Source organism: Lolium perenne, chromosome 2 (genome assembly GCF_019359855.2).
Source record: "Lolium perenne isolate Kyuss_39 chromosome 2, Kyuss_2.0, whole genome shotgun sequence".
Lineage (NCBI taxonomy): Eukaryota > Viridiplantae > Streptophyta > Magnoliopsida > Poales > Poaceae > Lolium > Lolium perenne.
The window spans coordinates 68478566-68537187 of NC_067245.2; the positions used below are offsets into that span (position 1 = coordinate 68478566).

General features: G+C 45.3%; 5 protein-coding genes and 1 long non-coding RNA gene across 6 annotated transcripts; 5 read left to right on the plus strand and 1 right to left on the minus strand.

The window, feature by feature from the left end:
* The first annotated feature begins 12449 nt into the window (after positions 1-12449).
* Positions 12450-17830, plus strand: LOC127332873 (uncharacterized). Its single transcript, XM_051359207.2, has 9 exons — positions 12450-13019; positions 14295-15188; positions 15335-15496; positions 15590-15772; positions 16486-16595; positions 16692-16778; positions 16878-16919; positions 17018-17066; positions 17295-17830. The coding sequence occupies exons 2-9, from the start codon at positions 14305-14307 to the stop codon at positions 17359-17361; spliced, it is 1584 nt and encodes a 527-aa protein (XP_051215167.1). The 5' UTR covers positions 12450-13019; positions 14295-14304; the 3' UTR covers positions 17362-17830.
* Positions 17831-18644: 814 nt separating this feature from the next.
* Positions 18645-30853, minus strand: LOC127332874 (transcription termination factor MTERF9, chloroplastic). Its single transcript, XM_051359208.2, has 6 exons — positions 30537-30853; positions 20948-21020; positions 20719-20873; positions 19937-20626; positions 19254-19851; positions 18645-19156 (listed from the first exon to the last, which is right to left on the minus strand). The coding sequence occupies exons 1-5, from the start codon at positions 30771-30773 to the stop codon at positions 19519-19521; spliced, it is 1488 nt and encodes a 495-aa protein (XP_051215168.1). The 5' UTR covers positions 30774-30853; the 3' UTR covers positions 18645-19156; positions 19254-19518.
* Positions 30854-34216: 3363 nt separating this feature from the next.
* On the plus strand, positions 34217-37100 carry LOC127332876 (uncharacterized). The gene is made up of 3 exons (XM_051359209.2): positions 34217-34373; positions 35945-36098; positions 36826-37100. The coding sequence occupies exons 1-3, from the start codon at positions 34371-34373 to the stop codon at positions 36870-36872; spliced, it is 204 nt and encodes a 67-aa protein (XP_051215169.1). The 5' UTR covers positions 34217-34370; the 3' UTR covers positions 36873-37100.
* A 1017-nt stretch (positions 37101-38117) lies between these two features.
* Positions 38118-39934, plus strand: LOC127332877 (polyol transporter 5). The gene is made up of 2 exons (XM_051359210.2): positions 38118-38392; positions 38485-39934. Exons 1-2 carry the CDS (start codon positions 38239-38241, stop codon positions 39804-39806), a joined length of 1476 nt encoding a protein of 491 aa, XP_051215170.2. The 5' UTR covers positions 38118-38238; the 3' UTR covers positions 39807-39934.
* A 3800-nt stretch (positions 39935-43734) lies between these two features.
* LOC127332878 (uncharacterized) lies at positions 43735-46621 on the plus strand. Its single transcript, XR_007870739.1, has 2 exons — positions 43735-44417; positions 46210-46621. It is a non-coding gene; the product is annotated as an uncharacterized lncRNA (long non-coding RNA).
* Positions 46622-50571: 3950 nt separating this feature from the next.
* LOC127332879 (elongation factor 2) lies at positions 50572-54546 on the plus strand. The gene is made up of 3 exons (XM_051359212.2): positions 50572-50889; positions 51367-51496; positions 51815-54546. Exons 1-3 carry the CDS (start codon positions 50587-50589, stop codon positions 54256-54258), a joined length of 2877 nt encoding a protein of 958 aa, XP_051215172.1. The 5' UTR covers positions 50572-50586; the 3' UTR covers positions 54259-54546.
* Positions 54547-58622: the final 4076 nt, after the last annotated feature.

Here is a 58622-nt window from a genome sequence, read left to right on the forward strand (position 1 = left end):
ACCATACATTTAATCCTTTGTTTACAGCAAGCCGGTGAGATTGACAACCTCACTGTTAAGTTGGGGCAAAGTATTTGGATTGTGTTGTTCAGGTTCCACATTGGCGCCGGAATCCCTGGTGTTGCGCCGCACTACACTCCGCCACCAACAACCTTCACGTGGTCCTTGACTCCTACTGGTTCGATAACCTTGGTTTCTTACTGAGGGAAAACTTGCTGTTGTACGCATCACACCTTCCTCTTGGGGTTCCCAACGGGCGTGTGCTTTACGCGTCATCAAGCTCTTTTTCTGGCGCCGTTGCCGGGGAGATCAAGACACGCTGCAAGGGGAGTCTCCCACTCCCAATCTCTTTACTTTGTTTTTGTCTTGCTTTACTTTACTTTATTTACTGCTTTGTTTGCTTTCTCTATATCAAAAATACAAAAAAATTAGTTACTTGCTTTACTTTATTTACTGTCTTGTTTGCTTTCTTCATATTAAAAACACAAAAAAATTAGTTACTTGCATTTACTTTATTTAGTTTGCTTTATTTACTACTGCTAAAATGGGTACACCTAAGAATACTAAGTTGTGTGACTTCACTAGCACAAATAATAACGATTTCCTATGCACACCTAATGCTCCACCTGCTGCTACAGCAGAATTTTATGAAATTAAACCTGCTTTACTAAATCTTGTTATGAGAGAGCAATTTTCTGGTGTTAGTTCTGATGATGCTGCTGCCCATCTTAATAATTTTGTTGAACTTTGTGAAATGCAAAAGTATAAGGATGTAGATGGTGACATTATAAAACTGAAATTGTTTCCTTTCTCCTTAAGAGGAAGAGCTAAAGATTGGTTGCTATCTTTGCCTAAGAATAGTATTGATTCATGGACTAAATGTAAGGATGCTTTCATTGGTAGATATTATCCTCCCACTAAAATTATATCTTTGAGAAGTAGCATAATGAATTTTAAACAATTGGATAATGAACATGTTGCCCAAGCATGGGAAAGAATGAAATCTTTAGTAAAGAATTGCCCTACCCATGGACTGACTACTTGGATGATCATCCAAACCTTTTATGCAGGATTGAATTTTTCTTTGCGGAACCTATTGGATTCAGCTGCTGGAGCTACTTTTATGTCCATCACCTTAGGCGCCGCAACAAAGCTTCTTGATGATATGATGATTAATTACTCTGAATGGCACACTGAAAGGGCTCCACAAGGTAAGAAGGTAAATTCTGTTGAAGAAACCTCCTCCTTGAGTGATAAGTTTGATGCTATTATGTCTATGCTTGTGAATGGTAGATCTAATGTTGATCCTAATAATGTTCCTTTAGCTTCATTGGTTGCTCAAGAAGAGCATGTTGATGTGAACTTCATTAAAAATAATAATTTCAACAACAATGCTTATAGGAATAATTTTGGTAACAACAACTATATGCCATATCCTGCTAGTGGTAACCCTTATGGTAATTCTTATGGTAGATTTGTTTTGCCTGATGAGGAAAAGATGCTAGAAATTGAAAGAGCTACTAAAAGCTTTATGCAATCACAATATGAGAAAAATCAATTGTTTACTAAAACTATGAACGAACAATCTGCCTTGTTGAAAAATATAGGGAATCAACTTGAAAATTTGAATATGGAGATTTCTGGTTTGCAAACTAAGCTTTCAAATGCTGAAAACCGAATCTCATACATGTCTGAGTCAAAATCTTCTTTAATTAATAAAATGGCTGCTAAACCTGAGGATAATGATAACAAAATTGTTACTACAGCAAACGCCATCCAAGTTCGAATTAATGAAAATATTAGATTGATGGTTGAATTGCATGCTAGGTGGGAAACAGAAGAAAAATTTGCTAAAGAGAATAATGTAGCTAAAGTTTGGACTATTACCACCACTAGTAATGTTGATGCTTCACATGTTGCTACGCCTCCTACTATCAATGGTAAAATAATTGGTGTTAGCAATGTTTCTACTCCTAATGCAAAGCGTGCAAAACTACCTGAAACTGCTAAAACTGCTGAAACTGCTTGTGATAAAACTGCTGAAATTTTTCAGAACATTGGGGACTATGATCCCATTGCTTTAGATCATAATGGTTTAGATTTTTATGATTGTCACATCTCTGAAGTTATTAAGTTCTTACAAAAACTTGCTAGAAATCCTAATGCTAGTGCTATAAATTTGGCCTTTACAAAACATATTACAAATGCTCTCATTAAAGCTAGAGAAGATAAATTAAAACTTGAAACTTCTATTCCTAGGAAGTTGGAAGATGGTTGGGAACCCATCATTAAGATGAAGGTCAATGATTTTGATTGTAATGCTTTATGTGATCTTGGTGCAAGTATTTATGTTATGCCTAAGAAAATCTATAATATGCTTGACTTGCCACCATTGAAAAATTGTTATTTGGATGTTAATCTTGCTGATAATTCTATAAAGAAACCTTTGGGGAGGATTGATAATGTTCGCATTACGGTTAGCAATAACCTTGTCCCTGTTGATTTTGTTGTCTTGGATATTGAATGCAATGCATCTTGTCCCATTATTTTGGGAAGACCTTTTCTTCGAACTGTTGGTGCTATTATTGATATGATGGAAGGTAATATTAAGTATCAATTTCCTCTTAAGAAAGGTATGGAACACTTCCCTAGAAAGAGAATGAAATTACCTTTTGATTCTATTATTAGAACAAATTATGATGTTAATGCTTCATCTCTCGATAATACTTGATTCACACTTTCTGCGCCTAGCTGAAAGGCGTTAAAGAAAAGCGCTTATGGGAGACAACCCATTATTTTACTTATGCACTTTTGTTTTATATTTGAGTCTTGGAAGTTGTTACTACTGTAGCAACCTCTCCTTATCTTTATTTTATTGCATTGTTGTGCCAAGTAAAGTCATTGATAGTAATGTTGATACTAGATTTGGATTACTGCGCAGAAACAGAATTCTTACTGTCATGAATTTGAGCAGCCCCCTCTGTAGGTAACTCATAAAAATCTGCCAATTTACATGCGTGATCCTCAGACATGTACGCAACTTTCATTCAATTTGAGCGTTTTCATCTGAGCAAGTCCAGTGCCTCTAAAAAATTCGTCTTTACGTACTGTTCTGTTTTGACAGATTCTGCCTTTTATTTCGCATTGCCTGTTTTGCTATGTTTGATGGATTTCTTTGTTCCATTAACTTTCAGTAGCTTTGTGCAATGTCCAGAAGTGTTAAGAATGATTATGTCACCTCTGAATATGTGAATTTTTGATTATGCACTAACCCTCTAATGAGTTTGTTTTGAGTTTGGTGTGGAGGAAGTTTTCAAGGATCAAGAGAGGAGGATGATATAATATGATCAAGAAGAGTGAAAACTCTAAGCTTGGGGATGCCCCCGTGGTTCATCCCTGCATATTTCAAGAAGACTCAATCATCTAAGCTTGGGGATGCCCAAGGCATCCCCTTCTTCATCGACCACTTATCAGGTCACCTCTAGTGAAACTATATTTTTATTCTGTCACATCTTATGTGCTTTACTTGGAGCGTCTGTATGTTTTTATTTTTTGTTTTTGTTTGAATAAAATCGGATCCTAGCATTCTTTGTGTGGGAGAGAGACACGCTCTGCTGTTTCATAATGAACACTGGTATTCTTAGCTTTACTTTTAATGTTCATGGCGAAGGTTGAAACTACTTCGTTCATTGTTATATGGTTGGAAACAAAAAAATGCTTCATGTGGTAATTGGTATAATGTCTTGAATAATTTGATACTTGGCAATTGTTGCGCTCAAATAGATCATGTTTAAGCTCTTGCATCATGTACTTTGCACCCATTAATGAAGAACTACCATAGAGCTTGTTGAAATTTGGTTTGCATGATTGGTCTCTCTAAAGTCTAGATATTTTCTGGTGAGGTGTTTGAACAACAAGGAAGACAGTGTAGAGTCTTATAATGCTTGCAATATGTTTTTATGTAAGTTTTGCTGTACCGGTTCATACTTGTGTTTGCTTCAAACAACCTTGCTAGCCTAAGCCTTGTATTGAGAGGGAATACTTCTCGTGCATCCAAATCCTTGAGCCAAAAACTATGCCACTTGTGTCCACCATACCTACCTACTACATGGTATTTCTCTGCCATTCCAAAGTAAATTGCTTGAGTGCTACCTTTAAAATTTCATTCCTTGTCTTTGCAATATATAGCTCATGGGAAAATAGCTTAAAAACTATTGTGGTATTGAATATGTCGCTTATGTATCTTATTTCTTATAAGTTGCTTGTTGAGCGGTAACCATGTTTCTGGGGACGCCATTGATACGTCTCCGACGTATCGATAATTTCTTATGTTCCATGCCACATTATTGATGATATCTACATGTTATATGCACATTTTATGTCATATTCGTGCATTTTCTGGAACTAACCTATTAACAAGATGCCGAAGTGCCAGTTCCTGTTTTCTGCTGTTTTTGGTTTCAGAAATCCTAGTAACGAAATATTCTTGGAATCGGACGAAATCAACGCCCAGGTTCCTATTTTGCCCGGAAGCATCCAGAACACACGAGAACCACCAGAGAGGGGGCACTGGGCCCCCAGACCATAGGCCGGCGCGGCCCAGGCCCTGGCCGCGCCGCCCTATAGTGTCGTCGCCCCTTCGACCTTCTGACGCCGCCTCTTCGCCTATATAAAGCCCCTGGACCTAAAACCTCGATACGGAAAAGCCACGGTACGAGAAACCTTCCAGAGCCGCCGCCATCGCGAAGCCAAGATCTGGGGGACAGGAGTCTCTGTTCCGGCACGCCGCCGGGACGGGGAAGTGCCCCCGGAAGGCTCCTCCATCGACACCACCGCCATCTCCATCAACGCTGTTGTCTCCCATGAGGAGGGAGTAGTTCTCCATCGAGGCTCGGGGCTGTACCGGTAGCTATGTGGTTCATCTCTCTCCCATGTACCTCAATACAATAATCTCATGAGCTGCCTTACATGATTGAGATTCATATGATGATGCTTGTAATCTAGATGTCGTTATGCTAGTCAAGTGAATTTTACTTATGTGATCTCCGGAGACTCCTTGTCCCACGTGTGTAAAGGTGACAGTGTGTGCACCGTGTGGGTCTCTTAGGCTATATTTCACAGAATACTTATTCACTGTTATGAATGGCATAGTGAAGTGCTTATTTATATCTCTTTATGATTGCAATGTGTTTTGTATCACAATTTATCTATGTGCTACTCTAGTGATGTTATTAAAGTAGTTTTATTCCTCCTGCACGGTGTAATGGTGACAGTGTGTGCATCCGTGTTAGTACTTGGCGTAGGCTATGATTATGATCTCTTCTAGATTATGAAGTTAACTATTGCTATGATAGTATTGATGTGATCTATGCCTCCTTTCTTAGCATGAAGGTGACAGTGTGCATGCTATGTTAGTACTTGGTTTAGTCGTATTGATCTTTCATGCACTCTAAGGTTATTTAAATATGAACATTGAATTGTGGAGCTTGTTAACTCCGGCATTGAGGGTTCGTGTAATCCTACGCAATGGTGTTCATCATCCAACAAGAGTGTAGAGTATGCATTTATCTATTCTGTTATGTGATCAATGTTGAGAGTATCCACTAGTGAAAGTGTAATCCCTAGGCCTTGTTCCTAAATACTGCTATCGCTGCTTGTTTACTGTTTTATTGTGTTACTACTGCTGCGTTACTACTGCTTGTTTACTGTCCTGGGCAAAGCACTTTTCTGGTGCCGTTGCTACTACTTATTTATACCACCTGTATTTCACTATCTCTTCGCTGAACTAGTGCACCTATTTGGTGTGTTGGGGACACAAGAGACTTCTTGCTTTGTGGTTGCAGGGTTGCATGAGAGGGATATCTTTGACCTCTTCCTCCCTGAGTTCGATAAACCTTGGGTGATCCACTTAAGGGAAAACTTGCTGCTGTTCTACAAACCTCTGCTCTTGGAGGCCCAACACTGTCTACAGGAAAAGGAGGCGGGCGTAGACATCAGCCATCAACTATTACACCTTTGTTGAATATCATGTGAGTTGCTATGCATGTTCGTATTGTCTGAAGTAAGGGTGATTTATCATGATCAAATGATTTGAGTATGCATATTGTTAGAGAAGAACATTGGGCCGCTAACTAAAGCCATGAACCATGGTGGAAGTTTCAGTTTGGACATCAATCCTCAATCTCTTATGAGAATATTATCTGTTGTTGAATGCTTATCCATTAAAGAGGAGTCCATTATCTGTTTTCTATGTTGTCCCGGTATGGATGTCTAAGTTGAGAATAATCAAAAGCGATAAATCCAATGCGAACTTTCTCCTTAGACCTTTGTGCAGGCGGCATAGAGGTACCCATTTGTGACACTTGGTTGAAACATATGTTATGCAATGATAATCCATGTAAATCCAAGCTAATTAGGACAAGGTGCGAGCACTATTGGTAATCTATGCATGAGGCTTGCAACTTATAAGACGTCTTATGCATAACACATATGAATTATTACTACCATTGACAAAATTGTTTCTATGTTTTCAAAATAAAAGCTCTAGCACAAATATAGCAATCCATGCTTCCCTCTGCGAAGGGCCTTTCTTTTACTTTATGTTGAGTCAGTTTACCTACTTCTTTCTATCTTAGAAGCAAACACTTGTGTCAACTGTGTGCATTGATTCCTACATACTTGCTTATTTGCATTCATCATATTTTTTTTTTGAGGAAATATTTGCATTCATCATATTACTTTGTGTTGACAATTATCCATGAGATAAACATGTTGAAGTTGAAAGCAACCGCTGAAACTTATATCTTCCTTTGTGTTGCTTCAAAACTTTCTACTAAGAATTTATTGCTTTATGAGTTAACTCCTATGCAAGTCTTATTGATGCTTGTCTTGAAAGTACTATTCATGAAAAGTCTTTGCTACATGATTCAGTTGTTTAATCATTGTCTTTACCATTGCTTCGAATCACTTCATTCATCTCATATGCTTTACAATAGTATTGATCAAGATTATGATAGCATGTCACTTCAGAAATTATCCTTGTTATCGTTTACCTACTCGAGGGCGAGTAGGAACTAAGCTTGGGGATGCTTGATACGTCTCAAACGTATCTATAATTTCTTATGTTCCATGCTACTTTTATGATGATACTCACATGTTTTATACATACTTTACATCATTATTACGCATTTTCCGGCACTAACCTATTGACAAGATGCCGAAGAGCCAGTTGCTGTTTTCTGCTGTTTTTGGTTTCAGAAATCCTACAAAGGAAATATTCTCGGAATTGGACGAAATCAACGCCCAGAGTCTTATTTTTCCACGGAGCTTCCAGAAGACCGAAGAGGATACGAAGTGGGGCGATGAGGCGCCCAGACCACAAGGTCGCGCGGCCAAGGGTGGGCTCGCGCCGCCCTATGGTGTGGGGCCCTCGTGCCTCCACCGACCATGCCCTTCCGCCTACTTATAGCCTCCGTCGCGAAAACCCTTTTACCGAGAGCCACGATACGAAAAACCTTCCAGAGACGCCGCCGCCACCAATCCCATCTCGGGGGATTCAGGAGATCGCCTCCGGCACCCTGTTGGAGAGGGGAATCATCTCCCGGGGGACTCTACATCACCATCATCGCCTCCGGACTGATGTGTGAGTAGTTCACCCTTGGACTATGGGTCCATAGCAGTAGCTAGATGGTTGTCTTCTCCTCATTGTGCTATCATGTTTAGATCTTGTGAGCTGCCTATCATGATCAAGATCATCTATTTATAATGCTACATGTTGTGTTTGTTGGGATCCGATGAATATGGAATACTATGTCTAGTTGATTATCAATCTATCATATATGTTGTGTTTATGATCTTGCATGCTCTCCGTTGCTAGTAGAGGCTCTGGCCAAGTTGATACTTGTAACTCCAAGAGGGAGTATTTATGCTCGATAGTGGGTTCATGCTTCCATTGAATCTGGGACAGTGACAGAAAGTTCTAAGGTTGTGGATGTGCTGTTGCCACTAGGGATAAAACATCGATGCTTTGTCTAAGGATATTTGTGTTGATTACATTACGCACCATACTTAATGCAATTGTCTGTTGTTTGCAACTTAATACTGGAAGGGGTGCGGATGCTAACCCGAAGGTGAACTTTTTAGGCATAGATGCATGCTGGATAGCGGTCTATGTACTTTGTCGTAATGCCCAATTAAATCTCATAGTAGTCATCATGATATGTATGTGCATTGTTATGCCCTCTTTATTTGTCAATTGCCCAACTGTAATTTGTTCACCCAACATGCTATTTCTTATTGGAGAGACACCACTAGTGAACTGTGGACCCCGGTCCATTCTTTTACATCTGAATACAATCATCGCAATCATTGTTCTTTACTTGTTCTTTGCAAACAAACATCATTTTCCACACCATACATTTAATCCTTTGTTTCTGACAAGCCGGTGAGATTGACAACCTCACTGTTAAGTTGGGGCAAAGTATTTGGATTGTGTTGTGCAGGTTCCACGTTGGCGCCGGAATCCCTGGTGTTGCGCCGCACTACACTCCGCCACCAACAACCTTCACGTGGTCCTTGACTCCTACTGGTTCGATAACCTTGGTTTCTTACTGGGGGAAAACTTGCTGATGTACGCATCACACCTTCCTCTTGGGTTTCCCAACGGGCGTGTGCTTTACGCGTCATCAATGCCGTTTTCTCAAAAGATAATTTGGCCCTCTTTGCGAGAGGAACATTATCATCATCAGAGCTGTTTAAGAAAAATAAATGATTAGCATACAGAACAATGAAGGACAAGTCACAAAGGGATAAAGATGCTCACAGGTCCAGGTCATCTTCGGCAGCAAAGAAGCCTGACGGCCCTTTTTTGGCAGGGGAAGGTGGAGAAGTTCCAACGGCATCATTATCTTGTCCGCTAGGACTTGATTCATCTGTTGTAATAAAATCTTCGTCTATCTGCTTACGACGCCTGCTCCTGATGAAGGCATCATCCTCGGCAGCGTCGTCCTCTTGGACATCGCTGTCCTCAAGGGCCTGCTGGACGTCCTCGATCTCCTCGGAATCATCATCGTCATCCTCTGGTTCCACACCGCTTTCCGGCGTAGGAGGATAGCATTGAGCAACGGTGGAGGCCTATCAAGAGAAGAAAGTTTGTAAAGCACAACGAAGAAAGAAGCAATAACAGCAAGCAAGAAGCAACAAAAATTACCTCAGTCGGGAGATGGTTTAGATCATAAGGGGGACGAGCCGATGTCAAGACAATATTGTCCTTCATACTGAGGCACGTCAAGCGACGAACTTCATCTTGGAGTTCATCAGCCGACAGGTCGGCAGAGCTGACCCTCGACTTGTCATCCTTGCCAGTATAAAGCCATAATTGGTGGGGTCGAGACATTAGCGGCTGCACTCGACATTGTAAGAACACTGAGAGTACCTCAGTGCCGCACATCGTCAAGCCTCCCGTATTCTTCAGGACGACGACCTGGTCGAACAGTCTGTCGGCTATCACCCTCTCTTCGGGAGAAAGGGCGTTTCGCCAGGACTTCTTCGGATGAGCTACCAGGACATCTTCAAAAGGAGGGAGATTCGAGCGCCGCCCAGGCACCGAGGGGTCTCGCATACAAAACCATTTGTTGCGCCAGCCCTGGATGGATTCCTTCATCGGGTAGTCGAAGTAGTCGACCTCCTTCCTGACAACAAAGCCAACGCCACCGACGATGGGGGGGGGGCATTGCTGTCGTTATGACGCTTCACATAGAAGATCTTCCTCCAAAGACCCCAGTGGGGGTCAATGCCGAGGAAGGCCTCACAGACAGTAATGAAGATGGAAAGGTGGAGAATGGAGTTTGGGGTCAGCTGCCAGAGCTGAATCCCGTAGAAGAAAAGAAGGGAGCGAAGAAATTCGTGGGCAGGAAGAGAGAGACCACGGAGCAAGAAAGCAGCGAACATAATAGTGAAGCCCTTCGGAGGCCTTGGGCGAGAAACGGCACCTGGAAGACGAATGTCATCGTCAGATGAGGAGATGAGGCCGAGGGCTCGCAACCTGTTCACGTCGCGATTGGAAATGGCGGAGGCGCTCCAGTCGCGGCTGACTTTGGCCGCGTCCGAGGCGCTAGTGCTCTTCTTCTTGCCCATGGCGCGTGGAGCTCTTGAAGGAAGAACAGAGGAGACATGAAAGGCTGGGCGAGAAGATGAGCAGTGAGAGGCGTGAAAAGTAAAAGCAAGGAGGCCCTCTATTTATGCCGTAAAAATTTATGCAAGATCGTGGCCATAACTCCACAGGCATCGTGGGAGGTGGATCAGATCTGGCTGTACACGTGGCGTCTAAGAGAAGAACGGAACCGGCGGCCCATTATTCCCACGATGTGCGAAAATCGAGGAGACGCCTCGGTCGGTGCGCGTGCACTGGTCACTTCCTAAAAACTGCCCACGCGGAATTAGGGTGGGCCCGTCAGGTCAAGTCTTGTCAGTCAAACCACAGCAGCAATACGTCAACAGTGACGTCGTAAAGACTGTCGTGAGCATTCGAAGAAAAATGAAGAAACATCGGATGGTCATGTGTTCGGACTCGGGGGCTACTGGAAGACATCGGGAGCGCTGGAAGCGCACCCGATAAAATGAGGACTCGAAGATATTCCTGTGAAGAAACGACTGAAGAAAAAGATGATTGCTCAGCTCGAGTATGCACCCGGTTGCAAGCGCCCGTGCCCAGACTCGGGGGGCTACTCCCATTGGGAGCGCTGGACGCGCACCCGACAGAACTTTTTTGCACTCCAGGATCATGCCCGGGGACTTGATTCTGTGTAGGGAAACGTTGTTTTACCATCGGCAGTTAACCAGCAAAAGTTGGGCACGTTACTCATTATCCCTTACGCGTGGAAAATATATCGGATGACCTATGAAGACTTGCAGAAAAACTTCGGCAGAGCAAAACGTTCGAGTGGTACAACTTGAGTCTACGCACGGATTGCAAGCATCCGTACCTAGACTCGGGGGCTACTCCCATTGGGAGCGCTGACGCGCACCCGACAGAAGAAGATGATGCTGATTCAAGATGAACAAGAACAATCAAGGAGAAGAACATTGAGAGGAGGCATGATTTAGTCTCTCCCGAACTATTTTCGGCTAGACACTCGGGGGCTACTGACGTGGGCATTACCCTTCGGATAACCGACATTGCCCTATCCTGTACAATCTAGTTGGAGGCCCATGAAGGCACTTGAAGGCAAGGCGGGCCACTTGGATGGCGCACCAGAAGGTTCCTTGGCGGGAAAGACAAGGAAGGAGCCGAACAAGGAAAGTTTAGATTTAGAACTACTGTAAATCTAGTCGTACTCGGTTAGACCTCTTGAGACCTGGCCTCCTATATAAAGGCCAGGAGAGGGGCTGCCGAGGGACACGATCAACCATAGCAATCTTAGCCACCAAAAGTCTAGAGCTAGGTCGCCGCAGCACTTAGCCTCTCGACGAGATCTCAGCCGAACCCTTCGGCACCCCATTGTAACCCAATATCTTCATAATCAAGATCAGACAGGCGGGACGTAAAGGTTTTACCTCATCGAGGGCCCCGAACCTGGGTAAATCGCTCTCCCCGCTTGTCTGTGAACCGATGTCTCGTGTCAGCCTACAGGATTCCATCAACCCTAAGCCCCAATCGAAGGGCATTGCCGAGGAGTACCCTCGACACTAGGAGGCGGAAGCGGCGGCGGCGGCGAAAGCGGAGGATGAGGACGGCGAGGACCTCGAGTGGTCCGACGACAGGTCAGACCCGGAGGAGAAGGCGTCACAACAGCGGCGTGATCATCGAGTTCTTCGAGTCGCATAAGAAGTTGCAGGACGACGCCCGTGCCTGCTAGGAGGACAACGCTGAGCGGTGGCGCCACGCCGTCGACCTCTCCATCCGGCAGGCACCGGTTCAGGAGGCGGGTCGCATCTTCTTCGCGGACGAGCGGTGGCAGCTCCTCGAGAACGCGGCGGAACGGTGTGTTCTCGTCACACTGCGGAGGGAGAGGCGGCACGGCGAACGAGCAGCGACGGAGGGGAGGCGACGACGGGGCGGGACCGTCGAACGCACCGCCGAGCAGCCAATAGGCTAGGGTTTAGATGATCCTAGATGTTTTAATTCAAACTTGTAAAATATAATTAAATTTAAATGAGATCGGTTTTATATCATGTTTCTGAGTTTTTATTCATAAAAATCTATGGGGCAACTGGTTTGGGAGGCGCTGGTGTGGTAGGCCGTTCCCCAAAGAGAGGATGATGTGTCGGACTGTAGGCGCTTCCGATAGGGCTATGTCGGCGCACCTGCCGGCGCATGTTTGGGAGACTCTAGTGGAGATGCTCTAAAAGTACTTTAAAATATCGTAATTTTATGTTATGTTAAATATAAAATATACCACTCCGTTCCAGTCTATATTATTATTTTTTCTGAAAAGTGAAACCAAATTAAAGTTGAACCACCGAGGAGAGTGACTCAGGTCTACCAGTGTCAATCCCGGCCGCCACACCATTCTTCCCCTTGCTCACACGACGGGACTGCCGCCACCATCGCCCTTCTCTTTTCTTCACCAAGCTCCATCGCCCCGAGCATCTCCAATGCCGTTTCTCTCTCCTCCACCAAGTCCGCTCCAGACTGGGCATCCCCACCGCCTCACGGCGCCCACTCCACGCTGCCATCTCCGCGCCGAGATTGGACGCCGCCTCCCGGAAAATCAAGTCCGGCGGCGTCCATGTCGACACCACGACGGCGAATGCCGGGGTGGCCTCCCATCCTCTCTTTCTCCGCCTCTCACTGCAGCGGAGGAAGCCATGGGCCCAGATCCAGGCCCAACACGATATTGGTCCAGGCCAAACCCGATATGGCCCAGGCCCAAGTCAGATTACCGGCCTGCCCACTTCAACCCCACCATCCTTTCGAAGAGGCAAGGTTGCGCGGGCGCTATATAGCACCGCCTCTTCTTCTCCGTATCCGTCGTCTTCTCCGGTGTGCTGAAAGAAACCTTCCGGCGTCCTAAAACCAGGTTTGTACAACGAGCTCTTCAATCTTTGGTTGGTTTGGCGCATGAGTTCTTGCGGGGTTGATTTGCATTAGCGTAGCTTGTGCAACAGCAGCGAATTTGGTTAAGTACTAGACGCTCTTCTTGGCTGGGAATAGAAATGGTTCTTGATCCTCCACCTCTTTTTCCTCCCTGTGCTGCTCTGCGTCCCGAATTAACAAGAGTTCTTGCGGGATTGATTTGTGGAGTAGAAAAGAGCTCTTCCCATCTTTTCTTGGTTTGATGCGTGAGGTCCTGCTGGGTTAATTCGTGGCGTATCTTGTACAACAGTACCGAATTTGGTTGAATACTAGCTAGACGCTGATTTGGCTAGAGTAGTTCTTGATCCTCATCTTCCTCCCTGTGCTGCTCTGCGTCCCGAATCAACAAGAGTTCTTGCGGGATTGATTTGTGGAGTAGAAAAGAGCTCTTCCCATCTTTTCTTGGTTTGATGCATGAGGTCCTGCTGGGTTAATTCGTGGCGTATCTTGTACAACAGTACCGAATTTGGTTGAATACTAGCTAGACGCTGTTTTGGCTAGAGTAGTTCTTGGTCCTTCTCTTCCTCCCTGTGCTGCTCGATCTGCTCCCCGAAGTTGATTTGTGGAATAGAAACGAGCTCTTTCAATCTTTTCTTGGTTTGATGCATGAGTTCTTGCGGGGTTAATTCGTGGAGTATCTTGTAGGACATTTGCGAATTCGGTTGATTGCTAGTCGCTGTTTTTGGCTAGAATAATGGTTCTTGATCCTCCTCTTCCTTCCTGTGCTTCTCTGCTTCCCCAGGTAGAAGACTTCTTGCGGGGTTGATTTTTGGAGTACCTAATACAACTATGCCAAGAATTGTGGAACTAGTTTCGAATCTAGAATGGTTCTTTGTCACGGATTGTTACTTTCGTCTTTCTCTTCCTGCCTGCCTGTGCTTGTTTGCTTTCCAGAGGAAGATTTGTTCTGTACATTACGATTTAGGGGCACTAAAGCATGATTCCTAGTTTCTTGGCTTGATGAGTTCCTGTTGATTAGCTGCTATATCGATTCTGATTTTGGTGAAATCATGGAGGTTGTTGGCTAAAACGGTTCTTGATCGTGGATATGCTATACAATAGGAGTAGTAGGTTCTAGTGGGTTTTGGTTGGATTTTCGGTGTTCAATTTTTGTAAGTGCAAACTGGGAAATGTATACCATTGTTTCTTACTGGGCTACTCTTGTGCATATTATCAGTTTCTTGTTTTTGAACTTTCCACGATGTTCTCTGTGGTACAGGAAACAGGAAATGGATCGTGAAGAATGTCGGCAGGCGCTACTGACTCGAGTTCTGGGACTTCAGATGCTTAACCGATGGGGTGCAGAAGAAATTGTTCACCGCATCTTCAACGTACTTACACTTGAAAATATCAGGCTGTATGTGAATGCACCGGCTGCAGACATACGCACCCTGATTGTCAGGATGGAGTCTGAGTTGCTGCCCAGGGCTCCATCACCAGGGTCTGAGTTCCCGCCCCCCTCTTGGGCCCCTCAGGGTCAGGCTCTTCCTGCTGATCAAATCGGAACTTCGCAGCTCCCTGGTTCATCAAGCGTCTCAGATGATGGAATGCGTGATTTCCTGGACCCCTCTTGGAACTCCCAGGGTCAGTCAAGCAGCACTTCTGTGGCGGTCCAGTCTGCCCACACTGGTCAAACTGAAACTTCACAGCTCCCTGGCTTCTCAAGTGTCCCAGACGATGGAGTGCGTGATTCTCTGCACCCCTCTTGTTACTCTCAGGCTCAGTCAAGCGGCACTTCTGTGGGGACCCAGTCTGCCCAGGCTGGTCAGCATTCACAATTGTCAAGTGTCCCAGGGTGCTCAAATGTCACTGGATGTCCTCCCAGTAGCTCAAGGCAGTGGCCTGACACCTGCCGCGTCTACATCTCTACACGTGGACTTTGCCCGATGGGTTTAAGTTGTGGTTTCTCTCATGGATTTGGGTCATCAGGAAAATTTGAGATGGAAATCAGGGGAATTCTGCTGCAGATGGGAAGACCAGTTTTCATAGGGGAGGTGCCAAGGTTGTACTTCCTTCTGTACCAAAAGGATCTGCCAGTGGGATCTGTTTTGGATCCTTGGGCCCTACCAATGTTGCTTCGGGCTCTGCATACAGTTTGTTGGATTCCTGACAGGTCTTTTTTATGATCTCATCTCTAATCTGTTTACTTTAGATATATGCTTTTCACTTTGAATTATATTTCTATCATAAATTAGCAATGGCACATCTCTTTTCTTTTTTCTAAACGTTCTGATTATGACAATTCATGCTTCAACGCAGGCCTCGAAATTTTCTAGTCCTGGTGGAACATTCGCAGGCATACCTGAATTACCCTAATCATCTACGTAACTCGGGAGTGTTGGGCCCTAACTTGATTTATATCAGATTCTCTGCTGAAAGCAGATCCATTTGCACAGGATTAAATGTTTCTGAATATTTCAGGTATCGTCTTGTAACTTCAGTGTTGGAAGGCCTTTAAAAGAAGCTCCCAAGTGCTATACCATTATGTTAATATTGTCATGATATTTCTTCCAGCAATTACGGGCCTGTCATGTCTGTGAGCATTCCTCGTGAACGCTCATTTGGTTTTGTGAGATTCCAGTATCCCGAGACAGTAACGCTACTATTATCAGACTGGAACCCTCAGATCCCTCACTTCATCTTGGGAGAACCAGTTCGTGTCTACCGTTATATCCCCAAGCCAGAAGCCAAACTAAAGTAAGGATTGTGTCCTGGTTGTTTTCTTTTGCTTGCTTCAGTGTTGTCCTACTGTATAGTGTGAACTTACATCTGTAATTTCTGTTCGAACAATATCTCATGTATTGTTTCTCATATCCATGTTCAGAATTTTTAGCTATGGTGGAAATGCTGCATGACATGTTTCTAAGTGCTTATGGCTTTCTTTTTAAAACATTTTGAGACTAGTTATTGGATGATTGTTCTTTTGGTGCTTAATTTGGGAGTTGTGAGTAGTTGGAACTATGGTGAAGACCAAGGCTCCCTTTTGTATCATTAGGTGGAGTTGTGAGCTAATCTCCTTTCCAATATCATTATCCATTTAGGGTGCCAGTCCCAGAGCTTGATTTGCACGCTTTGTACTTTTTATATGCTACTTATTTGAATCATATTTGAATAATTTTTGATAGCGCTACACATTAGGCTACTTATTTGAATCTTTATTTGCGCATCTAGGTGCCAACCATATCATCTTTATGTAAACGCCATTGGCGCCTTTTTTCTATCCATGGTTTCTTTTGCAATTTTGGGTGCTAATCCATTCCCTGACTTTTAACTAATTCTATCCATGGCATTAGTTTGTTTTGTTACACTGATTATGCAAGGTTGTACGTTACTCAATATATATTTTTTAACATCACTAGTTTAGGAATAAAGGACATCAATGCTCAAGTCTGGAAGTGTTGCAAATGCAGGAACTCTGCAGGGAACCATGGGCTAGAAAATGGGCGTGCACCAGAAATGGCTCTACCACTAGCTCATAACCAACCTTCTCACTCTCAGATGGAAATCGGTCCTCTAGAAGGTATCCATATGAAATTCCCTATTCTATGGTTGTCCTTGTATTATGTTGCGCATTCGCAGTCCCTTTATTACTAAGCTTGTTTTGTAATTCTTCTAGGTGGAGATGCGACAGGATCATCTTACGGAGATTCAGCAGATCACAGCCAACCTTCTCACTCTCAAGTGGAAATAAATCCTCCAGAAGGTATATATGAAATTTCCCTGGTCTATGGTTGTCCTTGTAGTATGTTGCTTGCACCTTTGCAGTCCTTTTATTGCTAAACATGTTTTGCAATTCTTATAGCTGGACAAGTGCCGAATGGCTTGGAGATAAATCCTGTAGAAGGTATCCATACGAAATTTCCCTAGACTATGGCTGTCCTTGTATTATGTTGCCACCTTCACAGTCCTTTTAGTACTAAGATTGTTTTGTAATTCTTCTAGGTGGACAAGTGGCAGGTGGCTTGGGCGAAGAGGCAGCAGATGAACAGATGTGAGTTTCCCTATTTATGTCAGCATATTCAGCTACCATCTATCAACTTTTAGGATGCTTTATCAAGCTGTTGTTATGCAACCTAAAATGATTGAAGTCAATGCAGCAAGACTGATCTTATAATTGTTGCGACAAAACAAATTATACTGAAACCAAAGCACTTCACATGTCTATCTCCTGTTAGTTAATCTGGTGGCAAAGTTCTGAACCATGTGAGCTTTTTTGCAGTGCTGATGAGATCGTCCCAGCTCTTCCAGGTTTTCCAGATGTCGGTTGTTTCTACAAGCAGACCTGACCAGCCAGCAGAGCAAGTGCAGTCATTAGAAATGCATTCTCCTTCAGATGCTGTTGATTAGATAGATATACTCTACACGACATATTGTAGATTAGACGTGGTATACTTCAGGCGCAGGAAAGCTTCAGTACGTTACGCTGAAGCCATATTATAGTGGATCGCAAGCACTTTTGTGGTTTCCTGTAGATCATATAAACCAACTCCAGATACAGTAACGTCAACATTGGCAATTTTGTACATCCGAAGGAAGCATTTTCCTTGACTGTCTGATTTTGGGGCCATTCCCCTGCTGATACATCTAAGCATCCTTGTAATTCTACTCTACAGAAGAGTATTTTTGGTAGTTAACAGCAAAGCAGAAAAGATTTGGTGCATGCATATGACACCGAGAGTATAGTCGTATAGGCATACAGATCATACATGCATGTTTCATTTGGGGAATATAAGGAAGTATCCGAGCTTTGGTTAACTTGAGTACATAATTGGTGTTCTCTTTTTCTTTGAGAGAGAGGGAGTACATTATTATTCTGGTAATGGGAAGAAGTGTGGTAGAACATGGCTGGAGGCATATATGCCTGGAGAAATGCCGAATTTTTTTTACAGTGTGGAGTCGGGCGGTGCTAGTCTGCTAGGGGGTAGAGTGCCAAGGCCCTTCCAGCGGCAGCACGTGACCAAGCGGCCTTTTCCGCTCCCAATCTGTGCCTGTCAACTGCAATGGATGGCTGGAGAAAAGAGCGCACTCAGGTTTGTTCACCTTGATTTTAGATAGACGAAACGCACTTATATTTTTAATAATCTTCTTTTAAAAGGGTTGTGGTGACATTGACAGACTGCACAAAATTTAGCCAAATATTTATTTGTTTAAGACACTGTCAACATACTCAATTTTTTTTTTTCATTCAACACACGAATTGATACATGGTTGGAACAAAATCTGCAGATTTAAAGATCTTCATATAGTCACACCCAGACCTTTTCAGAAAATTTTGGAATATATGAACTCACACAGAAGCACATCAAGTACTGCATTTGACGCTGAACAAATGGTTCCTTCCTCAAGTACTGCAACCGTTGATTCCTTAGACGCATGTAAACTCTTGTTCCAATTATAACAGATAACAGACACGGCAGCTTTGGTTCTGCTTTGACAATGATGAACGGCCAGTGCCCTTTGTTCATATGCATTTTATCGCGGTCAAGTGGTACTCCAGCATCCTAGTCTGAGTTTAAGAGCCGATTTCCAGAGTTACATCACAAGTTTCACTATAGTACTCCGGATAAGCTGGTAAAGAAGACGAATACGCACATATATACTTACAGTAATTAAGATAATTTGTAGCGCTTCCCATCAATAACAGTGAAATAGAGGGCGTAGAAACAGTACCAGACTACCAGTACCATAATTTCTATCATTACAACCCTGATGAAGAAAACGTCACTACAGTCTACAGCCATATGTCCGACACAGAAAGCTGCCCACTATAGCACTGGGATGGTCAAGCTGCAGTTTTGCTAGACATGATATGTTGCTCAAAACTTGCGGTTAAAATTAGGTAGAATCAAGGTACCAACTCCTTTAAGCACTAAGCAAAATGTTCGATCCGCCATTGCAGATGGTTGCTGTTCTGTCAGAAGGACCATCCATTTGTAGTTCATCAGGAGCTATCAGAAAGGCTTTCCACCGTGTTTAACATAAGAGTCGGCAAAGAGATACGTCTATCCTGTCATTGTTGATGTATCTGTATTGTGAACCCGCTGATCATTGGGTAACCAGGCCAGCAACCTAGGCCATTTCCTGGAAACAAGTAAATCAATCATCAGAACTATGAAAAAATAACAGCCGAAAGAAATAAAATGTAAAAAAGAAGTGATGTGTAAGATGATCGTCTTACAGCGGGGAGCATGTGATCATAGTCAACAAAAGTAACCCATCCACTGAAGATTATTATCTACAGTCTTGATGTTAATAATTTCCTTCATACTTAGCAAAAACCTGTCAACAGACGCTCTGTCTAGATGCATAACTTCTCTAAGTTAGTCAAGGTTCGTTGCTGGCAAAAATGCTTATCCACAGGCGCGAAGGAGCTTAAGAAGCTTTGTTATAGCTAACAGATTTCAGAAGCAACCCAGATGCTGAAGGTCAAGTTCCTCAGCTATCTACCGCCGTGATGCTAATGGTTTCCTTTCAGTCTTCTCTGCAAAATCTGTCAACAGCAAGCTCTTTCTAAATGTATGGTACTTCTCTAAGCTAGTCCCAGCCCACCGCTGGCAAAAACGCTCATCCGTAAGCACAAAGGAGCTGAGCGGAAATGGACCCTTTGGAGCTTTCTTCAACGAAACAAGGAAACGGTGACGGGGACGAATTCTTTGCTCAAGAGACAAGCTCAAGTACATGGGGTACTTGGTTAAGGACTGAGCCTCATTCTTAAGGTCATTGACCAAATAAAGATACTTCGGTTTGAGATTTTTCTCCAACGACAAAGATAACACCTGAAAAACATGGCAGGATGAGAGACTCTGAAGCGCAACAACAAAAATATAAGGATGGGGAATGATTACATGGATATGGTAATACCTGAGTAAGGCTTGTCAATATTTTGAGAATATCAGAGTTTTTCATGCCAATGCTTCTAAGGAATTTGATTCGAGGCAAGATGCCATCCTCAATGCTGTAGTGAAGCAGTTGTGGGTGCTTTGTGACCATTTTGACAATGCTATCTTTGGGTGCCCCTAGTTCATTTGTGAAAAAGAGAAATCGAGATTTCCATGCATTATCAATTCGCTGCACCAATATCTGGGGGCTTAGCTGCACGACTTTCCCCACGTCGCTCTCCTCAATACCCACTTCCTCAATCAAATACCTTACAGTTGGCTTCAAGGACTGTTCAATACTGTAGGATAGAAACGAAGGGGCTGAAGAAATAATTTGCCCCATCCGTGCATCTGGAACACCAATGCCAGCCAGAAAAGCAACATGAGATTTCAGATTGCTGAGAGTGTATTCCAAAATTTGCGGCTGTCTGACCAGCATCCTCTTGAGATCCTTGCTTTTAACACCAGCACTTAGAAGGAACTCCAGTCTTTCTTCTGCAGAAGCCCGGTTGATTTGAAAGCAAGCCATGTGTCTCTCATAGATGTAAGTAAAATGGGATTCCCTCAGTCCAAATGAGCACAAGTAATCAATAAGTGGCAACCATTTGTCATCAAAGTCATATTCTTCTTGCAGTTTCTGAAACAGACTCCGGGAGATACTTTCATTTTTCAACTGCAACAACAAATCTTTGTTAGCCAGCACACCTTACATACTGAAATATGGACCAGTAGCATGGACATATTGAATCAAATTTAGTAAGTTACCTCTACTTCATTGTTCATGCTTGCAAGATCTAGTAATGTTCTGCCTAATTTTCTCCTTGGCTGGAGGGAATTATAACTTTCTGGACTACCATGTTTGTCACGAGTTTTGGGCCGCCTTCCTTCCCAATTCTCTTTTACCAGTGGTGTTTGTCGTCCTGAAGCATGGACATATAGAGTTTGAATACACGGTACCACTGTTTTTCAGAAATTTCGCATAACTTAAAGATACCTGCTCTCTTGCTGGGAGCGCGAGGGTTGTTTGTATAAAGGACACCAGGATACTCCAAACCTGATAAATCATCCTGAAAAGAATAATAATGCAATATAACGTAAGATATGCTGCAATAGTGAATTTTTAATATTTGTCCTATGAGTAGAGACAAACAAAAGCGAGTGTATTTTTTTGAGCTCAAAATTCTGTATAATAGATAATTCTAGCGCAACATCTAAAGATATAATAATATTAGCTGTATGTCAACACCGCATACAGTGTAAAACATCTTAAAAAATCCTATATATTATGGACTTTGATGAATAATTGTTAATTATAACGTCCCTTTAAAATAGTAAAACATGTGAGCATTAATTGTTGTTAGTACAGGAAGGGGGAATCAAACACTTTATATTAGAATATCCTTTTGAAGTGTTTATTGTTTGCAATGTGAGCACGGGAGTGCCCTCTTCAAAGGGAAAAAAAAGAGAGTACAAAAGCACCTGATGTAACTGAAACCACGAATAGCTAGATGATTTTGGTCAATATGCTATGGCTCTCCTAGCAAATCTCGGACCATTTTTCAGGAGGGTTCAACGGTAACAAGAAATGCATGATTTCTCATGCTTTGTCGGCAATAGTCTTTACGAAGGACCAACCAAGTTCTTGCACTAAAAATAAAAATGTCAACTGTGCCACATTATGCAGTGCTTATGATGTATCAGCTTGCTAGGACCCTTGCTTCCACGCACCTCATTGGGCCGGGTTCCATGGGCTCGCAACAACAGGATCGGCCCAACTCATAGCCAGTATCGGGTCGTCACCTACAAGTATCCAAGGAGAGGCAACGAAAGGGGTATCCAAGTTGGATCAGGAACTGGCGACGGCGGCTCCCTTCTCTTCCACCTCGGCTCTGTTTCCGTCCTCTTTCTTGCTTGTTCTTGTACCTAGCTACTGAATCCTCAAACTATCCGGCATAATTGTGCCTTTGAGTGAATCTGCACATTTGGCTGCTGTCATCTCGTATCAGAGCCGGTCACCACCCTTCCCAATTTCTCTCAAAATCTCCCAGATTTTTTCCCCACCCACCACAAGATCGACCAAATGTCTAGCCACCAGAATCTGTCAAACCAAGCCCTAAGCATGATCATCGATCGTGCAATTTACCCAGTCACAAAGGAGTTGCTGCATAAACTCTTTGATCCCTACGGTGTGGAGCAATTAGTGGTGTATCCTCCCATAATCTCAGAAGATGGAGATCCATGTGTGGCAGCTGATGTGTTGTTTAGTTCGGAGCGTGGGGCGGCACAAGCATATACAAACTGGGATGGCCGCTGCATCTACTACAGGTGCTGCCGCCTGCAGATGTGGATAGCCTTGGCTGAGGGGTTGCTGGCCCAATCTCCGGCAGCAGCACCTCCCGCGACCCCCGCGGTGTTGCATGAAGGCGGCAACGACCTCGCTGCCACGACACCCTCTGTCTCCTTCGACCACCCCATGGAGACTACATCCATCCAGACAGAGTTCCAGGACTCCACAGACACCACCCCAGCCAGGTCAGCGGACCCGTGACTGGGAGCTCTGACCCCATCGAGCTCGCCCTTGACAACAACACCGTCGACATCATACCGGTGCTCGCTGCAGCTGAAGCAGGGGATGGAACCGTCAACACAACCACGGTGGTGCACCCAGCGATCTCCACTGAACTCGCCCCTGACAGCGATGACGACGACGAGCATGGTGCTTCGCTGATAGTGGTACCGGCACACAGTTCTGAGTTTGGGGTGCCCATTATGCTCTCAACAACAAGTATCGCTGGAGTTGGCGTCGTCCTGCCATCTGCCACGATATGCATTCCTTGGACAGTCACCAGACCATGGCTGGAGTCCGTACCCCTGCATCCTCCGGATCAGAGGATTTTGTTCCCAGGTGCATGGTTCTATCTTCGACCAGAGGCTGTCATTACAACGCATTCAGAAGTAAACATAGTTCTGTTGTGCAACACGGCCATGGAGGTTCCCACATATGTGGCGTCGCAGCATGACGCAGTCCACCAGCAACCATGGTCACCACCTTCTGAGTTTTGCGACATGGCCAAATATCAAGCACTAAATATGGCAGGGTATAAACCAAATATGCTAGGTATATGCTGGGCATATTCGGTTTGCCTAACAAATTCAATCCATCATGAGCTAAAGGAAATCTTTGGTAATGCTGCCACCTTTGGTGTGCAACATAGTAACTCCATTGGTTCCACGGGAACAACTCTAGCCACCCTAGAGTCACAAATGCTACAACCGCTCAATAATCTCCCATCATGTTGTTCTGTGGCCAATGTTCAGCACCGTGCTAGGGCACAGTTGTGTTTCAATGCTCTGCTCTTGAGAGTTCAGGAATGTTCATGTTCTTGCCCAGAGGCTAGCATGAAAATACAGTCGACAGTCAAGACAGTTCAGGCGTGCAATGGCGCCGAGGAGGTCCGCGCTTATGTGTTGTTTGACGAGGTGCTGCACAATGACGAAATTCAGTGGCCACCATGGCCTCCACCTTGGTGCATGGGGAGAATCCGTAAAGGGCACATTTTCATTTCAAGGCTATTGTCATCGTTTGAGTGCAATCAAGAAGAAATACCATCTACTACATGTCTGTTTAAGTCTTGTCTTGGTCCTTCTGCAAGACCAAAACTATGTTCACATTTCCCTAGCAGCAATCACGTGTCAGACGGAGCTGAGATATATCAGCTACTTACACAACCTGAGGAGTATCTGAACTTGTGCCAACAGCCAAAACCACCCTGGTTATCTATTCTGACAAAAATTGACACAAAAGTTGCGGAAGGAGTGTATCCACAAGGGGAAGAGATAAAAAACGCACAACTGATCATGAAGCTACAATTACGAAGACCATATTCAGAGTTGACAATTGAGATATGTATGCATATGTTACACTTGACTACAAGAGGAAGAGAAGCTGGACTTCACTCATTCTACAGGAGCACTAGGAGACCGTTTCTCCAAGCTCCAGGGATACCACACAACAATAAGAAAGATGAGTTATCTGGGGCTGTCAGGGAATTGGTGATCCTTCAGAGTCAAGGTTATGGCTTGATATATCATGGGTTTGTTCTGATATGTTGTTTCCATGCAACTCTATTGCCAGCTTGTGGTCGAGAAATGGAGCTCCAATCGCCATGGGACCCCGGAGGTGCAACTACAACAAGCAAACAAGGAACATTTGATGTCATGGCTGCAACAACTGTCTTCTTGCAAGTTTTTGCCGGCCACAAGTATTACCTTGCTTTCAACGAAGTCCCATATTGTTTGGCATTGTTCCAGTGGGAAATTGCTTGGCAACCTGAGGCTGGGGAGCAGGTGTCTATGAGAGTTCGACTAGCTGTTACTACTTATCTAAGGGCCAAACCTAGGGAACTTCCGGATGTGTCTGCACCAGTAGTCACGAAGTTTCAGCAGCTGAACCTACTGTATTACTACCGGGCATCCAAATTACGTTCTGTACGAGTGCTTGAGCTGCAGGGGTCAACATGCAACTTATTTCCACCTGGAACATGCCAAGCTCACAAGGTTCAGAGCTACATGAAGTTCTCTTTTTCTGATCGTAATGGAGAAGGAATATATTTCAAAGTGGGGCACCTATTTTACCATGTTGCCCATCATACTACCCAGGGTGCCTATCGCTGCAGTGGTGTTACTGTCTATTCTCACTTCCACATGTGCATTGGTATGAGTAATGGTGAACGGCTAGCAAACAACCTCTGTGGTTCAGATGTATCAATCATTCAAAGCCTTCAAGATGTAGATCAATTCTGGGTGGTAGTGAACTTGGATGGTGAAGCTAATCAACACAGAAAGAGTCAATGGGATTGTGGAAGCTGTATGATTGCACTATGCAGTTCCGGAAAAAGGCGGACTACTATGCATTATCATGCACACCTCCAGTGGTCACCACTACATCTTGCGGATACATTTCTGATCTGGTGGGTGGCATGGACTGTGGATGGTTTGGAATTCTCTATGGGTCACGGACAAGCTCCTTTTCAAGTAGGGAGGAATGTCATCCGAGCTGCCTTCTCCGACCATGTCCAAGTCAGCCCGAACTACTGCATCGACATTATCTACTACCGCGGAGATTATCGCCATGATCCTAGCAGGACCAAGAAAATTCACGTGCCATGGGATCTTGGCAAGTCAGGCCTTCAATATCCTTGGAAGCTTCGGCTTGGGGACAAGCCGAGTTTCAAGAAGGGAGGGATGCTAGGACCCTTGCTTCCACGCACCTCATTGGGCCGGGTGCCATGGGCTCGGATCGGCCAACTCATAGCCAGTATCGGGTCGTCACCTACAAGTATCCAAGGAGAGGCAACGAAAGGGGTATTCAAGTTGGATCAGGAACTGGCGACAGCGGCTCCCGTCTGTTCCACCTCGACTCTGTTTCCGTCCTCTTTCTTGCTTGTTCTTGTATCTTTTTCGATAAAGGGGATATATTAATATCAAAAGATACCAATTACACCCAGCCTCTGCAACACCGCAATGTCCTAATAACATTACAAATGCACACAGCCAAAAAAGAGAAAAAGAAAACTAAGAAATAAAAGTCCCGCTACAGTATCCCAGCCCTAGCAACAGTAATACATCCACCACCAAGACAACACCTGAAATTCAGACACTTCAAAAGCAACGCGGCTTCCAAGAAGGGAATAGTGCACCGGCGCCGTCGTCGCCCGATCAAAGATCTTAGGTTTTCACCCTGAAGATAGTCTCCGTTCTCAAAACAATGCCTTCAACAAGAACATTGCCAGACACAACCAGTTAAGGCCAGACCTTAGGTTTTCACCCTGAGGGCTTGTTTGGTTGCAGCCCATCCTGGAGGGTTCCCCTCGTTTTCCCCGGGCTTCCATTCCCAGGTCCCAATTTCCCTGGTTTAGCCTACGTAGCCGTTTGGATACCGCGAGCTGGCCTTTCCGCGTTGATTCCGCTTCCATCCCCGGGAGACGGTTCCACTAGTCGATAGGTGGGGAAGAGATTCCGCGTCTCGCTCTTGCGACTCGGAGGCGGCGACGCTGGGAGCGACGGCTCTGTCCCCGACGCCTCCCCATCTCCGGCGACCGGAGCGAATCCTGAGCGCATCTTCCGAGCACCTCCCCGACCGCATCATCCCTCTCCTCTGCCGCCTATCCCCTCTCCGGCGGTCGTCTTTCTCCTCCCAAGATCTGCTCAGCCGTAAATCTATCGTTCCCCCCGGCGACGACGATGACCGGCGGTCGTGGTTCTCTTTCTCGTCCATCAACCAAGGTTTGTCCCCTACTCCTCCCCTCGTTTTGATTTTTCTAATTCATATCTTGCACTGATGAGTAACTGCTCCAGATCTAGGAACGTGAGCTCCTTGTTAGGTTTCTTTGTGTTTTTTTTAGCTTAGTTTTGTATTTTTTTTTTGTGCTTCTCCAGATCTAGAGATCTTTGTGCTGCTCCACATCATAACATTACCTGGATTGTATTCGTGGCTAGTATGCATACTGTCATGTCAATGAGCCATGATCCGTTCATGTCTGCTTGATGGATTATATATTCTGGAGTTTCAATCAATTACCACAATAGAATACTGCTAGTTTATTACCAATCTTGGGAGTGAATCTCCAGAGAATTTAGCATCATGTGCAGTAGGAAATAATATGCAAATTTACTCTGAAAATATGCTGCAGCAGAACAGTTGTATTAGAATATATGCTCTGCATCATGAGGTGGGGGTGGCTGCACCTATAACTATACCACTGTATAACCACAGAGAATGGTTTCATTTTATAAAGCAATAACAGTTCCTCATGTGTCTCAATTTCTGGATGTGTGTGAGTCTAGATTTTTTTGAGTAAATCATTTTTTAAAACTGAGTACACTACATCTATTTCCCTGTGCATGCAGATTTTGGCAATGCAACATCATGACCATCACCATTGCCATGTCTGTAGTCTGGAGATGCATACTATTCTTTGAGATATGCCTTAAAATGGTTTGAGATAATACAGTGTGTTGTGTTCTAGTAGGGTAATTTCTTTTTCGAACTTCTTGTGTGCGTGCTATACTTCATGTCATATAGGGTAACATCAGTGTTGTTGCCAAGATTATATGGCATTTCCTTTCTCTTGCTTTAGTATTTTAACTAGAATAATATTTTCCTACGTTCAGTTGTATGTTGGATGTGACACAACTGATGACAATGCATCTTCAGTTGGATCCATGAATCAGCAAATTTTGTCTATGCGTGGTGTAGGAGGCTGGGCGGAGGGTGCACATCGTGGTTGATCGGCGGCCTCAGAGAGGGCAGAGGCGAGCCAGAGCAGGAAGAAGATGACATCCTTCCTCGCGGAGCGGCGACGGAGAGGGAGATGCGGAGGAAGCGGAGGATGACGGCGGACATGGAGCTCCTGCGTTGTGGACTCCGTCGAGTGCGTCGCCTGCATCGAGCTTCTGCGTGTGGTTGTGGACCATGAAAATTGCAGCTACGTGCAACTTGCAAGGTCAAGAAAGTTGCAGGTATGTCTTTCTCATGTGGATGGTTTTGTTGCTTCAAATATGTTAATTGCTCTCTATGTTCTCATTAACAACATAGGTACAAGACCAAGTAGACCAAGTACTGCATACTGTGTGTTTAGATTATGTTGCTTCACAGATAGTAGTTTTACTTGGCTGACACCTTGCTCTGTGTTCAGACTAATTCAATGTAAACACCTTGACACAATATTGATATAGTAGTTCAATTGTCACATTAGTTAATTTTCGAATTCAGTGGATGTTATTTTCAAGATACTTCACACAATGATACATATGCATTTAGCTAGTTAAGTGTATGGTAATTTTGATCTTGTAGTGGATGATTAATTTGCTACATGTACCTTCTTATTCTTCACAAAAAGGAAGCAGAACGCCCGAGCATGGTCGATACTTTGGTGGCGTGGCTGCTGGTTTTCGGTTCGCGGAAGAGCTACGGTGACGAGTTGGAGCTGTCGGACAACTAGAAGGCCATGGGAGCTCATGAAGATTTTCACAACAAGACGATGCTAGAAGTTCTAGCAGTGGCAAGGGAACAGGCGCGGATCATGACACTGATGCAAAGTTTTCTTGGATTTCATGCTCTTAAGCTATTTATGTTTTTGAAATGTTACTCCCTCCGATCCGAAAAAATTGTCTGACAGGAAGTTTTTCAAGACAACCCTTACGATTTCTTTTCTCTTAACCCGCACTCCACGTGGTTTCCTCTCGTCCGTAGTCTGGTCGACGCGACTTCCAGTGGATTTGGGATCGTCTGCGCCGGATACGATGCGGTTTGGTGGATGGTTTGTTTGATTTCAAGTGTTGGCTTACACGGTGAGCATGTGTGGACGTGTGGTGGTGGAGCACGGGATGGGACTGCCTCGTGCAGATCACATGAGTTAATTAGCGCTTTGGATTTTGCCTAACGCCACAGAGTGGACCAAGATGAGCATGTGACGCGGGGCTACAGGTTGTAAAACGTTGTGCTTCTTTTCCTGAATCTAGACGGACTTAAATGTAAAATGTACTTGTATTAGGCTCCGGACACTTTTTTAGGATCGGAGGGAGTAGTAATGAACCAAGATGTGAATGTTGGCATTCGTCCATAATATAATATTGTAATAGTGTGCCTTATTAGACTTTCTAGTTTTTCGGTTGTTGCTGATTTTGTAGAATTGATATTTTATTCTGATTTCATGCAGAAGAGGCTCCACGGTTATAGGATAGTGTCGGAAGAAAACCAACTGAGAAATAGCTTTTCTGAACTAGCTAACGTAGTACGGACCGGCAACAACTGAGAAATTCCCCCGCATCCCTCTCCCCCGTTGCTACCAAACGAACACAGGAGAATGGGCCCATTTTCCCCGTGCGGGAGGGGATCCCATGTGCCCCCCAAATTTCCCGTTGGGGCTCTGATTCCCTGGTTTTCTTAGGCCCAACAACCAAACAAGCCCTGAAAGGGAAGACTTCGAACTTCACATGTGCTGCCGCCCCCACTTTCATACCACTGTTGCTAAGTCCGGAACACCAAGCAAGCCCCTCAACAGCGCAAAGACTTGAACCTCCATTAGCTAGTCCTCCAATCTGGCCTTCATGATATTCTCTTCTTCTGACTTCACCATGGATCAGCTGTCACTTGGTGTCAACACAGAAAAGAGTTTCGCGCAGCACCCTCCAAAACCAAGCGGTCGGAATAAAAGCATGGACGCGCACGACCGAATACCACCGATCCAGCAAACTCCAGGCAATAGAAGCACTGTTACATTCACCAGCGGCGCCTTCCGGAACTCAACACTCCGGCCAGATCATGAAGGGCAGGCCTCCGGCAGGTCTTCATCTTCGCCCAAGAGAGACCCTAGGACCGCCGCCTTTATTCAGGCCGGGCCCCCACGCCAGCGACCATCCCAGGCTAGCATGGTTGCCGCTGGAGACACCAAGCAGATCACGTAGTCGGAAGACACCGCACACTCCTGGGCAACGCCGCCGCCGAAAGCCAGCCCTCCACCGCCGGCCGCCGAGAGGCGAGGAGAAGGGGACCTAGGGTTTCCCTTGCAGCCCGCCCCCAACCCTCCCTCCGCCGCCAGCAGGGCACTCCACCACCTCGTCGTCCGTCATGCCATCACCGAGCCAAGGCCAGGCACCGCCATCGAGGTCCCCGACAAAAGGGCCGCGCTCCGGCCCGAGGAAGACGACCCACGAACGACCTCCTCGGCGCGAGATGACGAAGAATCCCTGCCGCCGCCGGCCGGCCTTTGCCAGACCGCGCCCCCTGGCGGCGGCGAGGGGGGAGGCGGCGACGGCAGGGTAGAGTTCTCCCCGGCCACCACATGGGGGCGGCTCGGGAGGAGGACGAGAGGGTTAGGTCAATCTTTAATGTAAAATTCAACGTAATCCTAATAGTCTCGCTTGTTCTTGTACCTAGCTACTGAATCCTCAAACTACCCCGTATAATTGTGCCTTTGAGTGAATCTGCACATTTGGCTGCTGTCACAGCTGTGCCCACATTATGCGGTACTTATGATGTGATGAAGTGCGGTATACAGAGCCGAAATGGAACACGCAGGAAGACAAACATCCAAATTGTCCATCAAAATTGCGTACTATAAGTATAAATCCTACAGGAGGCACAAAGGCTATATGTATCCCCTTTATTAGTGTATGTCAAATCTTGAAGAGGCACAAAACCAGCTATTAATACAGCACACTATATGCTAGGCAATTTTTCGGTTAAGGTCTCCTGCGACGAGCACATTTGAAATCATAATCAGCTAATGAATAGTAGCGCAATTTATTTTGAACCGTTGGTCGACTTATTGTATTTCTCCCGTGACGAATATACCAAACGAGAGCAGAGTTTGCATTTCTCCCATGACTTAACTATACCAAGCGCTGATGAATAGTAGTACAACAGGTTGTGTAGCTTAATACGATCTGAGGAACGCATAGCAACGAATACACCAAGTGAGAGCACAGTTCGCATTTCTCCCATGACAGAGCCAAGCAGTGAAGCTGCAAAAGCCTACTCTGACAAATACTAACAAGTTAGCGGCACTGGGGGAGCTCACCTCGCTCTCTTGGTCGTCCTCGTCCTCCTCCTCCTCCTCTTCGTCGTCGTCGAGGTCGTAGTAGGGGTAGCGGGAGCGCCTGGAGCGGCGGTTGGGCTTGAGGAGGCGCACGTTGGTCTGGAGCGAGAAGGCGGCGGTGAAGCGGGCGCGCTGGGCCGTCGCGGAGGGGAATAGGCGGCAGGGGAGGCCGAGCGCCGCGAACGGCGGCGGCGGCGGCGGCAGCAGCTGCAGCGCCATGTACGGAGGGCTTCGATTGTTTGGATTTTTATCTGCGGCGGTGGGGGATGTCGGATTGATTGATTCGGTTGGGGTTTGGATGAGGACGAGGGGAGAATCTTACGTGGAGCGGCGGAATCGGGTAGGGGTTTAAGCCTTAAGCCCACTGGGCCGGGCTCGACCATTCTTTACAGTTCGTGTGAGATGCAATGGGCCTGTTCGCCTGCACACCTGCACGATGAGATATGATTCTCAAAAAAAAAAATATGTATGAGAGATTTTCATTTCTTGCATTTGGTTGCCCACATGAGATCCGATATGATCATATCTATTGAATAGGTGCTCACCATGTATGCCACACGGTCGATATGATCATATCTATTGAATAGGTGCTCACCATGTATGCCACACGGTCGATATGATCATATCTACCACCAAACCAACTTACAACAATCAACATACGTGTGAATGCTATCTACTTTCTTTTTGCGGGTAAGTGTGCATGCTATCTACAATGTGAAGCATGCATCATTTGGACAAACTGGTAATCACCATTGCACGCTGCTAACATGACTATAAGCATATCACGTTGCTATGCATGAGGGAACAGTTTGTGAAAGGATGATAACTAGCATCTGTAAAACTAACCATCTTATCGATAGTCATCATGTACATGTACCACGCATCATAATGGTTTCACCCCTCTTCGAGACAATTCAATCCTTGTTACTCCAGTTGTACAACATGGTTGGAATAAAACGTATAGATCCAACATGTAATGGATGAACTAGCATACAATCCTCGATCACATTTCTGGACAGATCAAACTACCACACATGCATACAAGAATTATCAGCATACACATCTAGTAGAACACAACCTTCTAGATCCAAGCCAATAAAATCTAGGGTTTGAGCTTGCTTGCACCAACCATGGAGAAAATGGTGAGGAGAATGTAGACCACAACTCGAAAAAGGGAAAGAACACCGCTTCCACCGACTACCACCACTCATCAGAGAGGATGTCGTCGCTTACATGCTCATTAGGGAGCTTCAAGCCGGGTAGATGAGGGCTCAACTGAACGGAATGCAACCTTATTTCTCCTACCTACCCTGACGAGTATGGCTGTTTTGGACGTTCCCAACAAACCTTGTTTAGGGATCCAATGTTCTTGACATGTATAGTGTGTACCGGGCCTGGTTAATGCCACAAATTTTAACAAATGAGTTTACATTGGATGTTGTAAACCCTCTCTTGCCACCTTACATAAACATATTTCCATTTGTAAAAAATGGACAGAATTTACGTCCCCTCCAAGTTATCATTAACCCAAAGGGTTAATTATGTGCAATCCTGGTCTTTTCTGGTCTTCTCTTCTAGACGTGGTAGCCGATATGCTCCACCACTCATTTCGTAAATCAATTAAAAACAACCCATATTAATTATGACAATGAAAAAAACCTAGCGCAACAAATGGAACCGGAAATTACCGTTTCCTAACATCCTTCTTCCCAACAAGCAAGAAAGCATCCACACATTTGAAATCAACACATTTCGGAAAGACCATCGTAATTCACTTGTGCGAAAGGTCCTATAGAGTGCATAACCTAATGGGAACATATTGCCCTCCCCTTCCCTCATTGATACTCAATAACCTTCTCATAAATTTTCAAATTCCGTCCTAATATCGTAAGGGTTAGCTATCATTTGAAATAGAACATTGTCCTCCACAAGCCAAACGGCCGCCATTATTACTAAGTACCTCAATGGGACAGATCTGGCCAGGCAAAAAAAAAAAAATCATAGCCATTCGCATATCAATCAGCATGCTTGTTCTGTGGCCGCGGAGGTATCCATGGACATTTTTTTGCCCATATCTCCGGATATCCAAGTACCCATGGAGCTACTTTGAAAATGAACATTACATAAATATATACATCAATTGAGGGCAGCGGAGCCGGACCGGTAGAGGGTTGAGGTTGCTAAGAAGGTAGAGGGTTGGGGGAGGGCCGCATACCGTGTTCGCGTTGCCTTCTAGTCAAGGAGGAGGTGGGGTGTGAGAGAGCACCTCTAGCGGCATCGTTGGGTAGCCGTCTCACCGACACCGTTGTGTGCATGCATGCATGCGAGGATGGGATAGGCCGAGGGTCAAGGGAAGATGCGTCTAGCGAGAAACAAAGAGGCCAGGTTTAGTAAGATTGCAAGTGTTGCCTCTTTTGAGAAAGTTAGGATGTGGACTGAGGAGGGAGTAGGCAACATGTCGTGGTACCCGCCCCATCAAATCCATGTACACAACCACCAACCCATACCCACGTCCAACGAGCCGGGCATCAGTAGACACTAGGATTTGTGAATAAAATTGGCATCCTCCCTCTACGCGCGAAGAGAGATGGGCATGGAATGTCAAAATTACCGCCGTACGACGGCACCATCGAGCTGCCATTGCTTATCGATGTCGATGATATATGCCTCTCGCCGCCGTGCGGAAATGGACATGTTGGTGGTGTGTGTGGGGGCAGGGGGAGGGGGGTTGGGGGTGTTTGGGTGGTGATGTATCTGTGCCATCTTGCAAACAACCAAATCAGGGCAGGCCCGGCCTTGAGGGGGGGCGAGCGGGGCGGCCGCCCCGGGCCCCCGAGTTAGAGGGGCCCCAAATCACAGCTTTCTCTAAGGTTTATGTATGCAGCAAAGAGATGCAGCTGATGTGCGGCGACGCCATCAGAGCGAACGGGAGTTTCTTTCGTACGATTTGAGGAAGAAGACAACCAAACGTTACTGTTTCCTAGTGGGCTGCAAGATGGGCCATTTTTCCCTCAGGTTCCCTTGGGCTTTTCTCTCTTTCAGTTAGCTTGGGCTTTCTATACTTAGTTAACTATAAATGGATTAACTGAGTGGCACCAGTGCGATGATTTGTTTGATCATTTGCTAGTATACTTGTTATGTCTATGTTTTCTCCGTGCGGTGTGCGTCGTTCTGACACTTTTTGGACAAGAATGGAGGATGATTCGTCGTTCACATTGCGTGGCTATGCAGAGAAGCGAGAGGAGAGCGTACCGCGTCCACGGCTATTCCTTGTACAATATAAGCTTTAGGTCATAAAGGATGGCAAAAATTTACGTGACTCAATAAAAAGTTGTGAGGTACTGGCAGGAATTCGGAAATCACGTCTTCTTATTCCAAAGTTCGACGATCTGGATTATATCGCGCCTTTGTACGGAGTGCCCCCAATAAAAATTCCTGAAGTTTTATTGGCCATAGGGCCTTAAATTCTAATTTCGCCCCGGGCCCCAAAAATCTCAGGACCGGCCCTGAATCAGGGACAACCGCCACCGCCCACCGGGCTGTGGCCTCTGGACGAAGTTCTAGCAGCAAGGATATGTGAGCATTGATTTCGACCCTAGCTGTTGATCGCTGACAGCCCCACACCGCGCGCGTCACGGCTGACACGCAGCCCACGCAAATAAAGGCCGACCCGTGTCTCGGACCACCTTTCAGCCTCGCTCTCGCACACCCGTCGCCATCTCCCAAATTCCTCAGCACCAGGGCCCTCCACTCCTCTGATCCACACCGCCGCGTCCCGGTTGTCGGCCACCCGCCGACGATCCCACCGCCGTCGCCATGGTTAGTTACCACGCCTCCTCCTCCCCCTCCCCGTTCCGCTGCTAGAGGAATCTCCGCTTCTCGACGTTACTCGTCGGAGCGGCAGCGTTGCAGATCCGGCGTGCCGCTCGATCGTGGCCCCTTTCAGGAGGCCGGCTCCGTATGTTTCCATGCCCGATCGGTGGAATCCAGGGTTTAGCTCTGGCTTTCCCTTGAGAGCACCTGGCTGATATGGATATATACTAGTATTGTATTATGTCGGTAGATTCTCTTGTGTGTTTTTTTACGGAAGAACATTCGGTCCAGAAGGATCTAGCTTTTTAAAAGGTTGTGCGCTTTTGCAGGATACACTTTCTGGCGAGCTCTGTGTATATCTATTTTTTATGCTTGCAGTCCTGGCATAGGATTCGTCAATACTATCAGAAAACGAAACCTTGGCGCTGTCTTTGCGAAAATGTTGAATAAAGTGAAAATACGACTTCTCCTTTTAGATCTATGCTATATGTAGTTTATGTTGATGGCATCTTGTAGTTCTATACATTCACTGCAACGCTTGATGCGTTCTCATGAGTGTTAGCATCATCTTTATTGCCGCCGTGCAAAGTTTCAAGCTTAGACTTTATAATACCAGAAAACCAGGGAGGGGTCAAATTGTCTGTATTATAATGAATGATCTATGCCTATTCTGGATGAGTTTACGCATTATCATTACCTGTGTAAAAGATGTCAAGCGGTGGCGACTGTCGGTTCACCTCCTTGCCACCGCCTGATATGAACCGTTAGATCTGCCGCAGACTGCCGAGAGGATCATCTTGTTTGCTGCCAAAGTTGGAATATAATTACTCGTAAGTGCCACTAATAATATATACTAGATGAGGGTGTCACGTAGGCTACGGCGGCTCTATATTGGGAAGTCCAATCGGTATTATCTGTAAGTGTCCGAAACGTGACGTTTGTGCATTTAGGAATCTCAAAAAAGAAAAAAAAACAAGAACCAGAAATTTTGACAGCCTTTTTTGTCGGATAACCATCTTATTTGGTCAATGACATCGAGCAATTCTATTATGGATTCCTTTTCTCACTTGATGCTTACCACTACAGAATATTTTGCCACGTCTACGGAGTATTAATTGGCATGTTATTAGCTCGCATATGGCATACTATGTCGGCTTCTAATAAATATTATACTTCAATTTTAGTTGGTTTATTATTTAGGACTCTTGTATTTTGAGTTAATTGTTGCATATAAAATCTAACAATTAGGAACTGGTGTTAATTAGGGTTTACCAAACTTGCCGAAATAGGTTCCGAGTCGGTATCAGTTAGCTCGTCATGGCATGGTAGGGGCTTTACCTTGATTACTCTTCCTGAACAGCTAAAAGTTCAGTTGTTTTAAATTACTGGCATTGAGTTTGGAATTAGATAATGTTTTACATAGTGTTATATATAGTTTAACATACCATTGTTAATCTTATTGCCTTCTGTGTCTTGAAACTATTTTACATCATTATGGATGCTATTTCATTGATACATTATACAAATTCAGTTCTTATAGTTTAACTTTATATTGATGTTCTGTTGCATTTCTGCAGACTACCTCGAGACGTGTGGCTGATCGGAAGATTGCACGGTTTGAGAAGAATATCACCAAGAGGGGCTCTGTTCCTGAGACGGTCAAGAAAGGAAATGATTATCCTGTTGCACCTATTGTGCTCGGATTTTTTGTCTTCGTTGTTGTTGGGTCATGTAAGTTTCTGCGTTTGTGATGTTTCAGTACCACCCATAACAGCTCTGAACTTTTTTTTTCTTCTAAATATCTTAACAAATTAAAATGCAATTCCTGCAAGTTCTTATTCATAGCAAACTATCATGCTTATTCTTTTATTTTCACAGAGCTTGTATGTTTTATTTCCAAAATCGGATTGCTATAAACTGCTATCTTTGTCGAGAACAGAACTTGTAATAGTGTGCTAAACTGTTATCTTTGCACAGAACCGAACTGGTAATATTAAAGCAGTATGATAGTAGTGAGGTATTGGTAGTTACAATACTGCTTATATCTTCATTTATTAGTGTATCCTTTAAAAAAAGGTTAGAAGCTGTAATCTGCTTGATTGGTTGCAATATGGTTTGATTATTTACTCAGATGGGTTGTTGACAACTAATACTACCACACATATTGCATTCACTACTCTAATCTGATGCCAGGCAATAATTTTTCAATAAATATGTAACCTGGGATTCACATTTATGAATTATGGAAATGATGGCTTCTGTCACCCAAGTTTACCCTATATATGTTCCAAATGGATAGAAGCGATCTCTTAGTAAAAATTTCGCCCTGCGAATGAAAAACCTTGCAGCTATATATGGGTCTTCATCATAGTATTGGCACTTGGCAGCAATTTCAATTTTGTTTACTATATTTGTTTTTCATGGACTGATTGTCCTCTCGACTCTTCTCTGCATGCAGCTCTCTTCCAGATCATCAGGACAGCATCAAGCGGTGGCATCTTCTGAGGAGAATGGTCGTCCGCTTATAGTTATCATGAACAGGGTTGTCATATGCAGTCGTTTACCAGTTCAAAATCGGAACTGAACGAGATAGCTGGTACTCTTATGATGTTGGTATCTTATACCATTGTACTGGGTGGAGTTTAAGCTACATGGAGGCCATACCATTGTACTGTTAATCTGTGTTGCTCGGTTGGAAACATTCCATTTTATACCCGGTTATAATTTACTTCAGATTCCTGCGCGTCCATTTAGTTTTAGTTGATTCCTGGCTTTCTTCTGCATTCTATTTTTCCAAAATTACTATGGGCCATACGGCGCTGTCCTTTGTCGTGCATTCCTATTTCCCCAAAATCATCCAAGTAGAGGATATCTTGGGCACTTTCTTCACATATGCTGGAAGCGTAGGACTCTGCCAAAGTATGCAGATCAAGCACGGTGCATACATGTCATGCGGGGGGACTCCGGTGAACATGAGAAGGTCAATACCCAGCGCAGCGGCAAAGTTGTTTATGGCAAATCGCAATGGTATCCTTTTTAAGTCTTCCTTTTGAAGTAGTGCGTATAGGGTAGTACTCCGTGTATGATATTATCTCTGACCTGGTCTAATTGCAACGGACGTTCTCAGGTCATAGTAATACTTGCTCTAGGTTGTTCCCTGGTAATTCGGCTAGCCGTTACAGTCAACCACTTGGGAGAGAGTCTCTTGGGCGTGTGATGCTTGCTTTCAGGAGGAGTTCGTTGGATGGTTACTGCAACCGCGTCACTCACTCAGACGGAGAACTACCCATGGAGATGACAAGGCGGACATGAGACAGGTTGGAACTCTGCCTTCCTAAATCCTTGCCGTGTAGTTGATGACCTTCTCAAGAAGGCGCCACGAAAGGGATCTGCCATATGTGATGTCCAAAGGTGAATTCGCGTGGAGAGATTTGCCCTGCAGAAATGAAGCGGATTGTAGTTGAGAGATAAATTTTTGTGTGCTTCAGCCAGGTACATATCTCCCTTCTGCAATGATGTCTGAACAATCTTCTTCAGAATTAAGATTGTTCATGCGCTTCTCCCCCAAATTCGTGTCTCTCCTTTTTTTTTTTTTTTTTTTTTTTTTTTTTTTTTTTTGCATCCATCTTATTCCGGTTTGTATTGAAAATGGCAGCCAGCATTCACATGTCTTTCTTTGGATCCAGTTCGTTGTGAAAATTGACTTTTTTCTGAAGCGGCAGTAGATATAGTACTCTGATACCCCTATTGTGTTCAGAACTTGAGATGGCATCCACGCAGCGCGCTAAAACGAGCTGTTCGATTAACAATTCCCACGCCGATCACACCTCTCATGTCCTTGACCTGACGTTCTTACGTGATCTCACGACCGATGTGGATGTGCAGAGTACCAGTCAAAAGGATCGCCGGAGCCGGCCTGATTCTCCCGGACATGGCGAAGGCCACGAGGCGCCCTGTGTCTGTGAACAAGAATGCGGTTGCCACGGCCGTGCTCTCGGCTGCCACGCCCCTCTTCTTGGGCTACGGTGAGGACCAACTCCCACGAATGCAAGTGTATACGGCTCCGTGTTTTCCATTGCCACTGTGTTCAGTTTGCAAGTTCGTGTCAATGATGCAGACCTGGCAATGGTGAGCAGCACGGCCGTGCTCGCGGAGGCCGACCTGAAGCTCCTGGCGTGCACCGTCGTGCTCTCCTCCCTCATGGGTGCACTGGCCGCCGTGGAGGCGCAGTGCCTCATCGGCGACCGCCGGACCGTGCTCCTCTCCGCCGCGCTGCTCTGCGCGGGCGCGCTCGCCAGGGGCCTCGCCGCCGACCTCGCAGCGTTCACGTGCGGCATCTTCGTCAACGGCGTGGGCATGGGCCTGGCGCTCATGATCGTGCCAGCCTACGCCGTGGAGCTCAGCCCGTCCTCGCTGCGCGGCGCCCTCTCCTCCCACCCGGACGGCCTCGTGTACCTCGGCTGCATCCTCGGCTCCATCTACTACTCCACGGGCCTGCTGAGACTCCCGGCGCGCATCGCCTGGCGAGTGACCGTGGCCTCCGGCACGGCCATTCCGGCCTTGCTTGGCTGCGCCGTGCTTCTCATGCCGGAGTCGCCTCGCTGGCTCGTGGCCAACGACCAGGTGGCCGAGGCCCGGCGCGTGCTCTCCAGGACGTCCGCCACGCTGGAGGAGGCCGAGCTCCGTCTGCTCGAGATCAAAGCCGAGCTCGGCACGCTGCACGACGTCTGCGAAGAGACGGGGAAGACGTCGGGGACACGCAGCCGGTGGAAGGAGGAGCGCGCGATATGGCGGGAGCTGGCGGCGAGGCCGACGGAGCCGCTCCGCCGCGCCGTCGTCAGCGCGCTGGTCGCCAAGGTCTTCCAGCAGGCGTCCGGCATCGGGTCCATGTCCCAGTACGTGCAGCGCGCGTTCCGCGACGTCGGGGTCGCGTCGGGGCGGCAGATGCCCAGAGCGCTCGTGGCGTTCGGGCTCGTCGTCGTGGGGTCTTTCTCCCTGTCGCTCGTTCTCGTGGAGCTCGGCTTGCTGCTGGTCACCGCGCTCGCGGGCGGCTGCACCAGGCGCGCGTCGTTGCACTCTCCGCTCCACCGCAGCGGCATGATGATGACCCGGCGGCAGGAGCAGGTGAAGCGGTCGAGGAGCATGTCCGCGACCATGCTGTTCTCGCTGATGGCGCTGGTGTGGATCGCGCTCGGGCCGGCGCAGTGGGCGGACGCGTCGTCGTTGTCCAGCGGTGGCGGCTGCTGCCCGCGGTGGCTGAGGGCGGCGGCGGCCGCGGTGAACAGGACGGTCAGCGCCGCGATCTTGTCGAGCTTCGCGTGGGTGTACGGTGCCACCTCCGTCACCGTGCAGGGGAGCTTGCTCGTTTGCTCCGCCGTCGGCGTGCTCGTGTGGTTGTCCTTCTGTGCGTGCCTACTCGGCGCGAAGAGGAGAAGGTGATCGTGATCGTGTCAGGTTCATCCTCGGTCATTCTCAATAACACGTCGTCTCCGCTTGTGCCCTCCGGTATTATTTAATTAATTTAAATTTAGTATAAAGTTGTATTAAATCCGAGTCAACTAAAAGAGAGCGAAGTACTAGGCTCGGCGCCGGGCCGGGGCGACCAAGGGGCGATTATAAAATGTTGTCAGCTGTACAAATCAGAAAGTCAACTTATACGTGCACGCCGACCTCAAGGCATCAACGGGATCTTTGAAATATACTAGGGGTTCTTTGCAATGGATTACCTATGTTTCAATGAATAAGGCGTACACGTAAAATTGATATTGTACATAATTGATACTGTTGGATTCACATTGAAAAACATTATATAATGATGTTAATTTTAAACCAAAAATCTGTGTATATTTAGAGTAATTTTTAGTTAAAGAAAAAACACATAAAACGAGAACCCATTATTCTCTGAAACGGAGGGAGTACATTTACAAATGGCGGTCACATAAGTTCGAGGACACCCACATATGTAGAGTTGGATTTTTGCGCTTTTTTTACACAAATACAGTAGGGAAGGCCCCTACTATGTCATTTTTCATTTATATAGAAATTAAAATATGTACATACAAACATTTCATCCTCTCACAGTTCATAGAGTATCAATCCATGCCTGCATACCCTCCTTTAAACTAGGTCTGGCTGATGTTATGGTGAATCATGCATGTAGTCAAAAAAAGGTCTGGCTCTATACATAGTAAGAGACAAAAATTCTTTTATCTTTGTATACATGGCTCATTATTATTGAAAATGTAGTCATTCCTCTGATTCCATAGACTCCAGCATCCGTGATCATAATCTCTATAAAAAAGGGAATCGGATATCTCTCTTTGGCATCCAGGATGATCTTATATAGTTATATATCATAGTCAAGGTTCCATTCAATTCCAAGTGCCCACCAAAAGCTTTGGCTAAAGGCCTAAAGTAGCAATCAAAGAAAAGATGAATCAAAGTTTCTTCAGAGCAGGTATCACATAGGATGCAATCCTTGTATTCCACATAAAAAAAAATCTTTTTCATCATCTCCTTGGTGTTTTTATGATTTCACTGAGGAATAGAGGAGAGTATATTTCAAAAACCTTGGTTATACGATACTTCACTTGGCCAGGAAGATTTTGTCCCTAATCATCTTAGGGAAGAGGAGTGGATTTGCAATTTAGACGATCTTTGTAGGATGAGGAAACTATGTAGTGTAATGCTTTGTTAGATAAACTTTACTGCTTTCTTTTATTGATCATTTTTTCTTGAAAACAAAATAGCTTTACGCCTCAATGTATTAATAGAATGAAAACTTATATAAAACCCCAAAGACGGACTAAACAAATACAATACCACGGAACGCCCTCGTAGCTAGGACCGAATCGGAGTAGCGACCCAAGGCTTGCTGCCCATGCCTTGACCCAAAGCCTAGCCTTAGCCTTGATTGTGGCCGGTGGGTTTTGGATGTCCTTTCACGGTGTCGAAGATGGCTAAGTTGCACTACTACCACTCCACGAAGTCGTCCTCAACAACAATCAATCTAGGGGATTGATCAGATCCATGAGAGAACCTCGTGCTAGACAATGCGTGAGAATGAGCAACCGGTGAGAATGTGCCATATATTGAAGATGGAATTTGCTGGAGTTGTTTGTAGGAAAAAATATTAAAACATATCCATATATAAAGATTGGAAGCGGACTTTTGGCTCTCGGGTGCAACACACTCCGATAGACAAAAAAAAATATAGTAATTTAAATTTTTTTTTTGAATCTTCCAGGAACCAAGGATGATCAAGTTTGTACTCGTAAAAAAATGTTTGGACACGAAATGATTTCCATGGTTTCTAGGACAAAAAAGACAAAATTATGATGAATATAAAGTGAATAGTACCTGGTCATGGGTCGTTTCGAGTTTGTCTTTTTTACCCAGGATACATTAAAAGTAATTTCCTAGGGAAATATTTTGTTTCAAGCACAACACCTGATCATCTTTGATTCCCAAAAAAGTATGATTTTTAACCTTTTTTTTTTTTTAATTTTTCCAAGTATAGGGGTGTGTGGCACCCGAGAGCCAATCTGTATTTCCCATGTGATATACAGATATAGGTAGCATATAAAGAAGATGCAACAGTGACTTCTCCACACCTTATCTCCTCATGCACTGCTTTGTTCACAATTTTCAAGTTTCAACATTGGATAACTCGTCACCTGAATGAGGATAAAGACACTACATGCATGTGAAACATATCCACTGACCTTCTGATGAAGTGACATATACGGGTCCTAAAAGACACAACAGGTGCATCTATGCTACTGAATTATTCAATAATGTAATCTACAAAAATCTAACTCAGCGAGGACTAAACATGGGTTATATTCTATCAAACTAATCTGCGCAAAATGTGAACCAAAGAACAAAAGGTGGAGGGTTGATCCGTATACGCAGAGAACACATACTGAAACCCGAGAATACCCAATATTAGAAAATGGAAGTTCTGCATCCGTAAGACCTTAACAAGAGTCAGCCAGGTCTGAGTACTATTTGACATCCTCAAATTGCCCGTGTAGTAGTTCTGAATTGTACTCAATGGTCACTTTGCAGATTAAGTTGTACTTAAATTCTTAGTCACTACATGGACCTGGGGTATTTCTAGCCATTTCCAATTATTGTATTACATCTCCATACATCTCAAAAAGTAGTTTCTGCTAGAAGGTGATGACAGGCTAATTGCCAAGCTCTAACTGAATTACTCACTGAATTATTCAAGTGAAAAACAGGATGCTAACCCAATCTCCACACCAGCCTAAGGTCATTCATCGCATTCAGGCTAAGGTGTAAGATGCGTGTTTAATCTGTGCAACATGTTCCTCCAACTACAAATCAACATCCCAAATGCTCAGCAGCGAGCTCTAGAACAAATGGCCATATTCAGGATAAACTACCTAAACGCCTAAAAATCGGGCAATGTGGGCGCTACTCCACATCCGAAGCATCATCAACAACAGATGCGACTCCAAACAACTCAAAAACTATGAAAAATAGGTCAAATCTTGCGCAACCTCGCGGGCTACGTACCACCCACTCCCAATTAGAGAACAGAAAAACAGAGGAAAGGAAGAGATTACCCATCACAAAGGTGGTGCACATGCCTTTCGCGCTCGCGAAACGTCGACCTCTTCCTGGCAGACGGAGAAGAACACGAGCAGCAACTTTTCCCATCGCCGCTAGCGCCGGCTGCGGCGTCGCAGCACTCCCCGTCGGCGGCCTCCCCGTCTCGAGCAGCCCTGGCCCCTCTGACATCGGCCGAGCAGGATACGGCGTCACGACAGCCACCACTCCGTCCGACACCGGTGCCACAGCCTTCTCCGCCATACCTCTACCTCCTCGCATGACCAACAAGAGATGGGAGACAGAGCGATGGGTGCTCAAACGGATTAAATGGAAAATTTCAAAATAAAGACTAAAAAGGGAACTCCTACCGTCCTACGACGCCTTGATAGAAACAGAGTAAAAGCTAGACAGAGTTGCGCCGAGATTGGTGAGGACATCGAGGGTGCAAAAAAGTGTCTGTTTGCTGATTGCAAAACAGCTAGCTGTTTACTAAGAAAAGTGATTATAATTCATACAATCAGATAAAAAATGAGTTCTTTTGTGGTACCCCCAAATCAATAACAGCCATCTATTTTAGTCCATCCAAAGGCTTAAAAGAAATCATACTGCTCTCAAAAACGAGAGAGGTATGTATCATACCGATGCCAAATTTCGCAGCAAACTAGAAAGAGGCCCTATCTGGGCCCAGCCCAGTAGACGCCCACGACCCAATTGACAGCCCGACACATGTGTGGATATCCTCGTTCATCAGGGAACTCGATTCGCTCAAAAAAAAAAAAAAAAAAAAAAAATCAGCGAACTCGCTGGGTTGGGTGCGGCCGGCAATCCACAAGTCCGACGCCGGCGTCCTTGCGAGATATCCACCTCCTCCCCTCCGCCGCCCCTCCCGTACATGTCCTGGCCGCGCTCCCTTGGCCGGCGACGACATCCTCGGTCGCTAAGGCGGTCGATTCTGGGGAAGCGCAACATCGGCGCCCTCTTCCCGGCCCGCGGCGCCCTTGGCCTCACCACTGATTGAAGATGGTGCTCGCCGCCCTCTTCGCACGCAAAGAAGCCCGAGGTATTCACAGTGGTCCGGGTGCGTTGCGTGGCGGTCATCGCGTCGCGGCGCCCGTGCTGGCTCGGCGGTGGCGCATGAGATTGGAGGAGGCCGACGATGTGAGGCGTCGCCCGCGCGTCGTCTTCTCCCGCGTCGGTCCTTCGCGGTGGTCGTCCTCGGCATCCAGACCGTGGTGGACTGCGAGCTGGACAGGAATTCGTCCCTAGCGACAAGACGGGGTTCGGCGTGCAGTTCTCGTCGCATAGGGGTTCAGCGGCGAGGTGGCCACAACAACCAGGGGGCCGGCGCTCGTGCGGGTGCCAGGAAGGTGTGCCTGGGCTCTGGGCGACTGCCTGGTGGGTGGTGGCCAACATTGGGTCACTGAGCGAGTGCCAGCTCTCTGAACAAGACACCGACAGGCTCCCTGTAAGGTTTGTGTACCACATTCTGAAATGAATACTGAAATTGCAGTATAGGGTATTGGCATTGGTAATTTTACTACACCATTGTGTCATTTTTGGTGGAAACAACAATTTGCTTGATGCATAAAAGTTTACAATGCCAAAGAAATGAGGAGATAAAGTGTGAGTAGTTATGCTAATACAGCACATTTTGCCGTTTGGCTGACAAAACATGGAAAAGAGGTGCCATACATCATTCTTGCCCTCTAGAATATGTTTTAACAATTTACAAATTTGTTGCATCCATTTCTTTTCTTCTGTAGTATGGTAGATCTGAACCCTTCCATTTGTTAACAAAAGTGTAGTTAGGCTACTTGTATGCTCATCATAATTCTCAAATACAACAAAAGTGATATTGTGTGCATAAGTAATATTCAAGTTGATGAGCAAAATAAAGATTGCAATGCTTATAAAGTTGTACTGAAGCTTATGGCTTGCACTTTTTTTAATAATACAAATAATATAGTAAGCCTTATGTCTTGTTCTTTCTTGAAAAATCAGTTTAAAATCCACTGAGCAAGTTTAATTTAAAAAGAATGTTTCCATGATAAATTTTTACCAGGCCTCGTTGGTGGCTTTGATCACCAGTAGCAAGAAAATCATAGTAATTCATGCTTGCTTCATCAGCTCTGTTTCTGTTTTCTTTTATTATTAGTCTCTATAAGCATCATCGTACTGCATTGTCCAGTTAGTTCTCTGCTATAGCAAGAGCTTCATTATTTATTTGTCGACTAGTGCAAACACAATGTTGCGTCGACTGATTTGTTTGGAATGACAACAGCCTAGCTATTCTGATCAGCTAAAAGAGAAATCACATATGAAGTTGTGATTTTGCTGTGTCCAGGTTTCATCCAGATTAGGTTAGCTACCTGCTGTTGGCGGTAGTATTTCACTGTTAAAGAAAATAAAGCAAGAGTAAAGTCATAGTTAGAAGACCACATCACACACATGAAGATGATAAATCTGTTTATAAGTGCTACTGCTTACATAAATGATAGGAGGATTAAAATTAGAAACAGAAGCTAAGAAGTTGTACTAACTATCAGAAATATGTAGGTAAAATGGGTGGAATGAAGGCAAAACACAATATATTATTAGGACCTAAATATGGCATAACTTGGACATGTAATCATATAACATGGAAACCAAAAGGACAGAATATGATTTTATAAATGATGGGTGGCCATAACATGCCCACAACGGTAGTTGAAAGAGATGCATAGAAAGATCCCACAACCATATCAGTAAGGCAGAGCACCAACCATGTCCAGTATGCATGGAAAACAAAGCAAAGACTCGAAGAATAGCACCACAAGTGACATACTTGGGACAATGTCCTGATTCATCGTCACCTAGAGTGAAGCAAAAATGGTCAACTGTCAATTTTGCCCAATTAATCGATCTAACTTTTTGAACACTATCAACCAGACTAAGGTACTTGGAGTTTACTGCTAAACCTGTAGTAGGGCATAATATCTTCCCAATAGTATATAAAACAAAGCATTGTAAAAATTCCTCTAGTGGCAACTCTTTATTTTGCATTTTTTCTAGGAGGGAACTATACGTGATTTCAGTTTCCTTGGTCTCCTTAAGGTTTCTTTTGTCCATTAGATCTGCGTGTAGATTAGATGTTCTTTGGGACGCTATAGGTTGTATATCATGCCCTTGAGAGGGCAGTCCCATTAAGCTCTCCACATCCTGCAGAGAAATTGCAACATGTCTGCCATATTTCATGACAAAGTATTTAGCCTTCATGTCGTAGGTACTTGCCAGCCATCGGCACATGCGGCGCCAGATGTTCACTGGCTGTATCTTAAGAAGGTGGCCTAGTTCAGCAGCAATTATGAATGCTCGCTGATCGCGTGTCAGCGAGTTGATTAATTTAAAGTACGCTTGCTGTGAGCATCTCTACCCTGACGATGATGAAGACCTGAGCTGCAAGCACAAGTTTAAGACCTGGCGCAGCAAGATTGACGGCACAGACCTGGATTTCATGGCGATGCGTGATTAGAAGTTGCTATGATCAGCTTTTCTCCGGTGTTTACTTGAATTTGTCATGTTTTAGACTAGCTGTTTTTATCGAGTTTGGTACTAGTACTGTTTACTTCAATTTTTCATTCCGTTTGATACAGAGATCTTGTTATTTAATACTCCCTCTAGTCTGATAAGATTGACGCGAGCGTGTATACTAATTAGCCTAGATTAGGCACAAACGTTGCGTCGATTAAATCCGACCAGATGAGTAATACAATTTGGATATCATTTATCATACTTTTGAAATAATTCAGTTGCACACTGAAACTCACCATCTACATATTGCTGTTGTGTCTGTGGTCCAGCTCAAATGGATCAACAGGACCAAGACAGCCGTTTTTGTGTCCATGGTATAGATCAAAAGGATCAAAACAATTTTGGTGTCTAAAATGGGTCAGGCGACCTAACAAAGGTGGTACAATTTCAGCTCCTCCATGCCATATTTTCCTTAGCCAACAATGGGCTCTGTCGGCTCATCCAGAGAGACGGATACCGCGTCCGTGCAAAACATACCTGACTGTCGACTACATATGTATTGTTCTTCCGTAGCATTTCCAAGCACCCAAATTCTGGTACCACCAGTCCACCACCCTCACCTAGACCCCGAACCCCACAAGTGCAATCTTTCCCAGTAACGTCAAAGCCGGTCAGTCCATTTCCCCCTCCAGATTTTGCAGATAGACAAGAGCATTCACATTGCATATGTAAAAACTACCAGATCTGACAACACTTTGTGTACAATAAGAAAAAGTATTATATTCCCTACAAATTTTAATTGATGCATCATTTCACTGGAGAAAATGCTCTCTTTCTCAAGACCTTTTACTAAGCCATCATTTCATTTCATTCAAGGGGTACATGGAACGGAGAAAGAAAAACACCAGCAATACTGAGTTTTTTTTGTTGCAAATTAACTATGGGCTTCTACTCAAAGCAGCAAGAAAACATTTGTTTTGATCCTGCAAATTAACTATGGCCATGAACATGTGTGCCGTTTGAATCAACTTAACACATCCATGATCAAGAAGGAGCAGCTATCAAATGCATAAGCAGAGATCAAGAATCCCCTGAGCAGCATCCGTACAGTCAATGTACCTGAATAAATAGGAGTTAATATATTAGCATCCATAAATCAGCATCTTAACTCTCTCATTATCATTGACCAAATCATGGACTAAACGAAACCCAACAACACTGATGCACATAAATCTTACGGAAACCAATAGTGCTGCACTAGCAAAAGAAATTGCATGCTAGGCATACATACAGTGAATTTTAATTTTTCAGAGTGTCTAGAGGAATTCCAGGCATACACACAGTGAATTTTAATTTTTCCTCCAATCACTGATATCTTATATCCAAATCTACAATAAGGACTTAACATAGTTGGACAAAGTTTCCAAATATAAGGTTCACTCTTACGGGCAGACTGTTCTTTCGGTTGTCCTGACTGTCTTTTGCTGCTCTCAACTGCACAATGGTCTCTACTAGAGTGTCTAGATTGAACATACTCAAATGAAATTTATCATATGAGCAGTTAGTTTCCATAATTTCAGTTCAAGGCTTGTGGCAGATTTCACAATGGTTGACCAAAATAACAGCTATCCTTGTTGATATGTTACTATCATTGTATATATATAATTGGCATAGCTTTCTCACTCAGACATATGTTGTGCCTATACAACAGGTTGGTACTAAATTAGATCAATGACTTAACATCTCACTGGAACTAAAGTTCACGGTGAACTGAAACTTACTGGGGCTTTGAGATGCCTGTAGAAGCTCCTAGAGTTCAAAGATCCTATTAATACCACCAGAAAGATGAAGGAATTTCTTATGCAACTCAATGTACCTGCCGGCGAGATTGGTTCTGGCCTCTGTTGATGTTGCGGCAGCATCGACCTACTGGTGGCGTCGCTCGCCGGCCACGCACGATAGGGCTGACCTCCAGAATATATCTCACTATTCAGCTGGCCCATGACCAAATGCAAGGGATGTCTAATACTATCTTATACTAGGTTAGCGTGAACATACTGCAACTTTTACTATTTCCCTTATAAATCATTGGTACTGGGAACCTAACTTTGTAACTCTTCGGAGTCTTCTTATTTCCTGCAACAATAGCAGTAGCACTGTAGCCAACTCCACCCTCTATGCCTGCTGCCTAGCCAGGACTAGTTACTGAATTCCGGCAATTTGGTCCTATGGTGATTTGACTCAACGATTTCATATCTCTGCAAGTCATTTGTGTACTATTCTCTCTAAAAGATGCAATGAAGGGACTAGTTACAAACCTAGGAATAGGCCAATACCCACAGCACATGAACAACATACTCATGCCTTGAATACCGATATGGACAAAACAAGTTGCAGCCTTGTCGCCCTGCATCCACAATATGGTGTTCAGTGTATCTGCGGATGCTGGCCATGGCAAGTGGCAAGCCAGACAAACACCGTGCCTATTTTTCCGTTGGCTGCAGGACCGGGCCGATCCGCTGCGGCGGTGGTCGCCCTTGATGCAGGACTACGGGGAGTTGATGGCGGCGGCAGCGATAGCCCTCGATGCAGGAGGACCGGGTGTCGAGGGCGGCGGTAGTGGTCGCGCTTCAGGCAGGACGACGGGATGTTGAGGATGTCGATGGCGGCGGCGGCGGTCGCGCTCCAGGCAGGATGACGGGTGTGAGTTGTGAGATAGGGGTCGCGTGCTAGGCTAATTGTTGGGCCGATGTCAAAACTGCTACTTTTAATTTTTTTCTCTATTATCTACGTCTTGCTGGGCTGTTGGGCCGTTTAATCCTGACCGTTGCCTAAATCATACCTCTCCCCTCATCAGGTGTGGTAAAAGGTACTGTAAAAGAAGCCTAAAAAATGCATCGAAAGAATGTAGCTCCAATTGCTCCGTGTCAAAAACCAAGAAAGTAATCCATGAAATTATTAATTTTGTCTGCTATTTGTAATTCATACAAATTTTTGCATGTAAGAAGTAAAATAGAATTGCTATCCCGTGCAGATACATGGGTAATGACTAGTAAATAAAATTGAAATGGAAAATAAACAAGAAAAACGAAAACAGAACACAGAACACAGAACACAGAAAAAGAAGGAAAAAAGAAAGATATGAAAGGCGCCTCACCTTGCTGGGCTGGCCCACTCCTCGCTCCGCGCGGGCGTCGCTTCCGCAAACAACGCAACGGGCTTCATATATGACTATAGGTAACGCAGCTGCTCCGCCTACCCCTCCGGAAGGAAATCCTATACGACCTGGGTCGTACCATCCCGGTCGCTGGACCAAGTCATCCGTTTGACACCTAGCAAAAACGAATCTTAAAGCTTCTTCCACTTAATCACGTATTCCTAATCAAATCCCTAATCGCACAAGAAGCAAACAGTGTCCAAACGGTTCGTCTACCTTCGATTCATCTTTCTGCCCTCTTTCTTCTTGCGACCGCGCATCAAGATGTCGAACGATCTAGAAGACGACTACATCATGGCGGCCTGCCATGGACGGACATGGCAGCCGGTTCGCCGGAACACTCTCTGTGAACAGCTTCTCCACCCGTGGTGAGTAGTAGTATACATCTCCAACACGTGCAATCCCCTTCTTCCCAAATCCTCTCTTGATTGAATTCATCCCCGTGCAGCAATTGTCAAAGAAATACCAAAACTTCACAGTGGACTGCGTCGTGAAGGAGGTTGGCCATGGCAGCTGGAGCATCGGTGGCACCGCCGTGAGTGGTGAAAATCGATCGTGGCTAGCTTGAGTGCCGGTATTGCCGTTGGCGACGGCGACGTGAAGGAGCTGCGCCGCAGGGGACGGAAAAGGTTGTCCACGGCAGCTGTAGCGTTGGTGGTGCCGTCAGGCGCGGAGGAGCTTGGCCGTGGACGTAGAGGGAGAGCAGCGAGCATCGGCGGATCCGCGACTTAGCTAGCACAGGAATCGCGGTAGCGTCAAGAGGATGCTCGAGAAGGAAACTGAATCGGGATTTAGGGGATTTATCATTTAGGGATTTGATTAGTGGAGCTGGAGGAATACGTGATTAAGTGCCAGAAGCTTTGAGATTCATTTTTGCTACGTGTCAAATGGATGACTTGGTCCAGCAACGGGATGGTACGACCCAGGTCGTATAGGATTTCCTTCCTACTCCTCCCGTCCTCCGCGTCGCCGCAAGGAAAAGGCGGTGCCCCTGCTTTTCCGCCGACTGCCTCGGCGGCGGCCACAGCGGCACCGTCCTGCACAAGTGAAAGATCTTGTCCAGGCTCCTCTGACGACTGCTTCGCCGGCGTCCGCACCGACACCGTCCAGGACAAGGTCAAGGTGGTCTTCCTGCTCCTCCATCGACTGCCTCGGCAGTCGGCAGCGCCACACCGGTACGGCGGTACCTTCTCTTCACGGCAGCCAACCAGTAGGGTACGGACCCCGGTTACCCCCCCCCCCCCCCCCCCCCCCCCCCCCCCCCCCCCCACCCCCGTCCCCTGCTTTTTAGAACTTCTCGCCCTGCTGGCATGACCTGATGCACTCAGTGCCTGTGCTACATCAGCTCGTGGTATTGATTCATGGCGAATTTTGGACCATCGTCATGTTAGATTTGTGTAGGTCTGCATCGTAGATGACCATGCACTGGATGAATTCACTTAGTCGATTACTTAAAACATGAAATTTCTCTTGTACCCTAATGATTGTTGGGAACTGACTGAAAAATGGATGCTTTATCAGTAATTAGTATCTGACTGAACTATTCGCTATCACATTCTAAACTTGGTCATGGTTCAATAATTCCAAGAGCACCATCCAGTTTAGCTTTTTTTTAAAAAAAATCCTCAATACCTTTACAAACTTTATTTTGCTGTTTCAAGTTGTGACTTGCTGCTCTGTTCTTCGAAGCAGGAGTTTGTATTTGTAGCTTCATATTCAAAAGTAGTCAACATGGTGAAGCTCACAGCAGAAGAGCTCCGGAGGATTATGGATAAGAAGAACAACATCCGTAACATGTCTGTTATTGCTCATGTGGACCATGGTACGTACAAGAATATTGATCTCTACGTTTTTTGATTTCTATGCATGTCTTTCTTATCTTCCTTATAGCTTGTTTGGAATGCCTACATCCTTAATTCATGAAGTTGTTTGTATCTGTTTGGATTCATTTGCTGTGCTGTTTATACCACTTTATATCTCCGCAAGTGTCTATCCATCCGTCTGTGCAACATATAGTCGTCTACTGTTTTTTTTTTCTCAAATATTGTTTACTCTTATTTTTTGTTTTTTGGGTTTACATCTTCATTCTTTGTGCATCATTTTTTTACTAATTTTATCTTAAATGTTTCACTATTTGCAGGGAAGTCTACGCTTACAGGTTCCCTTGTGGCAGCTGCTGGGATTATTGCCCAGGAAGCCGCGGCAGATGTCCGCATGACTGATACTTGTGCAGATGGAGCTGAACTTGGTTGTACAACCAAGTCTAGTTGTATCTCTCTTTTTCATGAGATGAGTGATGAATCACTCAGGCTGTACAAGGGCGAGAGGGATGGGAATGAATACTTCATAAACCTGATTGATTCTCCTGGGCATGTTGATTTTTCTTGTGAAGTCAGGGCTGCTCTTCGTATCACTGATGGTGCTTTGGTGGTTGTTGACTGTATTGAGGGTGTTTGTGTGCAGACAGAAATTGTGCTTCAACAAGCTCTTGGTGAGAGGATCATGCCTGTCCTTGCAGTGAACAAGATGGACAGGTGCTTTCTTGAGCTTCAGCTTGAGGGTGAGGAGGCCTATCAGACTTTCTCCTCCGTAATCCAAAATGCAAATGTCATCATGGCAACATATGAAGATAAGATCCTTGGTGATGTTATGGTCTGCCCAGGAAAGGGATCTGTTGCTTTTTCTTCTGGTTTGCACGGCTGGGCGTTCACTCTTGCCAGCTTCGCCAAGATGTATGCCCCCAAGTTCGGATTCGATGAAGCTATGATGATGAAGAAGCTGTGGGGTGACAATTTCTTCAACCCAGAGACAAGGGAATGGACTTCAGAGCACGATGGCTCTCGTTCCTGCGTGCGAGGGTTTGTCCTGTTCTGCTATAAGCCAATCAAGAAAATCATCAACATGTGCATGAGTGATCAGAAGGATAAGTTGTGGCCTGTGTTGCAGAAGCTTGGTTTGACCATGACGGATGAGGAGAAGATGCTAACCGGCAAGGCACTCGTGAAGCATGTTATGCAAACATGGCTGCCAGCGAGTCGTGCTCTTCTTGATATGATAGTGTACCACCTCCCCTCTCCATCAAAGGCACAGAAGTATCGTGTGGAGAACTTGTATGATGGACCCCTCAATGATGTATATGCCACTGCTATTAGGAACTGTGATCCTGAAGGTCCTCTGATGTTGTACGTTTCCAAGATGATACCAGTATCTGACGAGGGCAGATTCTTTGCCTTTGGCCGTGTCTTCTCAGGGAAGGTTGCAACGGGCCAGAAGGTCCGTATCATGGGTCCCAACTATGCCTCTGACCACAAGAAGGATCTGTGTGTGAAAAGTGTGCAGCGAACTGTTATCTGGATGGCAGATAAACTGGAGGCTGTTGAAGAAGTTCCTTGTGGTAACATTGTTGCTATGGCTGGTCTGGACGAGTCAATCACAAAGAATGTAACACTCACGAATGAGAGGTCAGTTGATGCCTGCCCAATCCGAGCAATGAAGTTCTCAATGTCCCCTGTTGTGCGTGTTTCTGTTGAGTGCAAAGTTCCCTCTGATCTTCCCAATCTTGTTAAGGGTTTGAAGAGTTTGGAAAAATCTGATCTCATGGTTCGTTGGGCCATGGAAGAATCAGGTGAGCATGTTATTGCTGGAACTGGGGAGCTTCATCTTGAGGTCTGCTTGGAGGATCTCAAGAAAAACTTTGTGGGTGGTGCTGAAATTATTGTTTCCCCATTCGAAGTTGACTTTCGTGAGACTGTCCTAGCTGTATCTGAACGTGATGTTAAATGTAAATTCAAGAACAATCACAATTACCTCTGTATGAGGGCTCTCCCCTTGGAGAATGAGGTGTTGGAGGCAATTAATTGTGGCCACTTTGATCCAGGTGATACTTCTGCTGCTTCCTCCAAATTCTTGTCTGAAAAGCTGAATTGGGGAGAGGGTGACATGGAAAATGTTTGGTGCTTTGGGCCTGAGACCACCGGCGCCAACATTCTTATAGATAAGTGCAATGGGTTGACAAATGAGATTAAGACTTCTGTTTTTTCTGGCTTCCGATTAGCATCAAAAAGCGGTGTGTTGGCTGATGAAGATATGCATGGCATTAGCTTTATGGTTTCTAATGTTGTTCTACATGCTGATGTTAATCAAAGGGGTCTTGATCGAGTAGCTTCAGCAGCCCAAAGGGCCAGTCTTGCTTCTCAGCTCCTTGCTAAGCCGAGGCTGCTTGAGCCTGTCTACCTGGTGAAGATACAGGTACCTGAGCAGGCACTTAATGCTGTTCATGGTGTTCTAAACGAGAGGGGACTGGAGATCTTAAAGGAGAAGCAGATACAGAGGTTTGGTAACATACTGTACATTATTGAGGGTAGGCTTCCTATTCAAGACTCCTTTGGTTTCTCCAAGGCAATCAGGGATGCAACTTCAAAGCAGGCTGTCTCTCTTCTGATGTTTAATAATCGTTGGGAGATGATGTATTCTGACCCATTGAATATCCGATCTCCAGCTGCTGAACTTGTCAACAGGATCCGCAGGAGGAAGGGCCTGCCCTTGCACATCAGCACTGCCTCTGATCTGGAGGCCAAGTTCTAATTTTTTTGTTTATTTCATTCGCTGAATCAGAAATCCTAGACTTAAGCAACCTTGGTCATTAAAGGAACTCAAGTCCTATGAGGCAGAGAAGTGCTTAGCTGCATTTGGAGCACAGACAATTCTCCGGAGATCACCACCCTATTTGATCTGGACGGTAAGTTCTAAGGTGTTTGGTTTGCCGATTTTGAGTCTAGTCAGATTACAGTGTTAATTTTTTTTTGTTTTGGTTTGAGAATAACCCTTGCCATTAAAGTGTTAACTGAATGCCTTAGATTTTGTTTGTTTGAAGTTGCTCGTAATCCGATACTGTAGTAGCACCGTAACAGATACGGGACCTGTGTAAATCCCTAAGGGCATGTTTGGTTAATCCCTACACCAAATGGGTTGGAGAGTGTTGAAGTATATTGGAGAGAATTTTAACATACATGGGATTTACTACCCCTTAATTCCCTTCAATCCACTCGGATTTTGAATAACCGACAAGGCCTAAGACCTTGTTTACTTCAGTGCATTTACAGGAATCGGAGGGGATTATCTGGATTCCGAAAAATCCTCAATAGTCCTCCGGTTTTGGAAGGCATAATTCGGAGATATCCCGCAAATCCTCACATTTTTGTTTAGATTAGAATCTCTACATCATACTACTAATGTATTTTTGAGAATAGTATTTGAGAGGATGGGTGAGTATTGGGTGAATACCAAATCCCCTACCATCCCTAAACCTCTTGGGTTGAAAATACTAGAGAAGTAAACACGGGCTAACTCGTTACCAGCTCTCGATGCTCTTTCTCACGCCTGCCATTTCTCCTCATTCCGCTGGCGGAGATGAGAAACCCAGCCAGCAATCATGGCCTGAACTGAAGTGATGAACAACGCGATCGTGGTCGACAAAAGCAAACCGCAGGAGCTCGAGGTGATTGGCATGCTGCCCATCGCGGCAAAGGCGCAGGAGCACCAAGATGGCGGCAACTTTCTCTTCCCTTCAATCCGGCTTCTCCCTTCCTCGGTGCTGGCGAGTAGGGTGCAATTCTTTTGGCATCTTAAAAATTAACTCACTCTCTGCCCAGCTTATTTCATAAGCCGCATGGCTTGTTAGATGTAGCTTCTAAACGACTTATTTGATAACTAATTGAAACCCCAAGTAATAAGCCAAGTCACCACAAGATTTAGGTTACCATCAAATCAAGATCAAAGCAGAAGATATTTCAAAATAACTTTTGTTTTCATAAGGATATCATGAGAACCCAGTAGTATCATTTGGATTGACAAATGCACCAACAATATTTTCATCAATTTGATGAACACGATCTTAATACCAAATTTATACAAGTTTGTGATATATAGTGTTCATAGATGACATCTTTATATATTTCAAGAATAAAGCTAAACATGTGAAGCATCTGAAGATAGTTTTACGGATCCTAACAGAACATCTATGCCAAGTTCAGTAAATACGAATTTTGGTTAGATAAAGTGAAATTCCTTGAGCATGTGATCATCAAAAATGGAATACTTGCAAGTCCAAGCAAAGTAGAATCAGTTTTGGAGTGGAAAACACCCAATAATGTGAAGGAGATTAGTGGTTTCTTAGAAATGGTTGGATACTATCGCACGTTCATAAAAGAATTCTCCAAGGTAGTTGGAGCAATGATCAAGTTGTTAAGGAATAATACTCCATTTGTATGGATAGAACAGTGTGAGCGGAGTTTCCAGAAGTTTAAGGATAAGCTAAACACATCACCCGTGTTAACTAAACCAGAAACGGGCAAGGATTACATGATATATTGTGATGCATGCAAAAATGGTCTTGTCGTGGAAAAGTCACGACATATATGCCATGACGAGATGACTTACGAAGATGGGATGTTGTCAGAATCGTGACTTTGAATCGGATCGGAACCTCTACGGTAGGATCGCAAATCGTAGAATCTTAACATTTAGAATCGTAAAATCTTAGATTCTACCTAGCAGAATCGTTGAATCGTTCCACTCAATATAAATTGTAAAGTCGTAGAATGAATCATGATTCTGACAGTGTTACCAGAAACCACATCAGTATATGATGTACCCACCTTCGGCCCCTCGCTCTGGCGGAAAAAACCTACTGTTTCTGTGGTTATAGATTTATAACAATTACAAGGTTAGTCGTTGACTTGCTATGAGATTAGCTCTAAAGCGAGCTGTGTTAGTTGTTCTCGTGTGTCCTCTAGGGACCGTTGCATGCCACCTTATAAAGGAGGTGGCGCAAGGCTTTACATGGTAACCCGAGTCTGTACGGGCCTTGAACTCCTAATATGACTCGACCTATGCTATTTGTCTCTAATGGCAAGCCTCCTTGATGTCTTGGTCGATGACTACCTTAAACCAACTTTGGCGAGCGACGGCCCAAGTCCCATCTTGCGCAAGCCAAGTAGGCAACATGGCTCCCTTCTCTGGTTCGCCTTCGCTTTGGGATACCCGTTTGGTATTCCCACGTCATTAGCCCTGTGTTTGTCTTGAGCTTGCAACGACTCGTAAGAAGCAAGTCGTTCCTTTTTGCAGCTTCAGGTGAAAGTCGCCTGTGATCGTCTTAATAAACTCCTAAAACAACTAAACACGATAGTTACATGATAACACCCTAAACTTTTGAACGGTTACATGATAAGATCCTAAACTTTTGAACGGCCGGGCTTTAGAGCATCTCCAAACACGATAGTTACATGATAACACCCTAAACTTTTGAACGGTTACATGATAAGATCCTAAACTTTTGAACGGCCGGGCTTTAGAGCATCTCCATTCGCGTCCTCCAAAGGATTTTCGGGCACGCCGGACATATTTTCTGTCCCAGCCGCCCGCCCCAAACGCTTCTTCTGTCCGGCGCGACCCAATAGGGTGTCCAGCGCCTCGAGCCCGTCCCCGCTCCACAGGGGACGCTTCGGGCGCGCCAGACAGAGCGAGAAGCGAGGCGTGTCATTGGCGGAGTGAAATTTAACCCGTCTCCCGCCACATTGCGTCTTTTCCGCCACAACCCGCCCTCTAGCCGCACATTTCTACCCTACCAAAATATTTCAACCCCTCCCGCTGATTCGTTTCTCCCTCCCGACGCCGCTACTCTCTCCCAGTCATGGCGCCGCCGACATGCCCCAAAAAAGTGGCCAAGAAAGCGGCCACCAAGCCACTGGGTAAGGAGGCATTGATTAAGGGGCCGAAGGCACCCTTCGCGAAGCCGCGGAAGGCGCCGGCAGCGAGGACGAAGCCGGACGGCTGGACCAGCGAAAGGTGGCAGCAAGACTGTCTGCGGCGCAAGTTGTCGACGGCGGAGCGGAGGGGGCGGCGGGTGGTGGAGCAGGAGAAGAAGTGGGCGGTGGCGCGTGCGCAGCAGAAGGCCGCGCTGGCCGCGTGTCTCGATGCTTCCTCCGCGAGCTCATGGAGTACATTGACCATCACGTACATTCCGGGAGTGGCATCTCCGTCGACACCCGGTTTCTTCGAGGCCGCATCGGCGAGGCCACATCGGCGATGCCCGGGTGCATGAAACCGAACTTGTCACCACGGTATGTGGATGCGCTGCCGCATGGCGGCTTCAACCCCAACACCTTGTTCTCCTCGGCGTACGACACGCCGCAGTGCCAGCAAAGCCACGGTGTGGACGGTGATGTGGGCATTACCCTTCGGGTACCCAACATTGGCCCACCTCCTTCGGCCCAACAAGGGATTCATGAAGATCATTGCAGCCCATGATGGACCAATATGTCGGTTGCGATGAAATAAAGGCAGAAGGAGACAAATTCTTGATGGACAAGATGAGGAAACATCAAATAAGGAAATATTATATTAGATCTCATTATAACATAATCGAATCCGAGCAGGACTCTCGCGGCCTGGCCTCCTATATAAAGGTCAGGAGAGGTCCTGCCAGAGGACATCAAAATCACCCTACATAACCCGTACGCATCAAACCCTAGAAACCTTGCCTTCCGGCGAGTTCACCACAACACAGTCTATCGGTTGCCCCATTGTAACCTTTTTCATCGATAAATCAAGATCAAACAAGCAGGATTAAGCGTTTTACCGCATCGAGGGCCCCGAACCTAGGTAAAATCTCGCCTTCAGTTCGTTTTGTATCCGATGTCTCGTGCTAACTTGCAGGATTCCGTCAACCCTAAGCCACTCATCGTGGGCATTGCCGAGGAGCCCTTCGTCAATTGGCGCCGTATGTGGGAAGCCTGCTAGTCCAAGGCACCTTATCGGCTATTCCAATCGTGTCGGCTGCACCTTCGCCAGCATTACCACCACCATCGGCTCAATCATCACCGATCTCGGGGGACTCGATCCGTTTCAGGTCCTTCGAGTTCACTCCTCACACCGACACGTCGCGTTTG

What these genes read in the sequence shown, in the direction of transcription:
- LOC127332873 (XM_051359207.2), top strand. Translation starts at nt 14,305, where the DNA reads ATGGATCGTGAAGAATGTCGGCAGGCGCTACTGACTCGAGTTCTGGGA. An exon ending in AATGTTTCTGAATATTTCAG is followed by an intron (nt 15,497 to 15,589) that starts GTATCGTCTTGT and finishes TATTTCTTCCAG; the next exon opens with CAATTACGGGCCTGTCATGT. An exon ending in GAGGCAGCAGATGAACAGAT is followed by an intron (nt 17,067 to 17,294) that starts GTGAGTTTCCCT and finishes GCTTTTTTGCAG; the next exon opens with TGCTGATGAGATCGTCCCAG.
- LOC127332874 (XM_051359208.2), bottom strand. Translation starts at nt 30,773, where the DNA reads ATGGCGCTGCAGCTGCTGCCGCCGCCGCCGCCGCCGTTCGCGGCGCTC. An exon ending in AGGACGACCAAGAGAGCGAG is followed by an intron (nt 21,021 to 30,536) that starts GTGAGCTCCCCC and finishes TATTCTTTTCAG; the next exon opens with GATGATTTATCAGGTTTGGA. An exon ending in CGCTCCCAGCAAGAGAGCAG is followed by an intron (nt 20,874 to 20,947) that starts GTATCTTTAAGT and finishes TCCATGCTTCAG; the next exon opens with GACGACAAACACCACTGGTA.
- LOC127332876 (XM_051359209.2), top strand. An exon ending in CTTCGTTGTTGTTGGGTCAT is followed by an intron (nt 36,099 to 36,825) that starts GTAAGTTTCTGC and finishes CTCTGCATGCAG; the next exon opens with CTCTCTTCCAGATCATCAGG.
- LOC127332877 (XM_051359210.2), top strand. Translation starts at nt 38,239, where the DNA reads ATGTGGATGTGCAGAGTACCAGTCAAAAGGATCGCCGGAGCCGGCCTG. An exon ending in GCCCCTCTTCTTGGGCTACG is followed by an intron (nt 38,393 to 38,484) that starts GTGAGGACCAAC and finishes TCAATGATGCAG; the next exon opens with ACCTGGCAATGGTGAGCAGC.
- LOC127332879 (XM_051359212.2), top strand. Translation starts at nt 50,587, where the DNA reads ATGGTACGACCCAGGTCGTATAGGATTTCCTTCCTACTCCTCCCGTCC. An exon ending in CACGGCAGCCAACCAGTAGG is followed by an intron (nt 50,890 to 51,366) that starts GTACGGACCCCG and finishes TCTTCGAAGCAG; the next exon opens with GAGTTTGTATTTGTAGCTTC. An exon ending in TATTGCTCATGTGGACCATG is followed by an intron (nt 51,497 to 51,814) that starts GTACGTACAAGA and finishes CACTATTTGCAG; the next exon opens with GGAAGTCTACGCTTACAGGT.